The 70,614-nt window shown below is 47.2% G+C and overlaps 5 protein-coding genes across 13 annotated transcripts; 1 reads left to right on the top strand and 4 right to left on the bottom strand.

The window, feature by feature from the left end:
• Window positions 1-25,490: 25,490 nt before the first annotated feature.
• Window positions 25,491-37,330, bottom strand: LOC136550796 (small ribosomal subunit protein uS10c-like). The gene is made up of 3 exons (XM_066542387.1): window positions 37,074-37,330; window positions 36,558-36,614; window positions 25,491-26,037 (listed from the first exon to the last, which is right to left on the bottom strand). Exons 1-3 carry the CDS (start codon window positions 37,263-37,265, stop codon window positions 25,726-25,728), a joined length of 561 nt encoding a protein of 186 aa, XP_066398484.1. The 5' UTR covers window positions 37,266-37,330; the 3' UTR covers window positions 25,491-25,725.
• Window positions 26,049-28,680, bottom strand: LOC136550785 (uncharacterized). The gene has a single exon (XM_066542378.1). It carries the CDS (start codon window positions 27,358-27,360, stop codon window positions 26,497-26,499), a length of 864 nt encoding a protein of 287 aa, XP_066398475.1. The 5' UTR covers window positions 27,361-28,680; the 3' UTR covers window positions 26,049-26,496.
• Window positions 37,331-37,634: 304 nt separating the features above from the next.
• On the bottom strand, window positions 37,635-41,070 carry LOC136505199 (plant-specific TFIIB-related protein 1-like). Its single transcript, XM_066500337.1, has 3 exons — window positions 40,296-41,070; window positions 38,797-38,955; window positions 37,635-38,709 (listed from the first exon to the last, which is right to left on the bottom strand). Exons 1-3 carry the CDS (start codon window positions 40,920-40,922, stop codon window positions 37,897-37,899), a joined length of 1,599 nt encoding a protein of 532 aa, XP_066356434.1. The 5' UTR covers window positions 40,923-41,070; the 3' UTR covers window positions 37,635-37,896.
• Window positions 41,071-41,265: 195 nt separating this feature from the next.
• On the bottom strand, window positions 41,266-45,780 carry LOC136505154 (uncharacterized). Of its 9 annotated transcripts, none has more exons than XM_066500275.1 (9): window positions 45,415-45,780; window positions 44,337-44,391; window positions 43,893-44,080; window positions 43,142-43,463; window positions 42,790-42,857; window positions 42,448-42,652; window positions 42,242-42,338; window positions 42,046-42,128; window positions 41,266-41,617 (listed from the first exon to the last, which is right to left on the bottom strand). In XM_066500275.1, the coding sequence occupies exons 3-9, from the start codon at window positions 44,037-44,039 to the stop codon at window positions 41,610-41,612; spliced, it is 930 nt and encodes a 309-aa protein (XP_066356372.1). In that variant the 5' UTR covers window positions 44,040-44,080; window positions 44,337-44,391; window positions 45,415-45,780; the 3' UTR covers window positions 41,266-41,609. The 9 variants fall into 9 exon arrangements, with proteins under 9 accessions (XP_066356372.1, XP_066356377.1, XP_066356383.1 ...); XM_066500280.1 differs by having other exon boundaries at window positions 43,893-44,068; XM_066500286.1 differs by lacking the exon at window positions 45,415-45,780 and adding an exon at window positions 44,638-45,343 and having other exon boundaries at window positions 43,893-44,068.
• A 7,187-nt stretch (window positions 45,781-52,967) lies between these two features.
• On the top strand, window positions 52,968-55,198 carry LOC136550832 (putative polyol transporter 1). Its single transcript, XM_066542429.1, has 2 exons — window positions 52,968-53,360; window positions 53,509-55,198. Exons 1-2 carry the CDS (start codon window positions 53,237-53,239, stop codon window positions 54,954-54,956), a joined length of 1,572 nt encoding a protein of 523 aa, XP_066398526.1. The 5' UTR covers window positions 52,968-53,236; the 3' UTR covers window positions 54,957-55,198.
• The last annotated feature ends 15,416 nt before the right edge of the window (window positions 55,199-70,614 follow it).

Raw genomic sequence — 70,614 nt, 5'->3', positions numbered from 1 at the left:
TCCGTCCGGTGCCGCTTGCTCCTCCGTCTTCGTCTTCCCCGTGGCCGTCCACCGAGTTGCGAGCTCCGGCGCGAGATCCGGCGAGGCGCTGAGGAAAGGCCGACATAGGGAGTGGACGAAGGCAAGAAACGCCGTGGGCTTAAGCAGAAGAGGAGGGGAGAGGAAGCAGAGAAGGTACAGCGGCGGCCGGACACGCAGAGCAGTTAGCAGCACACCGACGGCCGGCGCGCGACGCCACAGGTCCGCCACGGCGGCCGGCCGACCAACGGCGACGGCGAGGCACGCACAGAAGGTGGCAGCATGGGAGAGACGCAGCAGCAGAGCGAGCGGGAGACGAAGAAGAAAGCGAAGCAAGCGCGAGAGGACAAGGGGGCGGAGAGCGGACGGACCGCGGGAGGCGCCGCCACCGATTCCGCCGCCATGTCGGGACGGAGCGAGCGACGAAGAGGATGGGGAATGGTGTGTTCTTTTTTTCTTTGTTTGGCCGATGACGACGGATGAGAGCGACAGCTATTTGTGTGGACAGCGACCTGCAGACGACGGATGAGATTTCCGTCGTCTCTCCGTCGAGACATTTATTTGAGTTTCGGATCGGCTTGGACGCGAAATGCGTCGTCAGTTTGGGTCATCCGTTGAAACATGTTTTTGGTACCTAAAAACACTGTTACAAGTCCGTGAAGCGTGACCAAAATGTATCTGGGGACGAAACCCATCTTCTCATATAATTAATTTGCACCGATGTTCCTTTCGTGGCAAGCTACTAGTAGCTGCTGGCTGACTGTACCGCGCCGGCCCCCACCATGCCGGCCTCGCCGCGTGGAGCGCCGGCCGTCCCACGCCCACCACACACCGCCCCTCCCAGCCCGCGCCGCCTTGTCCGTCCTGGCTCGCCGTGTCCGCCGCTCTCATAGGCGCTCCCTCCGGCGACCCCGGCCACGAGATGGCCCCTACTCCCAGCGTGCCATGACCTCATCGTCGATCCCGTCCTCTGTGTCCCCGTCCTGCTCCTGTCCCAGCGTCTGCGTCCGCGTCGCATCGTTGTATTGACTTGAACAGGTAAAATGTTTGAATATGCAATGTAGGTACTTAGTTAGCTTGAATTGTAGTGCTACTTTGATTATTTGGTAGTTTCTAGTAAATTTGATGAGGTAGGTAGTTGATTTAGTTAGTGAGATAGATATAGTTAGATAAATATAGTTAGATAGCTAGTGACATAGGTACATAGATATAGTTATTAGATAGCTAGTTGATTTAGTTAGTTAGATAAATATAGTTAGATAGCTAGTGACATAGTTATTTAGGGTGTAGTTGGTTATTATCTATTAGAGAGGTACTATATAGCAGTTACTTTGGACTAAACGAACTGTATTTCAATTTTTGTTTGAACTACTAGATGGACAACCTAGTGAGCATATATCATGGAGGCACCGTGGAAAGAGATCGCTATGGATATGTTGAGTTTGTTGAGATGCAAAGCGTGCCTATGTTATTCAATGAGAAGCCTTCATTTAGTGAGTTAGTTGCAAGGGCTCGGGAGGAGCTATATTGCCATGGAGCTGATGATGATGATGGTATTGCAGTGGAGGGTGTACTTCACCTAGGTTCCCCTCCCAACATCCTAAGGAAGATGATCCCAATTTGGTATGCAGACCAGTGGGAGAACTATGTGAGATCGGCTATGAAGTGCTAGTTCCAGACATGATTGTGCGTTGGGTGTTAGTTGATCCCATCCCTCATGGGTTTTCCCCACCAATGGGTCAGCAGGCATACTTGGACCCTCCCGTCCTGGAACCTAATATGGATGTGGAGGCTGCACCTATGGTTTCCAATGCTCAATCTGCCCCCAATGAGCTAGTTGGAGATGCTTGTCAGACTCATGATGTTATGGTAGATCCTCCTTATGAGATTCCTTTGACATAGAATCATCCGAGTAAGTATCTTATCCGCATGGTTATTGGGAGCTTACCCCTTCCTTACATCCATTTTTTCATTCTTTTCTCATTTTTCTACTTATGTTGCAGGAAACATTCCTAACAATGTGGATGTGCCCACTGTTGTTGCGCAAGTACACTATGGAGATGGATTCCGTGGCTCCAATAGTATTGAAATTATGAATGATTCGGAGCCATATAAGATGGTAAGGGCTCTTGATTCCGATGATGATCGTCCTGTTGGAGAGCTGACAAAGAGTGATGTTGAGATACTGAGGCGTATCTTTCCCAGCCGCCGTGATCCAAGAGTTCACGAGTTTAGCGATCTTGCTCATTCCGATCAGGCGTGTGCAGAAGCACGTGATGATGAGCTCCTAGAAGCTCCTAAGGCCGGCCCTAACATGGTAATTGAGAAAGGTAGGGTATTCAAGGATCTCCCTGTATTGAAGAGGTGGTTGCAGGCGTTTGCAGTGATATGAAAGAGACCTTACAAGGTCTTGCATTCATATGCGGTGCACCGTTACATAATTGTGTGTGACAAGAAACACTGCCCATGGAGGGTTTGTGCAAGGAAGCAAAAGATCACCGAAAAGTGGAAGATCACAAAAGTTATCGGGCCACACAATTATGTTGATCATGTGCTGACACTAAAGCATCGACAGTTGACATCTACCCTCATTGCCAAGCGGTTGATGGGAAGATTGCAGGGAGAACCCAACATTAATGTTAGGACAATTATCAGGACCGTTAAGACGTTGTATAGAGGTTATGTGACAACTTATGGTAAAGCTTGGAGGGCTAAGCAGCGAGCATGGAAGATGATATATGGGGACTAGGAGGATGGATATGAGCAGCTGCTAGTACTTTTTAATGTAATCAAAGGGGTGAATCCAGGCATGCATTATGAGTACATCACAAAACCAAATGCATGGATGGATGAGAGGCAGATATTCTTCCTTGCTTTCTGGTGCTTCCCTCAGTGTGTCTAGGTCTTTAGGCACTGTCGTCCTGTCTTCTCCATTGATGGTATATTCTTGATTGGAAAATATCAGGGCACACTTTTTATAGCTATTACTTAAAATGAATATTATGACTACTAGGATGACCCTATCTTATTCACATGGCACATCCATGTGTTTGTTGTTTGGTTTAATTACCTAAGGCATGTTAGGTTTAGTCGAAGGAACTATGTACCCTTGTTTGGTACATGTTTTCATATGTCATTTCTTGTGCTTGTTGTTCGCTTCAATTAACTAAGGCATGTTAAGTTTAGTTTAGGACCTCTGTACCCTAGTTCGGTACATGTTCTCACATGTTATTTCATGTGTTTTGTGTGTTGAATTATATAATGTCCTACTTCATTAGGTTTTATTTGCAGCACGTGATCATATTTCACTATGTCCGTAATATTAAACTGAATATTATGACCACAAATAATGAAAACAACTACATAATGAAAAGTCTAATACTATGACACATTAAACAACACAATAATACTAGAAGTACGTGCCGACAAACTAAATAACATAGTACATGACCTAAGCATGCCCATACTTAAAGTGCATTACATAACAACACATTGAAAAGTTCAATAGTAGACAACATTGTTCATGAATAAACCATAGAACTAGCAAGTAATGGAGACTACTAAGTGCAACGAGGCCACTTTTTCTTTCTCAGGGCATCGTGATTCTCCTCCATCGCTGCTTTCGCTCGGCGTGCACGCTCAACCTTCTTCTCCCTCTCCTCCTTGTACGCAGCAACACACCTTTCCTCCTCTTTCTTGTGCTCCTTTTTTGCAGCCTTCTCTCTACGTCTCTTCTCCATCATCTCCTTGTTCTCTGTCTCCCACCGTAACAGTTTCTGCATCTATTCCTTGTCTTCATGCTTGATCTCAGTGTCGATCAACTGCTCAAAATTATAGGGCGGTGGAGGGGTCTGCAAAAAATACAATTGTTACAAAATAAAAAAAATCATGCAAGATGTCATATGACACAAACATTAATTCCTCACCATCTTGTTAATGCGGCGCTGACGAAGTGTAGGCTCAAACGCAAAATTAGAACACATCTAATACATCTGTCTATACGTGTCCTCTTCGTCGGACTTGGCTACCTTGCAAGGATCGCCGCAAAAGCACATGGGCACTGGAACACCACTAGGCAGAGGCAATGGGTTGAAGGCATTTTCGGTCATCCGGCCATAACTACAATTTAGCTATTTTTGTTCTAAGAACCGAAAGCAATTAACATTAAACCCTACACTTAGGGTTTTTCATTTGATCCACAACAATGAACCCATATCATAACAACGTGTGCTGAGGTTACCTTGTTTGGTAGCTTTTCCACGTCTTGACATCCAACAGTTGTATAATATAAATATTAAAATTGCATGAAACCCTAAGTAATGACGATTCTTAAGTTAAAAAATTTGAGTAATATATACCGAATCGATTTAAAAAAAAAACTAGGAGGGAGCGAGGATACCTTACTCTCAAAGATCTACGGATCAAATCAAAGTTTCCAAGGTCCAATATGCCGATTCGTGAGGTAGGACGAAGTGGGGAGAGAAAAAACCCGAGAGGGAGGAGAAAGAAGAGGAATAAGGCTCGGACAGAAAGGTTGAACGCCGGGTTAAAACACCACCTCAGCTTCATAAATCTTGGCGCCAATAACCACGGCGTCAAGATCTACGGCGCCAAGGTGCCTGTCAAGTCACCGCCGTGGGATGAAAACGGATCGGATACGAACGGATATCATTGATATTACATTTGTTTTCATATTTCTATCCGGATTCGGATTCGAATACGGATAGTGTCAACCATGCCAGATAGGATACGATTGGATATCGACATCATAAATATGTGATTTGAGGATTCAGATACGGATATAATATCGGGTGTTGAATATCCGGAGTCGGATATGAACAGATTTAAACCCCTCTAAACGAATTCGGTATCAAATACGGTCGGAAAATATCCGTACCATTTTCACCCATACCGCCATGTCTGCGCTTAAGCTCGGCGCCACCAACGATGGCATCAAGCTAAGGGTCCAGATTTTAAAAACATACCTCCAGAGACATATTTGTGATTTTTTTCTTAAAAAAAAGGCTTAAGAATAAAAAAAATCGGCACACGCACACGCCCGCCGCGTGCCCCACATTTAACATTTCGGCGCGGCTGCTTCTGCACCAGGCGAACAGCCTCCGCGTGGCGATAGGACGTTTCGGCCGCACGGCGCACCGCGCACGACCGTTTTCTTTTCTTTTTCGGTGGCGGGGAGGACCGGAGGGAGAGGATCGGGTACCGAGCGCTCGCGACGCACGCAAACCTCCCCCTCCCGTCGCGCGGGATGAGGTTCGTTCCCCACGGGCGCACGCGACGGGGCCCGGGCCCGGCCGCGTCTCGTCTCGTCGATATGGCCCCCGCCCCGCGGCGTTTCGCGACGGAAAGGGCCGCGGCGCCTCGTCAGGTGATCAGGGCAGCCGGGCGTGGCCGTCCCCCGCCCGCCCATCACATATTCGATCCGTTTCCTGATCGTCCCCGCGTGGGCAAGTGGGCGCCCGTGAGGTCGCTACTGCTCTAGTTCCCTGTCCGTCCATCCATGCGCTTTGTGCCGTTCGCACTTTTCCTCTGTTGCGTTTTTATCTGAGACCACTTAAATGAAATCTAGCAACAGATGCGATTCGCCTAGCTAGTTCGTAGTCCCTATACAGAACCAGCCACCTCATTACCTATACAGATTACAGAACCAACCACGTCGTTTGCTACTTCTGTCATAGGTATTGCTCATATTGGTACTCTTTTTCTTGTGGTCCTAACTGAACTCCGCGGTGGAAATTCGTTCGTTGTTTACCAAAGGATCATTTTCTTTTCACTGATGGGAAGCAAATGTGAAAGCGAAGATTATCCACGTACAGTACCAGGATTCAGGTGCATGCACACAAAGCACAGTCGCCTTGACCATGAGTGGCGGCTAGTACGCAGCAGGAGACCTTGGGAGTTGCACGTTGTCGGGTCAGACTAATCATTCGGGATCCGCTGCGCACGGCGCAGGCGGCAGAGCGCCCCAGAGGCTGCCGACGGACGCCGCAGAGGATCCGATCCCGGTGACGTTCGGGGTGACGAGACGTTGGGAAAGTCGTCGCGTTTCTTCACTGCTGGCCTGCGGCGGCCCGATCTTTCCTCGCAGCGATAATCTTGGCGCCACATGCATGGGTCGTGGGGCCAACCGCCGAATGGATCTTGGACTTTTTTGACCGAGGTCGTCGTGCACAAGCACAACCTCCCTATCCTACTTGGTAGCCAAGGAAAGAATCATCATCGAGAGGTTTAAGGCCTATTGGCCCACGTTTGAGGGGTACATCCATCTTCCATTCAGTGATGATGCAAGGGCGTACGTATACATGCGTGGGTGAGTTAATGATCCAGACCTGGATGGCAGTGATGGAAAAGGCTAACGCCTTGTTTAGTTCCACCCTAAATTTCCAAAAAATACTATAGTACCTATCACATCGAATGTTTGTGGCTCGTGCATGAAACATTAAATGTAGATAAAAAAAAACTAATTGCACAGTTTGGTGGAAAATTGCGAGACGAACGTTTTGATCCTAATTAGTCCATGATTGAACACTAATTGCCAAATAAAAACGAAAGTGCTGCAGTAGCCCCAAATTCCAACTTTCTGAAACTAAACACGCGTTGAATAAACTTGTCTGAGTGAATCGAACCCAACCTACGACCCCTAGAGATTTTATAGAGTCCAAATCCTAAAGTACCGCTTGACGTGCTCTAGAAAAAACGGGCAGTTGACCCCAAACCCTACCTTTTCTTGGAGCTGAGGGTGTTTGGCAATGCAAAGCTAGAACGGAGCTGCAAAAACAGGAGCGGAGTAGTCCCAAACATTCCTTAAAAGAAAATTTCTGATAGTTTGATTGTTGCTTGCTGCCAAGATAGCTTAGTTACTTTATACTATGCGAACACAAGGTTGATATGTGCCCTTATATGTCAAGTTTGTGATGAGTGGTTGTCGAGGGATGATCAGTTTTGGTTGAGTTTGGAGACTAACTATGGCGTGAGTATACGTGTGCAACATGTCTCTTGGTTGTGTTGGTCTGCAGGTGTGGAGCATGTTGGTGGTCCTTAACTCACATTTTCAACCGCCAACTATCAAAAAAAATCATAGCATACAAACACCAAACCTAGAAATAGGGCTTTAAAACTAATCAATTCCACAACTTTTGGTGTTTGACCATTTGCAGGAGGGCATTTATGGAAAGTACACATAAAGGGGTAAGAATGTGCAAAGAAATGGAGCATAAACACCATTCTACACAAGCCCAAAGAGAGAGGCCCAATTACCAGACAATTCAGGGCCCAGACAAAGACGAGAATAAGGCCAAAACCCAAATGAAATCACCGTATCTTCGCATAATACCATCATGGCCCAAGTTAGGAAGCCCAAAGGAGCTCGCTCACCAAAGATGGGTTGATTCGGAGCTGATTAGACCGCCAGTGGCTCCTCTCGGGCCCATCCTTTGCAGGCGGTTGCATGGCGGCATGCATAGGTGGTTTTCGATGGTTTTCTAATTTATCTCCATCGAAACCGACCTCTAGCTACTATAAAGGGAGGGCTAGAGCTCCACATTTGATATCAACACACAAGAGAGCAAGAGAGAAGACGGGCTTCATTCCTACCTAGGCTTTAGCTAGAATTAGAATAGGGAGTGAGAGAGCTACGAGTTGAAGGAGTACCAGAGTGTCGGCAACCTCTACTTCTTGTACTAGTGACCCTAGTACATCAAGTAGACAGAGTGCCGAGGTTGTCGGCTCCCTCTACACTTGTACCTCAATGAACCAAGTATAATTGGAGTATAAGGTTCGTGTTTATCTTTGGTGTTGAGTTCTTAAGAAAAGTTATCTTTGATCACTATATTCTTGTGGGTTCATCGTTCGTCCTCGTAACGGATACTCTAGTAGAAGGGCCCTGATAAAGATGGATAACCCTTGCATATGCGCTAGAGTAGTAGTCAATAGCATAGACGTGGTGTCTAGGCTTGAGGCTACCTTCGTTTGCCTCGTATCCCATGGTTGAGGGGTAGACGGCAGTGGCGACAGCCTAGTTCATCCCTTGTAATCCCCCACATCCGGGTTCGGCATAGAGCTGTAGACCGGCAATGCTTGGCAGACCAAGTGTTATCCGGTGCTCAAAGTAAGTCTATAGTGGCAAGGCTATCTTAACTTAGTACCTCTACCCTTAGAAAAATCTCACTACCCGAGCTATCCTTCTTCTTGTTATCTTGGGCGAACTAGCTAAGAGGCTTTGCACATCCGTTCATTTGGGAAAATACGATATCCTGAATACTTCCGGGTGAAGTGCTACGACGGTATATCCGTGCACTTGTGGATTCTTTCGCTCACGGTAAGAAATACAAAAAAGCATTTCTGGCGCCGTTGTCGGGGACGGTTGTCGTAATTATCTCCAAACCTAGTTCACATGTGTACCCTTTTATTTTTACATTTCTTTTCTTTTTATTCTTTTTCCAATGGAGCAACCATCAATTCATCAACTTTCTGCTCCCAAGGGAGAGATCTTAGATCCACCACAATCCTTGAAGCCAATCACAGCTTCTAGCTATGAACTCCGCTCTGGCTTTGTAGCCATGGTTTGGGAACAAACCTTCTCGGGGTTAGATTACGAAAACCCATATCATCACCTACGGGAATTTGAGCAACTCTGTGCTTGTCTAACCATTTTGGGCATGTCACATGAAACTCTTAGATGGAAGTTGTTTCCCTTCTCTCTTGATGAGAGGGCAAAACAATGGTACGCCCATAATGTAGGGAAGGTAAAAGGAGATTGGGAAGAATTGAGGAACAGATTCTATCTCGTGTTCTTCCCTATATCTCGAATCGCTTCCCTACGATAGGAGATTCTCAATTTCCAACAAAAAGAGAAGGAAACCATAGGTGCAGCTTGGGCTAGATTTTCACTCCTATCACACTCTGGCCCAGACTTGCCTATACCAAACCATATGCTGTTACAATATTTTTGGTTAGATCTTAACAAGGAATCTGCCCTACAGCTTGATATCGCTGCTGGAGGTTCATTCAACCATAAAACCACAGCGGAAGGAGAAGCATTATTAGACCACATTCTAGAAAACACTCCTCTCCTAGAACCCCTCAATGTAGAGCCTGAATCAAGACATGAGGAAGTCTCTTCAATCAAGGCCAAACCAATACCTCCCATTCAGAGACCCTCACCCGAACTAGAAATTCTAGAGGAAGGTTTCCAACCTTCGGAATTTCTATTTTTTGAGGATGAATTTCATGAAGATTTTGGAAATACTTCAAAGTACTCATACCAAAAGACACCACCAATTCCTGTCACTCCCCTCGACCCTCTAGACAAAGAATTCCTCAGGGAATCCATTAGGGAGTTGACTTCTATCCTGAGCAGTGAATGGGTAGAAGAAGCGGAGCTTTCTTCTGAAGAAATTCAGATTCACACCCCTTCTTTAACCATCTAATGCTAGATCTATAGAACCATGGTGGACATACTTTACAATCCTACTATCGGAGCAAATCTCATGTCCACATCTTTCACACACACCTACTTAGGTGTTGAACCCCTTGCTCCAACAAACAAATCTCTTAGGGTTGCCCCATGCTCTAACCTAGAAGGACATAGGATCCTGCACAATGTAACAGTGCATCATGATAATATCAAAATGGTCCTTGATTTCCATGTCTTTGACATCCATGATTTTGATATCATGATAGGGCATCCCCTAGAAAAACTCTTCATAGAGCCACCCACATTAGGGGACCTAGACATAAAGCTAGGGAGAGACACTTTTTCCATTCCTATCACTCGAGCCAAAAACTCGGTGGCAGAATCTCTCCCCTATCCACAACTGCCTGAGGAGGTCATGTTAGTTTCGCCCTTTGAATCTCCTGAGTCGGCCTTAGAAAAAGATGCCAAACTCTTCATTGAAGAGAAGGATGACTTAGGTGAGACCACAAACCTTCCCAATGAGGAAGTACCGGTACAACCTCTGGTTGAACTTAAACCCCTACCCGCTGGCCTACGTTATGCTTTTCTTAATGGTGACACCAAAACTCCTATAATCATAAGTGACAAGCTTACTGATGAGAAGACAACCAAACTCATCGCTATTCTTGAGAAACATAGGTCTATTTTTGGGTATTTCCTTCATGATCTTAAGGGGATAAGTCCAACACTTTGCACCCATCACATTCCAATCAATCCCTCTAGCACACCATCTAGACAACCTCAGCGAAGGCTGAATAATGCGATGAGGGAAGTCGTGAAGAAGGAAGTCCTCAAACTTTCATGCCAGGATTATTTATCCCGTACCACATAATGATTGGGTTAGTCCCGTCTAGGTGGTACCCAAGAAAGGAGGAATGGCGATCGTTGAAAATAGTAAAAACGAGTTGATCCCGCAACGAACCGTCACGGGGTGGAGAATGTGTATCAATTACTGAAAGCTCAACTCGGCTACAAAGAAAGACCACTTCCCACTGTTCTTCATTGATGAAATGTTGGAGTGGTTGGCGAAGCATTCTTTCTTCTGTTTCCTTGATGGGTATTCAGGGTATCATCAGATTTCCATCCACCCCGATGATCAAAGCAAGACCACATTCACTTGCCCGCATGGAACGTATGCATACAAACGAATGTCATTCGGGTTGTGCAATGCACCCGCTTCGTTCTAACAGTGCATGACGTCTATTTTCTTAGATATGATTGAAGAAATCATGGAAGTTTTCATGGACGATTTTTCGGTCTATGGAAAAACTTTTGACCATTGTCTTGAGAATTTAGACAAAGTCTTGCAACGATGCCAAGAAAAGGACCTGGTACTTAATTGAGAAAAGTGCCATTTCATGGTTTGAGAAGGCATTGTCCTTGGACACCTTGTGTCCGAAAGGGGGATCAAGGTAGACAAAGCCAAGATTGAGGTTATCGAGCAACTACCACCCCCTGTGGACGTGAAAGGAATCCGTAGCTTCCTAGGTCATGCGGGGTTCTACAAACATTTTATCAAAGACTTCTCACACATCTCTAGACCCCTCATGAACCTATTAGCTAAGGATGCGTCTTTTGAGTTCACCGATGAGTGCTTAAATGCTTTCATACCCTTAAGAAAGCACTCATCTCAGCGCCAATCATCCAACCTCCTGATTGGTCGCTGTCATTCGAGATCATATGTGATGCTAGTGACTATGCTATTGGGGTGGTCCTTGGCCAAACCAAAGATAAGAAGCATCATACGATCGCTTACGCTAGCAAAACGCTGACTGGAGCACAACTTAACTATGCCACCACCGAAAAAGAGCTGCTAGCAGTTGTTTTTGCTATAGATAAGTTTAGGCCTTACTTAGTAGGAGCAAAAGTTATCGCTTACACTGATCTTGCTGTATTAAAATACTTGCTCACTAAGAAAGACGCTAAACCTAGATTAATAAGATGGGCACTTCTACTCCAAGAATTTGACCTTGAAATAAAAGATAAAAAAGGATTAAAAAATACTATTATGGATCATTTGTCATGTATGCAAGTCACTAACTTACAGGAGTTACCAATAAATGACTTCCTATGAGATGACATGCTACTGAAGGTGACGGACTCCAACCCGTGGTACGCGAACATAGTGAACTTCATGGTCACATGATACGTACCACTGGGGGAGAACAAGAAAAAGCTGCAAGCCGAAAGCAGACATCACCTTTGGGATGACCCATACCTATACAGGGTGTGTTCTGATGGGCTATTGAGTTGGTGCGTACCAACGACAAAAGGGATGCAAATCATTGAGAAATGCCATGCAGCACCGTACGGAGGCCATTATGGAGTATTCCGCACACAAGCCAAGATCTGGTAGTGCATGTTCTTCTAGCCTACGATGTACAAAGACACTAAAGAATTCATCCAAAAGTGTCGAAAATGCCAGCTGCACGGGAGCATCACTGCTCGCAACGTAATGCCCCAGCACTACAACCTTCAGATAGAGATATTTGATGTTTAGGGCATTGACTTCATGGGACCATTCTCAAAATCCCATGACAGCAAGTACATCCTGGTAGCCATTGACTATGTATCCAAATGGGTGGAGGCCTTACCATGCAGAGCTGCTGATGCCAAGCATGCTCGAAGGATGTTCCATGAAGTGATCTTCCCTCGCTTTGGAACACCCAAGATGGTCATAAGTGATGGAGGGTCTCACTTCATTGATAAGACCTTCTAAAACTTCCTAGAGGAGCTTGGATCAAGGCACAACATAGCCACACCCTATCATGCTCAAACAAGCGATCAGGCAGAGACGTCGAACAAGAAGATAAAAAGCATCCTGTAGAAAACGGTCAATGAGACGGGGAAAGGCTAGAAGGACAAGCTACCTGATGCACTTTGGACATATAGGACAGCTTACAAAACCCCCATCCACATGTCACCATACCAGCTCATTTATGGAAAAAGTTGCCACTTACTAGTCGAGTTAGAGCATAGAGCTCACTGGGCAATAAAGAGTTGGAACATGGACGTAAAACTAGCTAGCAGAAACTGACAAAAGCAAATTGCCGAGCTAGAAGAATGGAGGGAGAAGACTTACCATAGTGCCAAGCTTTACAAAGAAAGCACCAAAAGATGGCACAATCACCGAATCAAGCAAAAGAGTTCAAGGAAGGAGACAAAGTTCTTCTATTCAACTCCAAGGTCAAGCTCTTCGGTGAAGGAAAACTCCGAAGCAAGTGAAATGGACCATACACCGTCATCAACACGTCATCACATAGCGCGATCACAATTCAAGACGATGAAGGTAATGTTTTTAAGGTAAACGGTCAACGATTAAAAGTTTTCTTGGAGCCTTCATATAATCCCAAAGAAGAAATTGATGTAATAAAATTAATTGCTTTTAACAAATTTCCTAACTCAAAATAAGTACATCTCAAATTCAATAAAGATTTTTAGAAGAATTGTTGTCTACACTTTTTTTGTGTTTTCTTTTGTTTACAAAAAAGACAGGTAAGAAAACAAGTGTGGGAGAGGCACCACACTCGTCTCCGACTCAATAGCACAAAAAGATCGCCATGTTCAAAACCTCGGTTTGTGCAACTCACTCTCTCTCCATACATAGAATAATAAGAATTTAAACCTGAACAAATTTGGAGACAAACTACAAAGTGATTACTCCATCTCCATATCTTCCCATGATTAAAAGTTTGCATACTCTTTATTCCTTGCTAATATTCCTAAAAACTTGTGAACATTTATCATAGGGACCCCATTTTATCTAAGTGATTGACAGATGAGATATAGTAGGATGACATGACACTTGCTCATTCTTGCAAAGAACCTGAGATTTATCTTTAGAAAACAAAATTCAAAGTAGCATGTTCCTTGAATGACATACAAATACCTACCAAGGCCATATGTGTTCATACATGACAAAAACCTTCCACATATGCCTCTTACTTTGTGTTGAGTTTTGTCAAGTTTTGTGACCCCTATTGAGAGATTTTTCATGCTCCCAAGATCAAAACTCACGTACACATCACATAAAACAGCTATTCCTACACTAGGAATACGCTAAAACATGTTTCCATCACCAGCAAATAAATACTCCATGCTCTAAAATATGATCTCCCTAGCATATTTCTAGAAAGAGACAAAAAGGCTATGCAAAAAGAATTGAAAAAAATGGGACACATCAAGGTCCCAAAGTATTGAAAAAAGAGAAAAAATAGGGACACTTGAAGGTCCCAAGGTATTGAAAGAAACATATGAGCGCATGAAGGCTCATAAAGAAAATAAGCTAGCCATGTCTCAAAATAAAAGCTAAGAGATCATATCAAACAAAGGAGTATAATTCCACCAAATTCCACACACTCGCACAATTTTGATCTAAGAGTATGACGCTTCTCTCCGGTGGATCTGGAATTTGACTTTACAACATATGCAAGGTAAGTGTGCCTCAACTTTTTCATCCCTACCAAAGCTCCATATAAGCTTTTAAAAGTAGGATGATCAAAAAGAAGGCAAACTTTCAAAATATGACTTGGTGAGGAACCACTTACAAATTGAGTGACTTGAGAGAATCATTCAAGGAACAAAAGCTATCTTTATGTTTTCAAAACCATACAAAAACCTAAGTTTCTAAGCAAGGATAGAGTGAGTAGATTTGAATTCAAGTTGTTCCATTTTTCAATTACCTAAGATATTTTGCTAGACACTTGGAAGTTCATAGGTTCAGGTGAAGCTCAGAACAACTTGTATGTAGATTTCAAATCAAGGAGATGAACCCGCTTAGTCCTCGAAGCTTTACTAGAGGACGAGCAAAGGACTAAGTGTGGGGGAGTTATTGGCGGTCCTTAACTCACATTTTCAACCACCAACTATCACATAAAATCATAGCATACAAAAATCAAACCTAGAAATAGGGCTTTAAAACTAATCAGTTCCACAAGTTTTGGTGTTTGACCATTTGCAGGAGGGAATTTATGGAAAGTACACATAAAGGGCTAAGAATGTGCAAAGAAATAAAGCATAAACATCATTCTACACAATCCCAAAGAGAGAGGCCTAATTACCGGACAATTTAGGGCCCAGACAAAGAGATAATAAGGCCAAAACCCAAATGAAATCACCGTATCTTCGTAGAATACCGCCATGGCCCAAGTTAGGAAGCCCAAAGGAGCTCGCTCACCAAAGATGGGCTGATTCGGAGTTGATCAGACCGCCAGTGGCTCCTCTCGAGCCCATCCTTTGCATGCGATTGCATGGCGACATGCATAGGCGGTTTTCGGTGGTTTCCTAATTTATCTCTACTAGAACCGACCTCTAGCTACTATAAAGGGAGGGCTAGAGCTCCACATTTGATATCGACACACAAGAGAGCAAGTGAGAAGAAGGGTTTCATTCCTACCTAGGCTTTAGCTAGAATTAGAATAGGGAGTGAATGAGCTATGAGTTGGAGGAGTACCGGAGTGTTGGCAACCTCTACTTCTTGTACTTGGCGACCCTAGTACATCAAGTAGACGAAGTGCCAGGGTTGTCGGCTCCCTCTACACTTGTACCTCAACGAACCAAGTACTACCTGGAGTATAAGGTCCGGGTATGGCATAGAGCTATAGGTCGACAACGCTTGACAGACCAAGTGTTATCTGGTGCCCGAAGTAAGTCTATAGTGGCAAGGCTATCTTAACTTAGGACCTCTACCCTTAGAAAAATCTCCAAGCTATCCTTCTTCTTGTTATCTTGGGCGAACTAGCTAAGAGGCTTTACACATCCATTCCTTTGGGAAAATACGATACCCTGAATACTTTTGGGTGAAGTGCTACGACAGTATATCCATGCGCTTGCAGATTCTTTCGCTCATGCTAAGAAATACCAATAGAGCACAGGGAAGATCGATGGACATGGAGAAGGTTAAGTAGAGATATGTCATGTCGATGGACCAGGAGTGGTAAAGGATGGACATGAGGCTTGGCCCGAGGGATTAAGATGGCCAGAAAACTGATCATGGTGACTGACACTTGGGGCCTTGGGGGCATCAACAAGCAAGAGTACATGCGGAGGATGGACCATGTTGACCAAGTCAATATGATGGGTTGATGAAGTCAAGTAGAGGCGCTGGAGCACTTGGTGATCTAGTTGTCGAGGACAACGGTGACATGTGTCAAGATCATTGAGGAGGTGTAGCATATACGCTTCTCTAGGCGGTTTGGTAGTTTGGGCCTCAAAACCACCAGCTGAATGATTTTGTGTTTGGGCCTCAAAAACTGGTTGGAGTTCTGATAGGAATGGAATGAGGAATGTGGCGTCATCACAAAGCTTGCATCAACGTGAAGCAAAGTCGTGAAGAGTCTATGGCCATCTGATGGACAGATCTTAAGTTGGACCATTATGCCCCTAGGATTAAGTGGTCCAGTTAAAATATCTAAGGGCATGTTGGAAATATGTAATAGCTCTATAAATAAGATATAGGATGCCCCAACCAGTCATCTCACTAGTTTTATATTCTAGTCAGTCTCTAGGTTTCCCATTCTCTAGTTACTATTTTACTATTGTTGAGATCCACAGTCTGGGAGATTGATACTTCATCTCTATTTAATACCGTCCTCTACCTAGTTGATCTAGAGCAATAAAGAAATCATTCCTCTAAGATCTTAGTCTTGATTCACAAATGATTTGAGTTTCGACTTTTTGCCTTCCCGGTCTCCCTCTCTTTACTCTTTTGTTGGATCTTTGATTCCTGAGATTTTGGGGTCATTTTGGTTAGATGAATTCATGCAAGGATCAGTTGAATGTTCTTGATTATCAATCATCATAGGATTTGAGTGACTTCAGCAGTCTGTCAAACTTATCCTTATCAAGAGATTTCATCTTTACAAGAGTATGATACATGAGACACAATTCAACAAATATGTTATTGGAATGCAACATATGAACATGCCTCATAAGAACGTTGTCGTGAGCACCATTTTTGATATAATAGAGCCAAATCTTTATCTCTTCTAGAACTTCATCCCCAAACATGTCCTTGACCATTATGACAAACCGCGACTTGTTTGCTTTCACAGTGCAAATCCAGGACTAGCCCATAAGTATTAAGAAGAATCAATTTGATTGCTTCTTTTGTCATTCTCCTCTTATTCTGCAAGTACAAGATCTAGAATCTTTCGATTAGCCCACATTTTGTGTACTCATGCATTGTTATTTCAGAACTTGAGCTACTGAAACCATAATTCAATGCTCTCTTGCACTTAACTGTGTTCCCATAATCAATATGGACATTCAACCTTTTTGTTCCAGCAGAAAAAGCTTTCCTGCAGTAAGTAATAGTGAATCTTTATCTATAGCAAGACAACCATATATGTGAATGACAGCATAAAAGCTATGCACTGGTTAAATAAAATGACAACAGAAATGAAGAACATTTAAGCCAACATGTACTCAGAAAATGTGAAGCCCCACAATCACAAGACAATGTTTCTATGTGCTGAGTCAATATCATTTTCTCACTGTGTCCTTCCATTTTGGAGGTTCCCTATTTTCCATAGAATAGATGCATGCATACTATCTTAAATCTTGTCTACAGGTTGGATCTAGTACACCATCTACCTCATACAATTCACAAAATACCAATTCATGACTATTTATCCAGAGTTTGATTCTAATAGAGCTAAGAGTTACATCTAAACTTATGATCATTCCTGCCAAGTGAATCAGGCATATTCATCATGAGTGTGATTCTCCACTTTTGGGAAGAAAAATTAAGAAAACCCCATTCCCCTTGACAGAGTCCACAATCTACGGAATTTTTGGTGTTTGTGGGTCTTGATTCTTTGGGGATATCTTATAATATACCTAAGAATCATCCCTGCAAATTTTGGAAATTTTTGGAGGTTGTTTGATCGCTTTTAGATTTTTTAGGAAGACTTGCGCCACTGTTCATCATTGAACTGGCCAAGGCACCATTTGTGATAGAGGTGGAGAGAACAATTTCTAGATTTTTGATGTTGTGTCTGTTTTCCTGTCGTTGTGGTGTCCCGTTGTATTTCTAGTGAACATCTAGCCACCAGTCGGCTCGAGGGAAACTCATCTGCTGTTATTCGTGCTTTTGGAGGGTGATCTTGGGACAACGGCCATTTCAAGACAAATTTTGAATTGGCTCCCTATTGACACCCAAAATTGCTAGAGTGCATAATGGACATCACCATCATGTTTCTATCATTAAGACGACCTGAAAACATACTTGGATCATCGCATTTAGCGCTTTGATGAAGAAAACGACTTTTGGGGTTCTAAACCGGCTAAAGTCGGCTTAGCCAACTCCCTAAGTTGGCTAAGCCGACTTGACCAACTTCCTCAAATACAAGGATGGACTTCACCATTGCATTTCTCTCATTGAGCTGATTGAAAAACATATATGGACTTCACCATTGCGTTTCTCTCATCGAGCTGATCGAAAAACATATATGAATCGCCTTGTTTGGAGTTTGGATGAATTAATTATGAATTTCTGAAACTTTTCACCTAAAATTTCTAGCAGCTAGTCGGCTTAGTCGAGTCCCCCAGTCGGCTGAGCCGACTCCCCCTGTTTTCAGCCTAGAAACATCATCCCAGGCCTGTGGAAGTCGACTAAGCCAACTTTTCTTCTGTTTTTGAGCCGGTTTGATCCCCAAGTCGGTTTTGGACCTATTTTGCACGTGGGAAACTTAGAGATTATAATTTGGACTTGTTTTCTACTAGAATAAGACCACCCCCTCTATATACGAAAGGATCATGGCCGATTAAGTTTCCAACTATCCAATCATCAAAATCAGTCTACTACCTCTCTTTTTTACCCTCTTCTCCAACCTCCATGATGTTCATCCCTTGATCCACAACCAAGGATGGCACCTAGGCTTGCCGGCCAACCTAGGGCAACCCAGAGACGTCCTTGCCTTGATGAGGTCCCTCCTGAATGAGAGCTTCGACGGTTTCTTTGCTAGTTTGCCTAAAAACTAGCCAGCTCTTCATCACGCAAGCACATTGGTTATCCTTTGGTGGTTTGCGTGTAAACCTCTCCATTCTTCACCATGAAAGAGTGACATCCTCCTTGAAAGCTCTAGTTTAGTTTTGGATAATTGATGAAACCTAGCACTAACCTTTGTCATGAGCTATGATATGAGCCAGGTTGGTGCAATCCAAGTTAGGAGCATGGTGGCACTCAAATGGTGATGTTGATCACATGAAATGATAAGGATGACCACATGTGATGATGATCAAGTGCTCAACTTAGAAAAAAAGAAAGAGAAAAAACAAAACCCTATGGAGATCAAGGAAAATGTATAAATAGGGGTTTTGTTTCGGTGATCAAGACACTTTAGAGAGTGTGATCACATTTAGGATAGATGGTCGTACCATTAAGAGGGGTTCTTAACTAGACAATTCGGTCATCTAGTGCCACTAGGTGTTGGACTTCATGCATTGCATTTAGGCCCAGTGCACATCAGAGAGCAAGCAAAAATATTTATTGAAATTATTTGAGAAATGCTAACTTAACTCTAAACATGTTTTGGAAAAATACTTTGAGAGTTAGCAACGCTTGCAAAGGAGTGTTAGACTGCTTGTGGATTGAATTGAGAATCGAAAACATAGCTAATAGAGGTGTTTGTCTTGGGTTGGTCACCGTCCTAGGTGTGGCGGTGCATAGCCCTGGCCTGTCCGGTGATAGGTTAACCACGGCCGAGAGCCGCAACTTTGGGGTGGTCACCGCCCCTACCGGTGTACACCACCACTGGCACGGCAGTGCACCATCGTAGGGCATCCGGTGCCATTGTCACTTTTTGGTAGAGAACAAGGGCAACCAAGGGGGTCACTGCCATGGTGACGGCGGTGCACCATCCTATTTTTCTAGAGAGGGCCAGTTTTGGGGACTTGGCTAGGATGGTCACCACCACCCCTAGGGCAGTGCCACCGCCATGCCATGTCCAGTGACCAACTAGCCATTGGGAAGTGACCGTTAGGGCACCGCCACCCTAGGGACAGTGTGCCACCGCCGTGTCCATTGCTCCTGTGCAGACAGCTGCAAGGGGTACAACGGCTCTATTTGCTTGTGTGGCTATAAATAGAGGGTGTGGCCAGCCTTGGCCACTCTCTTGGCACCTCTTACACTTGTGCACACCCTATGGAAGCTGAGCAACACACTCCACTCACTTGTTCACTTGATTTCTTCATTTTGAGTGAGTTTGGAGAGCCTCTAGTGTATTGCATTGAGTTGCATCATCTTGTGGCACTAGTTGGGTGATTTGGGCTGGTTGTGAACTTGTTACTCTTAGTGTTTGCCGACACCTAGATGGCCCAGTGATTAAAGGATCATTGAGCGAAGTTGGTGATTGTCTCCGGCCTCGATTGGTTGCTTGTGAGGGGTCTTGTGCCTTCCTCGACGAAGCACCAAAGGCAACTCTAGTACATTGCTCATGTTATTGAGCTACCTCACTTGTGGGTAGGTTCTTACGGTGTCCAATTATGTGGATGAGGTTCGTGCAATACCTCTTAGCCATCAAACCACCAAGTGTTGGTCGACACAACAGGGACTAGCGTGCTGGCAAGCACGTGAACCTCAGGAGAAAAATCTTGTCTCTTGTGTGATTGGATTTCTCCTGGTGATTGGATTGTCTACATCTTGTGATTAGTTTATTCCTCAATGTGGCGGTATAATCACCCTACTTGCTCCTTTATATTCATTGCAAACTAGTTGTCAAGCTCTTTAGTGTAGTTAGTCTTTGAGAGCTTGTTAATTTGGTTAGTGTGGCTCTTTAGTTAGTCTTTGAGAGCATACTAGCTTAGTGAGTAGTGACCTAGCTTGTTGTGCGTGCTAGAAATCATAGCAACTAGAATTGTTGAAATAGGTGGCTTGCAACTCTTATAGAGCTAGAGCAAAATTGCATTACACCATTTGTTGTACTAATCTATTGCTCTAGTGTCTTATAGAGTTTTAAAATAGGCTATTCACCCCCCTCTATCCATATTAGGACCTTTCACTCGCTGCGTTCTTTGGTCCATAGCGGCCCAGGCGTCCAAGGCCCTGCTGGTGTGTGATTTAGATCATATCCAACGTCAACTCACTTTTTGACGACTCTGCTGGAGAAGATTGGTTCAGCTATCTCCTATAGCCGATCTCTTTGACCTAGCCCTACTCCTCACTGATTTATCTTCTTATGCTCTCCATTACCATTGCATCTGGCCTAAAAGGCCGATCGCCTCTAGTTTTGACCCCTTGTGATCTGATTGCAATTTTGCAACGTGTTGCGCTTGCTATTGGAAAATTCAGTAGGACGGTCAAGTTCTAAATCATGGAGTACCAAGGTGATTCATCATAATTTTACTACAATTACCCTAAGGTACAACTTGCAAATGCATCTTATGATCCCAATAATTATTTTGCAAGTTCTATGAGCTCTGATGTTGATGTTGCTAGTCATAATAATATTCGATATGTTGCATCGACTGATACTTTTAACAATGTTCCTCATCATACACATCATAATTATGGATAGGATGGTCAAGAGTCGATGCCTACTATGAATTCTTTGAATTTGGATGCTACTAGCAATGTACAACATGTAAATCTTTATTCACCGCAAGATATGCCGATGAATGAGAGAATTGGTTATGACAATGCTAATTATTTAGCCAATTGCTCTCAAAATTTAGCACCATATGTCAATGCTCCTATTCATAATTTGGCTTCACATGTTACTCCCAACTCGAGCCGAATTAATGAAAATTCAGCAAGATATTTAAGTGCCAATACTCATTATTCGGCTTCACGTGTTATTAGTAACCATAGCCGAATCAATGAAAATTCAGCACCTTATGCAAGAATCAATGTCCACAATTCGGTTTTGTATTTTGCTCATGATCATAGCCAAATTAGTGAAATTTTAGCAAGACATTCGAGTGCTAAAACTCATGACTCGGCTCCACATATTGCTAATAATTATAACCAAATTAATGAAAATTCCACAATATGTGCACATGCAAACAGTCATGATTTGGCTTTATATGTTGATCTCAAATAAAGCTGAATTGATGAAGATTTAGCCCATACTAGAAATCTATATGGCTCCTCTAAATGAAATGTGCTCGCATATCATAGACCCTACCCGTTACACATTGATTACTTGAAAACTCCTAAGGGTTGGTGGGTACCTGATTTTTATGAATTTAGTGGTGAAGATGATAAGACCGCTGTGGAACACATTAGTATATATCTCTCACAGTTGTGTTTTGCCGGTAAAGAAGATTATATGAAGATACAAAATTTTTCTTTATCCCTCACCGGTATTGCCTTTGCATGGTTTACATCTATGCTCCGATGTACTATTGGTTCATGGTCTCAACTAGAGGAGCAATTCTATGAATACTTTTTGGAAAGACCAATGAGAAAAGACCGATTACAATTGAGTCATCAGCTAAAAGAGGATTGCTAGTGGGCATAAAAGAAAGAATTGATTTGGATGTAAGCAAAGGTTCGGCTACAAAAGCCGAACAACAAAATATCCTTTCCGAATCAATCACATCTCAAGAAACAAGTCTTGCTACAGAAAAGAATGAGAAGCGCAAGAAAATAGCTAGACTTGATTTTTCAGGAGTTAAAGGGATTGTACATTTATCTAGTGATTACTACATTATTGATGTAGATCAAACCCCTACAAGCAAGAAAGGAGGGCCACCCGCCTGCTTAGAATCGGCTGAGTTGATTGCTGCCTGCCCTGAGTCGGTTAGGCTGACTTCCCAGTCGGCCAGGCCGATTGCGACTGCTGCATGTCGTGAGTCGGCTAGGCCGACTTCCTAGTCGGCCTAGCCGACTCACGACTCTAGTCGGCCAGGCCGACTGCCACTGCTACCTGCCCTGAGTCGGCTAGGCCGACTTCCTAGTCAGCCAGGCCGACTGTCCCTGTTGTGGCTTTGCCTACTAGTGCCCAAGTCAGCGTAGCCAACTTCCAGTTGGGCTAAGCCGACTTCCTCTGTTCCAGCAGCCGCCGAAGCATTTTCGGGTGATTCGACACCTATTGTTGATCGTTTCCTGGAGACGAAGGGTAACATCATGCAAATCAAGAACATACACTTCTCCAACATGATCAATAAGGTACAAAATATAAATATTTTGCTCAAATTCAAATCTGGTCATACTATTGTATGTTGCTACTGGGATAAGACCACCCGCTCTATATATACGAGAGGATCATGACCGATTGAGTTCCCAACTATTCGGTCGTCAAAATCAATCTACTACCTCTCTTTTTTATCCTCTTCTCCAACCTCCATGCTGTTCATCCCTTGATCCACGACCAAGGATAGCGCCCTAGGCTTACCGGCTGAGCTAGGGCAACCCAGTGACATCCTTGCCCTAACGGGGTCCCTCCTGGGCGAGAGCTTCGACGGTTTCTTTGCTAGGCCTAAAAACTAGCCGGTTCTTCGTTACGCAAGCACGTTGGTTATCCTTTGGTGGTTTGCTTGTAAACCTCTCATTTCTTCACCACAAAAGAGTGACATCCTCGCTGCGCTCTTCGGTCCATAGCAGCCTGGGCGTCCAAGGCCCTGCTGGTGTGTGATTTGGATCATATCCAACGTCAACACTCACACTCATCCCCCCTCTGGTCGCCTTGTTTGGTCCTTTGTATTACATTTTGAAAAGTTCACAAGCTACAGTAATACTATTTTTTTTAATAATCTCTAAGCCTCGGTGATCCTTCCAACTTTTTTTAATGCAACGTTAGGAGCTCTGTCTTTCAATTAAGATAGAGAAAGAGAGTTTGGACCTGTTTGGCACGGCTCCTCCTGAGGGGCTCCTCCGGAGGAGCCGGAGCCGTTTTGGAGGAGCCACAAATTGTGGTTCTTCCAAAACGGCTTCGGCTACTCTGTTTTTTATTGAAAAACGGCTTTTCTAAGAAAACGTTTGGCAGGGCTCCTCTGGAGGAACAGGAGCCGGAGCCGGAGAGGAGCCCTGCCAAACAGGTCCTTTATATACAAGCAAAAGGACACTTCAAAGGTGGTTTTAAAATCCGAGAGCAATAAGGAAAAGGAAACACTCTCTGAGGGAGGGGGGGGGGGGGGGCGCTAAACATAAGTGAAAGCTCTCCTCTTTCTTTGTTGTACGCCTTCTTATTCTTACAGCCACTTGTGGCACCATTGAGGACTGATCAGTTGTAGTTCAAACGAAAAGACACTCCAAAAGAAAAGAAAGAAATCTCCCTCGTACAAATTAGAAAACTTCATGGTCTTTTGAATCCGCAGATCAGTGCGACCACCAGAAATAAAGTATTTGTACTATATCAAGGTTTGTTTTTCTATATGTGGCGATTGTAAAATACTTTATTTTTACATTTCTTGATATTTACTATATCAAGTCTTTTTTTCTTTAATATATCAAGAAAAAACAGCTATTTTTTCTTTTAGCATGAGAAGCTCAAGTCATCTAACTCAAATAATATAACCATGTTATGGTTTTCAAAACGTACCGAGACAAATCCAGAAAATGGTGCTGTAATGAAATGTGTAAGTTGATGGTGACGTTGGGTTACTCTACAGCTGAAGACAAGCATATGCCACTTCAGTGCCCTAATCAGATTTACTTTTAGCATCTGACTCTTCTAGTGACCAAGCAGCCGATAGATTAAGAAAAGGATGGCCAAAGCACTGAAACATGAAGACAAGCAGGTGCTGATACGATCGTGGATTATTACTGCTGGCTGGTTTGGTGTGAGAAAAAAATACTGTTCTGGCTGAAAATTTACGATCGTTTACGACCAAGCGAACAGACTGAAGATCATATGGGCCATTCCCATCCTGACGCATAATTTATGGATTTATGTTACTCGCGAAGCAACGCTTGTCTCGATCGTTTCGGACAGGGAAAGAGAAGATGTAGAAACATGGACTATGGAGGCTGGGGCTGCTAAAGACCAACTTTATGCCTTCCTTTTCTTCAGAAAAAACGACACTCTAAAAGAAAAAGGTGGATCTTTTGTCTCAAGTTCAATTTAGTCATTCAACTCTCAGAATGACCAAACTATTCCCTCAACTTTCGATTTTAGTTCAATTTCGTCCGTACGCTGATGTGGTGCTCCATATTAGCGGTTCCAGTCAGCAAAGCCTAGTGGTGACCGTAGCTTTGGCTAGCCTGGCAGCCATGCAATGCATTAAAACTAATTTCACATGAGATTGCATTGGTTCTAGTCATGAAAGGGACTTAAATTTTCCTTGGATCAATAACATACTCTCTCCGTCCTAAAATAAATATCGATGTGGTATTCATGACGGTCAAACTTTCGTAAGTTTGATTAGATTTGTAAAAAATATTAACAACATTTAAATCTCTAAACAAGTTTATATGAAAATAGATTTAACGATCCATCTAATGATACTAATTATGTACTATAAATATCAATATTTTCTTGTGTATATTTGGTTAAAATTAAAAGCGCATGACCCCTCGGGAAGCGAGAATGACACTTATTTTAGGATGGAGAAATCATGTTCTTTCTTTTGTCGTTAGATCCTCCGTGCTCAATTATGTCCTAGCATGATGTTGTTCAAACCAAAATGCAATGAACTTGAGTGTGAAAGTACGGAGTAACTTTACCTACACTAGCAATGCCAACTGCCAACACTCGCGACACCAGCACATTTGCTCACTAGGGTTGCCAACGTGGAGTGCCACATTAGCACAAGGACGAATTCAGACAAAAAAAAAAAGATGAGGGACTCCTTTGGCCAATTTAAAAGTTAAGGGACTAAATTGAGCTTGAGACGAAAGATGAGGGACTAATTTGGTTATTCCGCCAAAAGAAAAGAAGAAAGATGTCTCCTTGACAAGTTATAGAAAGCTTCGTCAGTCTGTTGAGTCCCAGAATCAGTGCAGCCACCATGAATGAGTATTTTGCTTATCCAGACGAATCAACCAATCCTACTGGGACGAGAAGCCTATATCAGAAGCTTACGAATTTGGCCAATCAATCGCTTGATTCAGTCCTGATGTCATAAAATTCTACTTGCTTGAAGAAATTTTAGTGGTGCCAGTACAATACACGTATACAACTACCATATCATTCAATATACTTCAAATGCAAGACAGATTCAAATCTGGACACCTTTCCTAGTACAGGCTCTACATTTCTTTCAGTCCCAGACAACAAAAGGATCAAAGAGAAAAGCTGCAGAAAATGAGTACCACATTACATCAAACTTTGAAAACTTCAGCTCCAACAGAATCATAGCTTAACCTCAACATCCACACCGGCAGGGAGCTGGAGTTGCATCAATGAATCAATTGTTTGGGCAGTTGGATACATGATGTCAATCAGCCGCTGATGAGTCCGGATCTCGAAATGGAACCGTGAGTCCTTGTGCACGTGAGGAGAGTTCAGCACACAATAGATTCTCCGCTTAGTGGGCAGAGGAACGGGACCCATGGTCTTTGCGTTGGTTGTTTTGGCAGCCTCAATTATCTTCTTGCAGGAGTCCTCTATCAACGGCACCCAGTAGGACCGCAGCTTGATTCTGATCTTCTGCTTGGGTGCGAGCTGAGAAAAGATAACATTCAGAAAACAGAGTTGTTAGTCGTAGAGAGATGAGCAACTTCTGCAGGCAAACTGGACAGTGAAGTTATAAAAACATGCCGTTGATTTAGAGCAAGGTCATATAATGTTTAAATATGTTTCCTATAGAAAAAAGAAACCTTATAAAACTTCATTTTCCTGTGCAACAGACATGCTTATGTTTTCCCACAAAATGCAGTCAACTAATAGCTGGCAGGAGTCAAGACACATTAATGCCATCAAGCTAGTTAAGCTCAATTTGTGAAGGCAAGTGTATGCATTTGCCCTGTATATTATAAAAAGCGGGCCAAATCTAGTAATATTCTGAAAATATAAACGTTCAATAAAACAGTTCACTAAAATTAATCTACAAAGAATATTGGCAGAAAAAGAATATTGGGGCAAAAAAGGGTATGCCATGGCTGCGTTTGTTTCCACCTACCCTCATCTAGATTTAATAAATTTCAGTACAATTGCAGCTAATTCAAGCTGATGAGATGCATATCTATGATTAGCTCTTTCAATAATATGCAATTCGTGGTTGCTTATATACTTATCAAACTCTAGAGCATCCTCTGATGGCACAACATCATCATTAGCACCATGTACTGTCAACACCCTGCAGTTTGGGTCAATAGACAAGCATGCAGAGTGCATATCTGTCTTAAGACGATCCATCAGACTTTCTTTGGTCACGCGGTAGATGATACGTCCTGTTTTGTCTTCCACATCAATGAAACCATGCCGATTAATCCTTTCCATGTAATCATTTCCAAAACGATCTCCAATTCCACGTTCCAGATTAAACCTTCCAGACAGGTTAATAACTTTAGATATATCGTGATGCATGGATGCATAGAGGATAACCACATTTCCTCCCTTACTGTGGCCAGCAATAGCATGGGTGTCACGCTTGTGTTTTTTGAAATGTAGGATCACATCACGTAAATCGTCCACTTCTTTATAGTAGTTGCCATATTCAAAAGTACCTTCACTTTCTCCATTGCCAGAAAAATCAAAACGAAATATGCTGATATTTTCTGATGTCAATGCATCAGCAAGACTTAACAGAGTTCTACTTTCCTTGGATGACCTAAATCCGTGGCACAACACTACAAGGTCCTTAGATCCAGCTTCATGCAAAACACCAACAAGTTTCTCTCCGTATCTGTTTATTATCACTATTTTCTCTTGTGATACATCTAAAGAATCACTATGAGAGGAGCCCAACTGTGCACAAGGCCTTGTAACAATTTCTTTTCCAGCAGTTCCATACAACAACTGCACACAAATATTCATGATGGACATGCTTAACAAGAAGAAACATGAAGCAGCAAAGTAAACATACAATTGTAAGGAGTAACCTCAATGGCAGATTATACAGTGTTAGCTTTGTTCTATTTTGCTACTCACTCCATTCCAAATTGTAAGTCGTTTTGGCTTTTCTAGGTGCATAGATTTTGCTATGCATCTAGGTATATACTGTGTCTAGATACATAGTTTTTATTGTGTATCTAGAAAAGCCAGAACAACTTACAATTTGGAACAAAGGGAGTACTTAATAGTCATTTTTTACATGTCTTCAAAACACACCTTTGTCCTTTTTTTCTGAATTGACCATTTCCATGTGAGAAAAGTAAATAAGTTTATACAAGTATAAAAGGTTGAGCACATACATTGACAACATCTATTTTAGAATGGAGGAAGCCACTCGAACTCCAACAGTTTAAGGACAGTACCAAGGAGGTTCCAAGTTATACAAGCAAGAGGAATGGCATAACTTGTCGAATTTTAAACACAACCACACAGTTAGATATTGCTAACTGTTCAGGGGAACACTTTGGTTACAGCAGTGGGCGCAATTACAGCGAGGTGGGATGTGGCAACAGCAAGGAATGCATCCTCCGTGTTTGCCGAGCACGTGAGATGGCCGCTATGTATTTCTTTGCTTCGTTTGTATGACCAAACAATACCAGGCTTGAGTCATGAGTCAGCCACGTTTTATTATTAATTAATTTTGGTGTAATAATTGGTCTGATTCTCTTGGTCACAACACAAGAGATGAAGCTGGATTTTTTCCTTTATCTGAGAAAAAAGTGAGATATTGCTATACATATGTTTGTCTCTAATATATTTTATACAATTGTACTTATTACACAAAACTCGCATGCCTATGACAGCTTGCACAACTAGGATAGACCAAAGTTCAGCTAGGCGCTAGGCGACTTCTAGGCGATGACCCATAGCCTAGAGCCGAGGCGAGCTTAAGCGAGCTTAGGCGTTTTAAGGCGTTTTTCTAGGCGTTTTGTATATATACTAATATACATATATTATCTTCTAAAAGAAAAAATAAACAGCTGAAATAGTGGTTTAGATAGATTGAAAGGATGGCTTAGAGAGATAGAAATGCCCAAATGGCAACAGTCCAGCCCATCTCCCACTCCAGGTCTCCAACCTTATCCTTCTGTTCGGTCTCCCGCATCCTCTGCTCGACGCCGCTTCCTCTGTTCGATAGCCCGCATCAGCCGCCGCCTCCGATTCCTCTCCCTCTCCGGCATCTCTCTCTCCTCTAGTGCGTGCCCGCCCCCGCCCGCGCACGCGCTCGCCCCCGCCCCGCAGCTCCTCCTCTACCGGCGACCTCCGCCAGAAGCTCCTCCTCCCCCACCGGCGCCGCCGATGAGCTGGCGCCGCCTAAGGGTCCGCCTACCCCCTAGGCCAGGTAGGACCCCCCCGCCTGCTGCCGCCCGCACACGCCCACGCACGCGCCCGCCGCTGCTCTCAGCTCCTCCTCCCCCACCGGCGACCTACCTCCTTGCGCCTGGATGTCCGCCTACCCCCATAGGCCAGGCGGGAACCCATCGACTAGCGACTAGTCGCGCCTAGGCGCACCTAAGGCATCGCCTTTTTGAACAGTGGGATAGACTATCTATACTTGTATTTAGTACAACTGTAGCAATGGTGGTACATGCATAGACCTTTAATCAACACCTTATAATCAGGTCCCATCAAAACGAATAGTGCATATCCTTCTCCCTTTGTCTTGATTCAATGCGAGAGTTCCTATTTTCCCTATTACAAATTAATTAGGGGACTTCAAGCACTTGGAGCAAAGGAGAAGGAATAAACATATCCTTCTCCCTGTGTCTTAAGTTGCTCTATTGTTTATATTGAATGAAAGAACAACCATACAGTAGCAGGAAACTAAACCAAAAAACACACGAAAAATGACAGGAATAAACCTACTACTAGTGGACATGTGGACATCTCTTACTGATTAGACATTGTTTTTTCCACTGCTCTGGATCCCTACTTGTTTAGAGCATTGGCCATTGGACATGTGGACATCTCTTATACTGATTAACACTTGGTGCCACCATTTTTCAAGTACACCAAATAATTCCAAGGAGGAATAGAGCATTAATAGGCAGAAAACTTTGAAAGTTTCATCAAGCAAGCTTTCAAGTGCTAAGTTGAATCTGGAAAGGTACACCGCCATAGACCCTCAGATATCCTCATTCCAGTTCAATAGGAATGATTTGAAGGACAGACTAAATGATATTTCATGTATAGTCTCTTCAATCGTGTGCTGGTAACTATGCATAACTTAAGCATTAAGGATGCTAAACTGTCTAACATGATATGGGACTTTTACAAAGCATACATTTCTGAAGTCCAAATCGCACTCACATGAACAATAGTTTACAGTAAGAATAACGGCTTAAACAAATGCACTGACTGTGATATTGTCTATCATTTTTCTAACACTCCAAAGAAAGCTTGAGTAAGGGGATTAATTCACTCCACTAATGTAATCATGCCAAGTAGCATCGTTGCATCCTGACCCATTTCTAAATGCTACTTACATAGATACCCTGAGTACATCATCCTCTCCATTTATAGTGATTATACAATTACAAATAAAATGTGCACTACAATGCAGCAATAAAAGAGAAACATGTTATTGTTAGATTGATCTCCAATCCCAAATTGGGCCCAACGGCCCAGTTGGGCCTTTGATCCGCGCCCTGATGGGGAGCGCCCAACCCACTATGGCTGGAGGACCCCTGTCACACTGCGCAATAAATAGAGGTGGGGCTGGCAGCTCAAGTCACGAGGTTCGCCTGAGCCGAGCTCCCCACCGACACCTAAACCCTAATCCGATCCAGAGGGACGGAGCCAGTGACGGGAAGCCACCAGCCGCGCCGCACCGCTCCACCGACGTCGGCGGCTTGATCGATCTCTTCCCCGAACGTCGCTGCCCGTGCGCAGACTTCACCGTCGAACGAGATGGCCGACGCTTCTGGACCTCCCTCCGCGGTGTCAGGTTCAACACCTTCTCTTTTTCCTCTATGTCTCTCTAGTTCTACATGTATTAAGATGTGCTGCGTCTTTTATCCCGAACAGAACCATTCTACCGGCTAGATCTATGCTTCTAATGATCCTAGAAATATCAACAATGGTACCAGAGCGAGGTTTTCTACGGTTTTAGATCTAGAACGGGTGAACGATAAAACACAGAGTAGATCCGTTCAGGTCTGAGAAAAGAAGAGGGTTTTCCTAACCCTAACCCTAACTGGGTGAAAGAAAGAATAGAAGGAGGGCTTGGTTTCAAGTCCACTCGAAACCGAACCCTAAACCCGAAATCAATTCGGGAAGAAGAAGAACAAAGCGAATCCCTAACTCTAACCCGAAACCCTAACCCTAGATCGCCAATCGGTTGAATCCGAAAAGAACAAGTCAGAAGGGGAAGAAGGGGAAGGGGAGGCCTGCCTCGACCGCTGCTAACACCGCCGTAGCGCGGCTCTCCGGCGTGCGGGGAGAAGAAGGCCGAGCCGGGGGCGCTGCTCGCCGGCTCGGCCAAGGAGGCACCGCGGCCAGGCCGCTCGACGGCGGCGCGCTCACCAGCTGGGGAGCGCGCACGCCGACGAGGGGGGCGACGACGGCGTCGAGGCCCTCGTCGTTGCCTGCTCTTCGCTCGGGCTCGCGCGGCTGCGTGAGAGAGAGAACGGGAGGGAATGAATGGGTTAGGGTTTTCAGGGGAGCCGCTGCCCGTCGCGTTTTTGATCGAGCGACGCGCGCGGATGGCCGTCGGATCGGCGCGGACGGCTCAGATCGAGCGGGCCGTTTCGCGGCCTAGGTGGGCGCGCGCGGCCGCGGCACTTTGCCGGCCCAGGCCCACGTTGCGGCCTGGGTGCGGCCGGGCGCCGCGCAGAGGTGGTGGGCCGAGCCGAATTGCCGGCTTCAGGCCCAGTAGCAGTAAAGAGGGAGCCCAATTTTCCTTTTCCAGTAAAATTGAAAAATGGAAAATGGCTCAAAAGAAATCAGAAAAACGAATTTTTCCTGTGGGTAAAATTCAAGGAAATGAGTTCAGTTGTCCGCTGCGTATTTTAAAGTTGTTACTTTCATTATTAAATTCGAGCCAACGGGAGAATTTAATTTTAAAAAATGAATATGTTTTTAGCTTATTATAATATTGTTATTATTCTAACCAACGTTGATTAATGGCAATATTATGATGAGTTTTGTCATGCATTAATTTTATTTCTGCCCAACGGTGATATAGAATTAGTGTAGAGGACAATTGTATGTTTTAATTTTGACCAACGTTGGAACTAAGACATGCAATTGTTATTATTATGTTTATGTTCTCACTCCATATGAATTGTGTTTTCAGGCGGATACAACTTAATGGGTTGTATCAAAGAGATCCCCACTCTCAAAGGTGACAACTACATGAAGTGGAAGAAAAAGATTGACATGGCCTTCATCTTGGCTGAGGTGGACTGGGTAGTCACCTCACCGTGTCCCACTGAGCCTGTGGCACCGGTGAGGGAGACAAACGAGGCTGATGTCGCTTGGGCAACCAGAGAAAGGGATTTTACATCCCAAAAGATGTCCTATGACCTTGAGCATAGGAAGTGGATCACTGTCAACAAAAAATGTTTGGCTGTGATAAAGAACACGATTGAGCCTGCAATTGTGGGCTCAATCTCAGAGTATGACACCGTCACCAAGTACCTCGATAGAATAAAGAGTCAGTTCACTAGCTCTTCAAAGACATATGCTACCCAGCTGATAAAGCAGCTGGTGACAGAGAGGTACTCTGAAAATGGTGACATAAGAGAGCACATACTAAGGATCTGGCTCTTAAGGAAGAGTTTCTTATCCATCTGATTTTTGCTTCCTTGCCTAAAAAGTTTGACACTTTTGTTATCAACTATAACATACAGTCCGAGAAGTGGGATTTAGAGAGACTCATGGCTAGACAACAAGAAAAAGAATAATAATGTTAACTCCTCCTCAAAGCCAAAGGAAAAGGGTCACATGCTGCATCAGCCTCAACAGAACAAGTTCACAGTAGAGAAAGATCAGTGTCTCTATTGTAAGAAGACGGGACATTATAAGAAAGATTATCCCGATTACTTAAAGATGGTCATGGCAAAGAAATGTGAAAACATTATTACGTTCATAAATGAATCCATGTATGTACAGTATTCGAAATCTACTTGGTGGATTGACTCAGGTGCATTTGTTCATGTTGCTAATTCTTTACAGGAATTCCGTTCGACGAGGACTACGCAAAGAAAAGAAAGACACGTCAAAGTTGCAAATGGAGTCCGAGCAGATGTCAAAGTCGTTGGTGATCTTTCTCTAGAGCTTGCTGATGGCTTCACACTTTTACTTAGAGATGTACTTTATGTTCCCTCCCTACAGAGAAACTTAATTAGTGTTTAATGCTTGGACAATGATGGATATGATTGCCATTTTGGAAATGGCAAATGTAAGATAACATTTAATAATGCATGTGTTGGTCTTGCTATCTTACAAAATGAACTTTATTTGTTATCACTACGTGATGATGTGAATGTTGCATGCGATGATGAGAACGTTGCGTGCGACAATGAGAATATATCATCGTCTACGGATGTAAACAGAAAACGAAAGAGAGCTCACGATGCGTTGTCGAAATTATGGCACTGTCGTTTAGGCTATATTTCGAGGGGAGAAATAGAAAGACTAGTTAAGAATGATATTCTTTCTCTATTAGAGTTCTCAGATTTAGAATAATGCAGAGAATGCATAAAAGAAAAGTATGTAAAGAAAATTAAGAAAAGATGTCAAACGAATCGCAGGAATTTTACAGATTATTTACATAGACATTTGTGGTCCGTTTCCTGTAAAAAGTGTGGATAGTTATGATTCGTTCATAACATTCACAGATGATTACTCCCGTTATGGCTACATTTATCCAATAAAAAAAAAACAAAAGCATTGGATAAATTTAAGATATTTCAGGCAGAAGTAGAAAATCAACACAATTTAAAGATTAAGATAGTCAGATCCGACTGTGGGGGGGGAGTACTACGGTCGGCATACCCCATATGACCAAGTTCCTGGACCTTTTGCAAGGTTCTTACAGGAGAATGGCATAGTAGGCTAGTATTCTACACCGGGCGAACCTCAACAGAATGGGGTAGCTGAAAGACACAATCGTACCATGATGGATATGGTGCGTAGTATGATAAGTTACTCCACCTTACCGTTGAGCCTGTGGATGGAGGCGTTAAAAACCGTCATTCATATTCTCAATAGAGTACCAAGTAAGTCGGTATCCAAAACACCGTATGAGTTGTGGACAGAAAAAGTACCCTCACTAAACCACTTACGTGTGTGGAAGAGTCCTACTGAGGCTAAAGTATTTAACCAAAACATTGGGAAATTAGATCCCAAAACAGTAAGTTGCCATTTCATTGGCCACCCAGAAAAGTCAAAAGGTTTTCGTTTCTACTGTCCAGACAGACATACAGTTTGTGGAAACGAGACACGCTGTCTTCCTAGAGGATGAAATGATGAGGGAAAGCATGGTATCTCGAGAAATTGACCTTGAAGAGAAGCGGGTGTATGCGCCCACTCCGATGATTCATGAGCCATTTTTCTCATTGCCCGCTGTCGCTGCCCCAATAGTGCAAGATACTGTGGTGCCAGCACATATTGTTATTCCGTCTGTGGCAACAATGAATGACGATGAGGAATCTGTTCTTCAGGATCCTGTAGAACCTATTGCCACACATGAGGCGGAGCAACAACAGCCTCAAACAGAAGATGTGCCAAATGTGGAGGCCCATAAAAGGTCTCAAAGAGTTAGAAAATCAGATATTCCTGCTGACTATGAAGTATACAACACTGAGAAATTTCAAATGAAGGATGATCCCACCTCATTTGAAGAAGCCATGAGAAATGAACATTCATCAAAATGGCTTGAGGCCATGGAAGATGAAATGAAATCTATGAATGCCAATAAAGTTTGGGACTTAGAAATAATTCCTAAAGTAGGCAAAACAGTAGGCTGTAAATGGATCTACAAAACAAAACTTAACTCTCAAGGGAATATAGAGATATAAAGCGCGACTTGTGACAAAAGGCTTTACGCAAAGAGAAATGATTTATTACAATGAGACATTTTCTCTAGTCTCATGTAAGGATTCCTTCAGAATCATAATGGCATTAGTGGCACATTACAATTTAGAATTACATCAGATGGATGTAAAGACGACATTTCTCAACGGGGACTTGGAGGAAAATATTTACATGGCACAACCGAAAGGATTTGTCATGGAAGAAAAAGAACGAATGAGATACCGCCTAAAAAAATCCATTGATGGATTAAAACAAGCTTAAAGACAGTGGTACTTAAAGTTTGATCAGACAATAAGGAATTTTAGGTTTAAAGAGAATATAGAGGACAATTGTGTTAATACAAAGTTTAAGAATGAGAAGTTTATCTTCCTTGTCCTATATGTGGATGATATCTTACTTACTAGCAGTGATGTCAGTCTACTACTAGAGACAAAGAAGGTTTTATCCTTAAAATTTGATATAAAAGATCTTGGTGAAGCTTCGTTCGTTCTAGGGATCGAGATTTACCGAGATAGAAGGAAAGGGGTATTAAGACTGTCACAAAAGACATACATAGAAAAAATCTTAAAGAAATTCAGTATGCATAAATGTAGTCCATCACCTGCTCCTATAGTCAAGGACGACAGATATGGGGATTTTCAATGTCCCAGGAACCAATATGAGATCGATCAAATGAAAGCGGTTCCATATGCTTCAGCCGTCGGAAGCTTGCAATATACTCAAGTATATACGCGCCCTGACTTGACATTTGTTACCGGGTTAGTAAAGAAATTAGTAAAGAAAGTCTTGCATTATTTGCAAGGAACGAAAGGCCTCATGATGACGTATAGAAGATCTGATTCACTCCATATAGTGGGATATTTAGATTCTGATTATGCGGTAGATGATAGAAAATCCACGTCTGGATATGTATTCACTCTCGCAGGGGGAGCTATTTCATGGAAAAGCTCAAAGCAAACCATCACTACATCGTCCACAATGTATGCCGAGTTTGTAGCGTGTTATGAGACAACGTGGCAGGTGAACTGGCTAAAGAAGTTCATACCCGGTTTGAAGGTGGTTGACGACATCTATAGACCACTTAAGTTATACTGCGATAATAATCCGGCAGTATAGTATGCTCACAACAATAAGTCAAGTGGTGCTGCCAAACACATTGACATAAAGTATTATGTTGTGAAAGATAAAGTCCGGGATCATGTCATAAGTCTTGAGCATATAAGTACCGAAAAGATGCTCGCGGATCCGCTTACAAAAAGCTTACCACCCAACGTGTTCAGAGAATATGTAGCCGGCATGGGTTTAAGGGAAAGACAATAATTCCTGGACAAAAGAAGACCCAAAGTTAAGTATCTATTTCAGAACAGAGTGGTGTGTTGTAGTTATTAAATCTATCGGCATTTGACCGTGACGATGAAACATGCTCTATCCGCTAATCTGTAATGAAATAAACAAAAGTAAATGATATGAAATTGAAAGATGGTAGGAGATCAATGGGGAGATTGTTAGATTGATCTCCAATCCCAAACTGGGTCCAACGGCCCAGTTGGGCCTTTGATCTGCGCCCTGACTGGGCTGGGCGCCCTGTGACACTGTGCAATAAAAAGAGGTGGGGGACGGCGGCTTAAGTCACGAGGTTCACCTGAGCTGAGCTCCCCACCGACACCTAAACCCTAATCCGATCCAGAGGGGCGCAGACAGTGACGGGAAGCCACCAGCCGCGTCGCCCCGCTCCACAGACGTCGACGGCTTCATCGATCTCTTCCCCGAACGTCGCTGCCCGTGCGCAGACTTCACCGACGAACGAGATGGCCGACGCTTCTGGACCTCCCTCCGCGGTGTCAGGTTCGACACCTTCTCCTTTCCCTCTATGTCTCTCTAATTCTACATGTATTAAGATGTGATGCGTCTTTTATCCCGAATAGAACCATTCTACCGGCTAGATCTATGCTCCTAATGATCCTAGAAATATCAACAGTTATATGGAGTAATAACTTTTCACAGTTCAATCGATCATGGCAGTAACAATATTAGAACAAGAGATTCAGTAACATAATTTGGGAATTTTTAGCTGTTAGGAAATGTACCTGCTCCCCATCATCCCCAATCGACGATGGCAACGGAATTCCCGTCCCCTCCCCTTCCTGAAAGAGTATCGATTTTAGTCACCGAATGAACAAGGTCTAACGGGTGCGAACTGAATCAATGCCGATTGTAACCCCCAGAGCTAGGGATGAAAACGGATCGGATACGGACGGATATCACCGATATTACATTTGTTTTCATATTTTTGTCCGGATTCGGATTTGAATACGGATAGTGCCAACAATGTCGGATAGGATACGATTGGATATCGACATCATAAATATGCGATTTGAGTATTTGGATACGGATATGGTATCGAATATTGAATATCCGGACTCGCATACGGACATATCTCAACCCCTCTAAACGGGCCGTTTTCATCCCTACCCAGAGCCCACGCGGAATTCCTGGAACCGCGAATACCTACACCGCTACACGCCGGTCCGCCACCATGAAACTCACAGGTTTTGGACTCCACGTGCTCGAAACCACACGGCAATATCAGTATAGTCACGTACCGGTGGCGCGTCAGGGATGCCGTCGTCAGAAAGGGTCTCTGCAGGCGGTGCGGCGGCGGCCTGGGAGCGGAGGGACACGCCACGGAGGGAGGACGGGAAGGAGAGAACCGCGGGGCTAGGGTTTGCGGTGCCGCGATGGAGGAAGAGGAGAGGGAGCGTGGAGGAGGTGGAGGTGGAGATGGGGACGGCCATGGCGGAGGGGAGGGAGAGGGGAAGAGGATGAGGAAGGAGCAGTAGCCGTTCGCCGCGTTGGGTTTTGGAAGACCTCTGCTTCGCTATCGCGGCGTATTATCCGATTCGGGGGGCATTTGCACTTGAGCCCCTCCAGCTTTGCTGCTTTCAAAGCGAGGTGTCTGGATTTTTGCCGGCTCCAGGGCAAACTTGGATGAGTTTTATCTCCTCTAGCATTACTCTCAAAGAAGATCATGGATGATTTGCTCAGAAAAGAAGATCATGGAATTGGATATTACTGTGACTTCAGATAAAACTATGCAAGTTACGGTGTCGATCTGGCTGGCATAAACTTCATCGTCTGAAGGAAAGGAACAATCAGTAGTTACCTTCTTGCCTGGATAGACTGTCCATACGGGCATACCAGTGCTCAAATAATAGGATTACAGGAACTACATTTCATTGCACGAAACATAGTGATAAATTAGTCAGGTAAATAATTCGGAAACTTTACTACAGAAGCTAAAGCATCTGGAGTAACGTTTCACAGCCTCGGCAGGAGGCAAAAGAAATACAGAATGACAAGAGCCGTAGAGGTGGCCAAACTAACTCTACTACAGACATACATCTACAAAAACAAAGAACCAACTATTCACTTCCCTTCTCTATCCCGGCCATCACCACCATCCCCAGCACTCCTTTTCCCAATTCCCTTCAGAGCAGCTACAAGATCCAGGCCCGACTGCTGCTCGCGAAGCCTTGAATATGATGGACCAGTTGCAGGCGCCCCCTGCTTAAGCTGCCACGGTAAAGGCTGCCTGTTGGGAGATGGAATCGCATTCGATTCATTCGACAATCGATCACCGAAAGTTGGCTTCACTGTGATGTCTGTTCTATCAGGATCCATCGCACATGATACCTCATTAAGGTTGAACCCACGAACGCTAGTTTCAGTCTTGTCACGATCAGATTTAGGAGATGTTGAGAAAGGGGCATTTGGTGGCCGGAACACCTTGCCTAACGCATGAGCCTCAGGTTTTGTAGGTGGACGACCAAGAGCAATTGTTTTCTTGTCTTCCTCTTCTTTCACGATGACCATGTGGTCAGGCTCTGCAGGCTCAGGGCATTTTTGCTTAATACTCTCGAATATCTTATCCTGATACAGATCCTTGCCACTTGCTGAGCGCCCTGAGTAAATGTTGGTCATGGGGAAAGCTTTCTCTGGTGGTGTGGCAGGTGTATAGTCAGGGGGGAGCAAATCATCCCAATTCTCCAACAGTTCTTTGTACACTTTGCGTAGTGTGACCTCTGTGAGGCCCGTAACCTTACAGATCTCTGCCTGAGTTTTGCGTTTGTCTTCAAGCTGACATGCAAGATAGATAGCAGCAGCAGATATACTTATGGGATTCCGCCGTGTGCAGAAGCACTTATTAACAACCACCTCACCAATATGAGCTGCAAGTTCCTGAAGATTCGACATACAATATATTAAAAACGGATATTGGTTTTCAGCATAATGCTTCAGTAACAGGTTTTTCAGATCATCTGGTACCTGAGCAGATTTATTCAGCTGGAGCAAACTGCAAAATCGGGGCATATGGACAGCTATTGAGTTGCTGTTAAGTGGTTGACTCAGTTTCAGAGATTCGCCGAGTATTTTGATGTATTTTCCTATCTCTTTTTGAGGAAGATTGCTAGCAGTAGAGATTTCCTGTTCAAATAGAAGCAGAAGGTGAATTGGTAGTGATTGATAAAATTAGTGTGACATGAATAGTATACCAAGTTTCAGATATTTGTCAGGTATTTTAAAAGTTTTTCCTGCTATCTATTTCTGAGGTAGATTGTTATCATAGAGATCTCTTGGGTCTTGCCTAAGTAGCAGACAATGTCTAATCAACCAATATGCATTAAGCGAAAATGCATGCTACATCAAGAGTTTGTGTAAAAAAATCAAACATAACCAAGTGGACAAGCATTTGGTTCATTGGCTGTCAATGAAGCAACATTAAAATGGTTTGTGATGAATTCAGGTATTCGAAACAGGGTTAAAGATACCCTGATAAGTATTAGCTACAACATCAGTTTACATACAGTGAGGTAACTAAGTTTTTTTTTTCCATCGATGTTAATGGCAAGCACAACATCATGGTAGATAACTAGATATGATGGCTAAAAGGACACTGAATTCCGGTGATCTAACACTAATTAACTCGGTGACTTTGGTGGGCTATTGCAATACTCCATCCATCCCACAAAAAAATCTGTTCTGAAGCTTTGGAGCTTTTTCACAAATGAATTCGTTTTCTGTGGTCCAAGCTGAAATGGGACTAGTTTGCCCCCGGCGCGGCCTCTTCGTTTCGGCAGTAATTAACTCGCCTCTTCGTTTCCTGGGCCGTAATTAACGCAGCCAGCAGCCCGCGCAATCGCGAGCTCTGCAAAAAAACAGAGGCTGAGAGAGATTGAACTGTGATCTCCTGCCTCAGGCCGCGGTGTGCTTACCACTCCAGCTGGAAACGTTTGTTGTATGGAGGATACCCGCAACTCTATTTAATAAGGGTAGACAGGGAAAAATACACCCCAATAAATCACTCCTTGGTATCCTAAATCATGTCCAAAACAAACTTATTTCTGGGATGGAGGGAGTATGCTGGAAAGTAGCACATCTTTTGGAATTGAATCCATTAGCATATTTGAGTTTACTCACACAATTCCCAATTCCAAGAAATCAAATCTTGTGAAACAGCAAGATTTGGTGTTTCCAAAACTATAATTATCCATATAATAACCAGTAATATCTTTTGGAATTGAATCCATTAGCATATTTGAGTTTACTCACACAATTCCCAATTCCAAGAAGTCAAATCTAGAGTAACAGCAAGATTTGGTGTTTCCAAAACTATAATTATCCATATAATAACCAGTACTAAATACGAATTGTTTGAATAAACGCATGCTTATGCTTTCGCAGCTAGGCATACCCATCTCTGCTGCACGCCTGCACTAGAGCAATAGAACAAACACATGGCGTGCGTGTGCGAATCACAAACAAACCTGCAGCGTCCGAGGCTGCTGCGCCTCGCGGATAGCCTGAACGAGCGCTGCGGTCGCGAGCGCCTCGACGCTCCGATTCCTGAGGCAGGTCGCGGACGAGCAATCCTTGAAGAGCTCGAAAGCGTGGTCGGCTATGTCCCTGTCGAGCCTGAGTATGGAGGCGACGTCGACGATCTGGAGGTAGGCGCGGAGGTTGTCGACGGAGACCATGGGCCCGGCGGGGTCCGGATTGGAGGCCGCGGCGGCGGAGTCGACGGCGAGCGCGCGCTCGAGCTCGGCGAGGAGGCCGGAGAAGGTGGAGGCGGAGCGGGCGAGGACGGGGTGGCGCTCGAGGGAGAAAGCCGAGAAGGCGGAGACGAAGCCCGCGGGGAGGAAGGGGTCCTCGTCATCTTCGTCTCCGGGGGAGGGGGCGGGAGCGGGATCGACGGCGGTGGCGAGGTCGGGGGTGACTAGGGGAAGCGGATGGAGTAAGGGGAGGAGGGGGAAGAAGGGGTGCGTGTGGAGGTGGCGTTCGACGACGATGCGGGCGCAGGTGGAGCACTCGGACACGGCGCGCGAGAGCGGCGGCTGCGTCGTCGCGCACCGCGCCGGCCCCGACGCGCGGCAGTAGGGGCACTGCGACGACATGGGGGGACGGCCGGGCAGGGACGGAGAGGCCTGGGCTTTGGGTTTGGTGGGCTCTCGAGTCTCAAGGTTGGAGATGAGCAGAGACCAGAGAGCCAGAGACGAGCCCGGTCAGTCTCACTCGGTACCAGGCTCTCCCAGTCCCAGCTGAAAGCAAACAGAACGAGGCTAAATCGCCACGTTTGCTTGGCTTATAAGCCATATTTTTTCAACGAATAATATTTTTCTCACAACAAATCAATCAATAGTCATGGCTTATCAGCCAAGCGAACAGAGCAATTTCTTCTAATTCCATTCCCCAAGTTAATTCATTTTCAACATCGTTCCTTTTTAAAGATTGACATGGACAGTGCCGTAGTAATCCAACAAAAGCAGATAAATCATTAGGAATCATAGCATAGGCAATAATAGATGAGATGGTTAGGTTTCTTGTGGTTCTTTCATTGCTCATCGCTAGGGGTGGTACTTTTACAGTGGGATGTTATCCCGTATGTATGTTCTATCGACAACACACTTTTGATCTTGTTACAAGCAAACACGAAGTCGGTGTCGATGGTAATGTCTAACGTAACGTTAAGTACTTCTGTACTCCAGTAAGCAGCAGCAGAAGCTAACGGGTGCAAACTGTAGAGTAGCTCCAAGGTGTTGTTTCTCCATGATCAAATGGTTTCTTTAAACCAGTATCAGCTATCATTTCCCTGAGATGGAAAAGACTTGGAGTCAGCCAAAACGAGCAAATATTTATTCCTAATCAGTAATCACTAACTAATCAGGCATCAAAATGTGTTAGCACATTCTGGGACACTGTTTTCCACACATCAACGCCGAAGATATTTAGATCTCACCAGATACACATTAATGCCTAAGATATTCAGATCTCACAAGACGTGTGGGAACCACAGAAAAAGTGAGAGCAGAGCACACTCATGTTGCCAGCACATTTACAAAGCATTTGCAACCCTAGTTAGTGTAGCGTATCTGCAAAACTGATAACAAAGGACACTTCAAGGCAGAGCTAGAACTCCTATAAGAAGAAAAATTTATGACACAGCCGAAAATGTTGAAGTTATAACGCTAAAGGTTAATTTCAGTGTAGTACATTGCAAATATGGAAAAGCAAGCTTACCATAATTTTGGTGTTTCTTTGAGAAGTTATATAAGGCTTTCACAATGGCACCATATTTCATTGATTTTAGTGGCCCCATATACCTGGAACAAGAAATATTATAGATTTGTCAATTGTGGTGATATACCTGGAGATTTGTCAATTGTGATGATTATTTTCGCAGTTAGGAATATTAATGCTTTGATAAAGAACTTACGTAATTTCAGTATACCGTAATCTCCATGCAGGAAATCCTAAATGGCATCTAGCAGGACCATACATGAGAAGAAGATCAGGTTCTGGTCCACCACAACCTAATGGATGAAGTCAGAACTTAAGTGATAAAGTCATTAAAGCATGATAAATAACTAAATAAGTATATGAAACAAAGCATGCAGAAAAGGGTGACTTTTCCAAGCATACCTACAGCTTTCAGTGCACTAGCCATGTCAGCTTCTGTAAATGCTGGTTTCCTTTTGCCATCTCCATGAGTATCACCAATGAAGTAAGTTGAGCAAAGTAAACTGGCTGCTTTTGCAATACCCTCCTTGCCATCAGAACCAGAAAGACAGTCTATCACCATCTCTCTTTGGCTACGGTGTAGATCTTTAATGTTTGCTCCAATGCCCTATATGTCACCATGAATCATAATACAGATTTACAAACAACAACAACAAAATGGACAAGCATACCAGTAGAGAATATACACAAAAGTAAGATCCTAATATAAAATGGAGTAGCAGAAAGCTCCGTAGTGCAGCTTACAAAATGTTCTCCTGCAGTCCTATCTCTTGAAACATTCACAGCAGGTTCAAATGATTTCTTCAGTACTCCTATGATGCAACATAGAATAGTGTAAGATAATCTTGTACGTGCTAGATTCAGTCTATAGGTCTCAAAAGAAAAAAAGATTGTGCATCTGTCAACTAAAAACATCACAATATGACATGTAAAGGATGACAGGAAAGTTAGTTTTGCTCTGCCCAGGTTATGACAGCTCTGTAATGCCTCTTGTAGTCATTTGATTTCTAATGAACCATATTTATTTACAGAAAAGGAATGATCATATAGGCAGATAAGTAGTCAACAACAAACTTCAGACTGAAAACGGCCATACCCTGCAATTCAAATGTTGAACTCATTGTCTTACCCTCGATGTCATAGAGACATACGTACTTCACACCCATAGATGAGAGCCAGCATAACAGTTGTTTGACCTTCGCAGTACTTTTAGCTTCTTTGCTATCTACCACAATAGCCAAGCACTTCAGTCTACCCAGATGAAGATTCTGATACTTCCGTAACAATCCAGATGAAATAAGATAGCATTCTAGACTATAAATCAGATGAGACCATAAATTTAAAAAGCTGATTGCTAAGTGGGTGATGGTCCACAGCAACCCCAAAATGAACTTGATAATAATTGATGGTCTAGACATCTGCACGTACAGAGAGAAAATACAGTTGTCATGCTCTCTCACAGAATGCATTAAGGATTATAGAAATATATCCATGAGATACAAAAACATTAGAAATATTTAGATCCTAAAACTTAATGCAATCAAGTAACTGAAATACGATGTCAACATGCAACAGTGCTGTTCTGGGGTTGCATGACAAAAACTGATAATTCTGCAGTTGCCTCATCGCATCATTCATATTATGTATCATAATATTACCTCATAAATTTCAACTCTCAATTGTTAAGCAAACACATGAAGACTGAGGATATGGCTGAGCCTGAAACCTCTGTTATAAACTTAGTGCAGATTCCATTATATATCTCAGACTCAGTAAACAATTTCAGGGTTTTGCATTAATTAAAACAGGACTGAAGGGCGGGCCTGGTGCAAGCGGTAGAGTCTTACCGCCTGTGACCGGAAGGTCCCGGGTTCGAGTCGCGGTCTTCTCGCATTGCACAGGCGAGGGTAAGGCTTGCCACTAACACCCTTCCCCAGACCCCGCACAGAGCGGGAGCTCTCTGCACTGGGTACGCCCACTGCTACTGTCGCCATACTTTGAAGCTTGACAGAGCTGGAAACTTCTGGATTTTCAGCTAAGGTGATAAAAAATGTTAAATAAACTTTCAGCAAAGGTTGTAAGAAATGCGCGACTTATAGAAACCTTATTAAGAAAGTGAACTTAAAATAAAAGAAAGCCATGGGCTAAGAAGTGTATATTATTTCTTCTATGATGTTCCTTCCACCGACTAGATTGAAGTCTCCTAAAATCAGTCTTATGCCTATACTATAAATAAGAGGCAAAAGGTGCAAGAATAGCAGAAAAGGAGACCAGTTCATCAGCATACATACATGTGGAGGGGGCTGATTCATGAAGACGGAGGCCTCACTTGCCACAAATGCTTCCCTGAACAAGAACAATGAGAGAATTATTCTGAAGAAAAGGGGAAAATGGAGGCAGAGCGCATCATACCCAAATATACAAATGTCAAAATTATTGCAAATTGTACTGAACCTTTCCTTTTACCTGTCTACTTGCTTTCTCAACAAGAACAAGAGATCAAATCAACAGTAACACAAACAAACAAACAAGAGAGGCCAGCAAACAGCACGGAGAAACAGAACAGAAAGTGAGACAGGCAAGAAAACTAACATCGGTTTGGAATCCATGGCAGTCGCAGCTGAGCTCGGGAGGTTGAGGAAGAAACAACGGGAGCAACAAGAACCAGGTGCATGTGACAGTCGAATTAGAGAAACCTAATTGTGGCCAGGGCTGGAATGTCGGACTAGGCAAAAACTGTAGTAGTCATAGAAAGATCTGATTGGTTTCAACCAGGGCTTCTCTCACAACAAACCAGCATCAGCCGGACTTATCAACCCAGAAACCATCCAACGAACGAGCCGTGATGAGAGGCTTCACAGGATTCCCCTCTCCTTTTCGCTTTCTACATTAAATTTCTCCACTTATTTTTCTTCTTTCTTCCTAACATGGTTTAGTTATTTAAGGCTCGCAATGACGTGGCCGCAGCAGGTGTAGAATAAACTACATAACGACACCAAACACGTGGTGTGATAATATTGTACATTCAAAGACATTAGCGGGTTAGGCGACACATCAATACTGTACATTCAAGAAGGACAATAGCAGATTAGGCGATACATCAGCGCCACAAAAATAAAGATGACAAAGTAGTGCAGGAGAGGTGGCCGACTCACTGTAGCCTGAGAGGGCCGAGAGTAAATTCAAATGCCACACGCACATTTCCACGGACACTTGGCAGAGAAAATTCAAATGCTACACGCACATTTCCACGAATACTTGGCATGAGAACCCCGTTCACGTGGAGAACAGAGGCACGACCAACCCTGCCGGTAAAGGAGCTTTTTACGGAGAGAAAAGGGGAGGAACGCGCGAGTGAGCGAGTTAAACCTGCTGGCAAGCGACGCGCTGGCGCCGCGCTTCCCCCGAGCCCGGCGGCGTCACGGCAGCATCAGCGCCGGGCGTGGAGGCGGATGCTACGGCCTTTTCCCTTTTCGAAGGCAGAACTTGGGGGAGGAGTTGCTGTCCTGCTGCTAGAGAGAGAAGTCGCGATCTGAACTCCCCCACTCGAAGTCGAAAGCGAATGCCCGTGAGCCTTGGAGTCAATGAGTCCGGTCGTCGACACGCCGGGAGGCGCCGTGGTGACCTGAGCGTATGGCATCTGGCGGCCGGAAGGGGACGGGGACTATTCCTGGTGAAATCGCAAACCAAGATACGAGATCGAGCCCGTGCCCGTGCCCGTGCCCGTGCCATACTGCCAGAAGCCCCGCCCCCGCCCATGTCTCCGGCTCACGGCCTACGAGCTACGATAGCGAGGAGCGAGATCTGGGCGGTAGAGGGGGCGTCGCTGCCGCCGTGGGTTCTGGGCTACGCGCAAGAGGGAGTGGCCGAGTTGGGCTCAAGGGTTAGCAACAGTTGGGTTTTGGATGCTTCTGCTGGGCTAGATGTTGGGCCGCTGATTCTCCGGCTCACGAGCTAAATTCACTTGACATTTATTAGATTCCCTCCAAAAAAAATAATGTTTTTGCGATGTTTTTCAAAAACTTCTAAATATTTTTTATAGTTTGTCAGGATAAATATATTTTCTTGAAACTGCTACATATATTTACAGGAGCTCTAAATATTTTCTTTTGATTTATAGTATCCTGACCTATTGGTAGGATTTTTTTCTTAAAAAATCATAAGCTTATAGATATTTTTGCGGTTTAAAAGCCTTTGCCATGTGTTTACCAAGATTTTAATTAGAAATAACAAAACTAAAGCAGGGGGGTTATTTAAACAATTTTGTGAGTTGATAGAGATAACTCTAAAGCTCGAGGAGCAAACTTGAACAATAACGATACTTCCTTCTTCCAGAATTAGTAAGCTTATTTAACAAGAGGAAAAGTCTTGTAAAGTTGATTTTGACCTTTAGGCCCATTTGGATTGCAAGAAAAAAATAATGTTTTTTTGCATTTTTCTGCAAAAAAAAGCTAACTCCTGTATATGTAATGAATTGCTAAAAGGTCAATATCATCTCATAAACACTTTGAACACATATATATTTATATAAGAATTATGCATCTCAAAAACACTTTGAACACATATATATTCATATAAGATTTATGCTCTAAACTTGTAATATAATTTGACTAATTGTTGGTCAAATTTTATAAAAAAAAATTATGTAGTCATATACAATTATCTTTAGGCCCTGTTTGGTTTCCCATGACTAAAATTTAGCTACTAAAATCAATGACTAAACTTTAGTCACCCTTGTTTGGTTGTAATGACTAAAAGCCATTAAAGCAGTTCAACGAAGATCAAACTATCCCTAATGAATACACAAATCAGGGTGAGAGACCAGCAATAATGAGGGACAGCCCCTGTCCACTAGGCACTTTAGCACCTCCTTGGGTACTAATGTGACTAAACTACTTTAGTTCCTTTTTAATCAGTTTGTTTGACAGTTTAGCAGTTAAAGTGACTAAAGTTTAAAGTTTAGTAGCAGAGGAAACCAAACAAGCCCTTAGACGGCAAAGCACATTTTTCTTGAAGAGAGTAGTTGGTGCATTCGACCAGTAGTCGGACCTGATGAACCGAAGAAGAAAACCGCACCATGGGCCTTGGGCTATTGTGGGCTAAATTATGGGTCCAACGCCCTAACCTCGTCGGTTACAGGCATAAAGCCACAAGAACCTTCAAAAAAAAAAAAGTCACCTCAAACTTCGGAGGCATGGCACCATCTTGCCACAATATGAGAGGAAGAATCTGATCTGAAATTCGGCATTCTGCTAGCACACTATCCGAGTGTAAGTGGTGTCAAATAGAGGCACTTGTGTCAATTGTCAAGGCGTCAGGATTTAATTTCTCCAGCACACGAGCGTATATGCTCGTCATGGTCACGATTTCTTTCGTGTTTGCCTCCGTATCGCTAGCGTCGCATTTTTTTTAGGGCTCGATCCTTTGGCAGGGAATCATTGCCGGGAATTGCTTTGCAAAATTATATAAGCATTGATCAATTGGAATAATTCCTGGTACAATCCAGCAAAACCGATCGGGTCCTTACTGGGCTTGGAACCTATCCCAATAATGGCATTGAGATATTTGCTTGGATTAGATATTCCTGCCTCAGATTACAGCATCACGTGTCCCCACCATATAAGAGTCTTGTACCCTGTTGATTTTTCCCCTTGAAACATAGTGTATGCTATAGATGATTAGTTCTGCACTTTAGGATACCAAGTTGTATGAAAAGCGCAGTTTGAATTTTACAGAATATATACTGCGATTTGCGCGTCCTCGGATGTCGAATGGTGCGGAATACATATTATTTTATATATCGGGCGTACTTGTTTGTTTCAGTCATGGCCCTGTCAAAAAAAGCAGTCCGTGCTCTAAGAGTTTGTTTGGAAATGTTACAATCCTCTTAATTTCATACGTATTGAAAGGGATTAAGAGTTTAAGACAGAAGATTAGTTTATTTTCTACTCTAATCCACATATATTGAGAGCGATCGACGAATTTATCCAAATAATGCTTAACTGGACAAAGTAGTAGAATGGTTACAACATGAACACATATGCATTATGCAGGAAGTGGTGAGCACATCAGTTTTTTTGACAAAACGCATCTAAAGTTAAAGTTTTTCTACTTTCAACAAATCCTATGTCAAAGCACATATACGTACGGAGTCTCGCTTAAAATTACCCGCCCGTGAAGGAGACCAGCCTCTCAGGTTTTAACACGAGATATTTTTCTCAGCCTATTAACTCGTCGAGTGTGACAGCTGAAAGCGGCGCTGAAAGAGAACAAAAGGCTCAGATGGCTGCGTTTCCTAGCAGCCGTGTACAGGACGAATAATGAACGGGGTGACGATACGCGTAATGGCACATCGAGAGGACAGATAACCTATTCATCTGCAGTCCTTACTTCACATGAGACTTGAGAATACAGTAAGTGCTTATTTAGTTCTCAACCAAATTCTCAAAAAGTGCTATAGTAGTTGTCACATCGAATTTTACGATACGTACATGGAGCATTAAATGTAGACAAAAAAAAAACTAATTACACAGTTTGGTTGGAAATTACGAGACGAATATTTTGAGCCTAATTAGTCCATGATTGAACACTAATTGCTAAATAAAAACGAAAGTACTACCGGAGCCAAATTTTCAAAATTCACGAACTAAACACAGCGCGTGCACTGCAAGCTGCAGACTAGCCGCCAAGCGTGAAATGCACATGCAGCACCGATCTGACCTTCTCCGTCCCTTCCCTTTCCTTTCCTATCGGCAGCACAGGAAGGTGAAGACGACAAGCTGATCTGACGGCATTCCAGGCACGGGAGGAACAAAGGCAAGGCATTGTGTGCACGCGTGCGCATCGCATCGCACGCAGTACGGCGGAGTTAGGCGCAATGATATGATATGAGATGATGGGGAAGCTCCGTTAGTGCAGGAGCCACTCTCGGTTTGACGATCCCTCTCGCCGCGGACTTTTTTGCCGGCCGGCCTCCAACCAGAGCGGAATCCCAGCCCAAGACAAGCAGCATTACAATACACGAGCGATGCATTTGCATTGCAGCCGGATGATGATGGATGCATCCACGCAATTGGATTGGATGGGCGGTTCAGTCCCTTTTGTATTCTGTTGAATCCACACGCACGCGGTGTGGCCGCTGCTTATCCCTAATCAGCATCCGGCTTCTTCTTTTCTTTGTCTTTGGGGGGGGGGGGGGGGGGGGGGGGGGGGGGGGGGGGGGTGGGGTCCGATCAGGCATTTGCTGGTGCGTGCCGCATAATATAATCTTCCTGGATCGATGGACAGATACTACTAGTAGGTGCCGGTCCATACGTGTCGAATTCGACCTCGCCAGTCGCCACGGCCTCCAGGGTCCAGCATTGGGAGCGGGCTCCACCTCTTCTCCTCCAACTTCTGGGTTCATCATGCGTGAAATCATGGCCCGCATCTCTCCTAGAAGCCATTATCCGGTTTCTGAGCTGCCGCGTCCAATCACTGTGCGTTAGGGTTCAGAATGATGGTCATCGTCACAGGATTTTCCATAGATTGCAGGCATCACACGAAGGCATCCTTCAGATTTACTGCCTGCATATGTCCTGTTCCTTTACCTCTTCCGATCCTTTGCTGGGATAATGGCAGCTGGTCTGAAACCATGATGAACTCATGCTTTCTTGGTTTCTTCTTCTGGCCCCAAGCCCCCAACACAAGAAGCACATACGTACCTGTAGAGGAAGCGTGGATCAGCATCGAAGGGACACGGGTGCATACATAACATCAGAGCAAAAGGATCAGAGGGGTGAAAAAGGCATGATGATCAATCAAAAGGGCAAAAGCGTAGAGCAAATCAGAAACTGTCCTTTTGGTGCTCTCACAAGGCATGTATGACACGTCTCGCTCCTAAGCTCCGGATTGCTCAACGGGGGTGATCTTTCTCAGCATATCTATATCCAGGGGATCCAGATCATCATGCACAAGGAATTGAGCACTGCTAATTGCCGAATCGGTCATTGCTCCAATCGGTGTAGTATGCGTGTAGTTGAGCTCAAGCATCTCTTTTGCAGCATGCCAAGAATGGCCTGGCCAATGGCCATGCATCCGATAGTGCAGAAACGACAACTGTTGAGTGAATCTTATCCTTCCCCTTGCAAAAGCCACATCTATATATATTGTCTTCCTCAGCGTCTAACTCGTCTATTGTTACACAATCAATCAGACATCATGATTCTGCCTGCGCCCACTGAAAAGAAGCTTACAGTTGCATATATACTTATCTTGGTGTCCTGCCAGTCTTTTCATCGTCCCCAACGATATGATGTTCACAGTGCAGTGCTGCTCAAATAACTCAAATAAAGAAAAGGGTGAGCGTTGTATCAGTCCAAGATATTTTCGGTCCTGCTTCCTCTGGTAGTGGAAAAGATCAGCATATGCCTGCCTGATTGTCATCCTCGTCAATCGTCATGATTCTACTGACATGGTGGGAAGAACTCAGGTACGAGTACGATAATGATCCTAGTAAGCCGGACAAAGCTGTGCCTTTAGAGTTTTCTTGAGAAGCAGGGGTAACCATTCAAAATGGTTGCTTATTGAGAGACCTGCGTGCTCTGATTGAAAGTAAAGTAAAGAAGAATACTATAATGTGGGTGGAGAAACACGCTGTTAAAGCTGAACCACGGTGTGTGGATCCATGCTTCCAAAGTTCCAATCTTCTAGCTTGGAAAGGTGGCTCCGATAGTGAACTGGGAGACAACGTGTACGGGAGCAACTGGTTGGAGCACTGAAGTGTCAGATTTTTAACGTCGTGGTCCTATAGTGTCGAGGGCGAAGGTAGGTACCGGACTCTTTGAACCCCCGATGCACCGGGAAAGATAGGCATATTGGTGGTTCTGAACCTCTGAAGAAAATGCATGCCACGGTACGGTGCAAGATTCCTAATCCCTGTTCCGGCGCGCGAGGAGAGTCAATAACCCGGCGCAGCTACCTCACCGGTGCAGCCGTCCGAACGCGATCCCCGGTGAGGGACGGATCGCCGTGAAAAGAACCGGGAATAAAGGCGGTGGAGTAAGCTCCAAGCGTCAGTGATGGCAAATGGACAAGAGGGACGAGGTAGGCGAACCGCGCGTCCGCGCGGGCCAAGGATAGCAATAGCAAGCTAAAGCTAAGCTTCTTTCTCCGCCTCCTTTCGCTGGCCGGCGGCGCTGTCGCGTCGTTGTCGCCCGGCACGGCGAGTCCACCAGTGCCTGGATGGATGCGGAGACGCCGGGCCGCCTCTGCGCCACACACACGCCCGGAGTCGCTCGGGGACTCGGCGGCTGCGCTTTCGTGGACCCGTCCCCGCTCTGCTCCGTTGCGGTGCGGCCTAGGTGTTTCACCGGTTTTCTCGCCCGGCTCGGCTCGGTCCGTCGTCCCCGACCGCACAGGATACGGGTGCCTGTCACAGAATAATACCCGACGAAACTGAATTGACAAGTCGGTCAGGTTCGCGGAAACAGGCTAAATGTCTTGTTATTGCTGACGAGCAGGGAAGAGGAAATAATATACTTGTCGGTTGCAGCGTCTTTGATTAACTTGCACTCAACAAAAGTAACTACTACTACCAATGTGATGGCAGTTCTCTCTCAGGGAAGGAAAGACCGCGAGTGTGTGCAACATTGTTCACGCATAAAGGTGCAGATGGAAGAAGCCACCCAGCTTTTGTCTTGTTGCCGGTGAACAGGGACCAGAGAATACAGAAGCTCGACCGGGGACTGCCTGCGACGGCCTTAGGTGATCGCCGCTGTCTCGACGCAAAGGCTTCGGCGAGCTTAAGGCTGGAACGCTGGATGCTCGCTCGCCGTGGTTCGTGGCTACAAAACGGGCAGGGCGCGTGGCAGTGCCGTGAGTCACGAGTTGCACGGATATATATCTCCGTTTGGGCGAAGGCCACGTACACAATCTGGTCAGGCCGTGTGTGTGTTTGCAGATCCTTGATCATCACCTTATGGACGCAATAAAGGCGTGAGGATTACGCTTGAACGTACGAGTACGTGATAGCTCGGTTGATGTAGTAGCAACGCGCTGCGTAGCATATATGATTAACAAGGTGGTGGTAGCTGCCTAGCAGAGCCGCCCTGCTGGCTAGCGTGTGTTGCGACGTCAAAATCGACGTGACGACCAGTAGAAAAAAATATATGGTAGCAGCATAAGTCCAGATCACGGTTCGCTATTGAGTACTTCAAAGTGTATAGAGTCTCGGTCACATAGAAAAGAAATGATGTCGTCCACGGTATGTATGTGTGGTGTGCGTACAAACTGGCAACCTGCGGTTTTGTTACCTCAGGAACAGAAGTAAGCAGAAGAGAAGAATGGCTGTTACATGCGGCGTATTTATCTCATCTCAGGAACAGAGAACGAACTCGCAGTTGCAAACAAGCTCCGTACCAATGTTATCCTAGACACTAAATGGTAAACGAGCTAAACGACTGATTAAACGAAAATAGTGTACCACCATATAGCGTTTACACGGTATCTAAATAACTGTTTAGTTGAGCAGTGCTTATGGATGCGCCGAGGAACGGGACAGCGACCGAGCGACGAGCCGACGAGGTGGCGGCGGGCGGCACGCGAGCGTGGTGTGCTGGTGCCGGAGGATGCTAGGGTGGCGGCGCCTTGACGCAGTCGCAGTGGAAAACTGGAAATGCTGCAGCGCGCGCGGGCGTGGCCAATGGCACGGGGCTTGCCGAAGCCGAGTGTGACGTGTGAGGTATGCAGTACCATCACTAATACGGTGTGTCATCGTATACTCACTCACCCGGGAGAACAGGAGAACTGGAGAAGTACAGGCCATTTTGTACCCCTGCACGAGCAGAGCACGTGATCTGCCGGGACAGCGAGCGTCCACTGATCGCCCTCCACTCTTCTTTTGTACACAGTCACGGATGCTCCCTACATAATAACAGGGCCAAGGACTAGCCAGCCTGCAGAGCCAGCCACCACGCAAGGACCACTCGGCCTCCCTGCCTCTGCCTCACGTAGCTAGCACTCACTAGCAGCGAAGAGCGAGGAGTGAGAAGGCACGGTAACTCCGGCGGCATTCGCTGCTGGTACACCAATAATCGAGCAGCGTGAGAGAGAACCGAGCCAGAGGCCGGCCGGCACACACCGGGACACGGCCAGTACAGAGAACGAAATCTAGTGCCAATAATCGGTAGATCTACACCACCGACACTTGGCCATGAGCACGTCGGGCACGGACGCCGTCGCGGTCGCCGTGGCGCCGGCGAAGCGCCCGCCCATCAACAAGTACGCCTGCGCCTGCGCCCTGCTCGCCTCCATGAACTCCGTCCTCCTCGGCTATGGTAGGTTCGGTTGTGTCCAGTACGTACGGACGTGCATTTCATTCCGCCTCGCGCGCGTCCTAGCTGCTAGTAGTTCGTTCATCATGCAAGCATGCACGGAATTAACACAGCTGTTCTTCGTTGGTCGGCCATCGATACGATCGAGCAGACATCTCGGTGATGAGCGGCGCGCAGCTGTTCATGAAGGAGGACCTCAAGATCACAGACACGCAGATCGAGATCCTCGCCGGCGTCATCAACATCTACTCGCTGTTCGGCTCCCTCGCCGCGGGCCTCACCTCCGACTGGCTCGGACGCCGCTACACCATGGTGCTGGCGGCCGCCATCTTCTTCACGGGCGCGCTCCTCATGGGCCTGGCCCCGGACTACGGGCTCCTCATGGTGGGCCGCTTCGTGGCCGGCATCGGCGTCGGCTTCGCGCTCATGATCGCCCCCGTGTACACCGCCGAGGTGGCGCCCACCTCGGCGCGCGGCTTCCTCACCTCCTTCCCGGAGGTGTTCAACAACTTCGGCATCCTCCTCGGGTACGTCTCCAACTTCGCCTTCGCGCGCCTGCCCGTGCACCTCAGCTGGCGCGCCATGTTCCTGGTCGGCGCCGTGCCGCCGGTCTTCCTCGGCGTCGCCGTACTCGCCATGCCGGAGTCGCCACGCTGGCTCGTCATGCGGGGCCGCATCGACGACGCGCGCCGTGTGCTGCAGAAGACCTCCGACTCCCCCGCCGAGGCCGAGGAGCGCCTGCTCGACATCAAGAAGGTGGTCGGCATCCCCGAGGGCGTGTCCGACGCCGACGACGTGGCCGCCATCGTCCGCGCCAACAACAAGCAGGGCTCGCGCCACGACGGGGTGTGGAAGGAGCTGCTCATCAACCCTTCCCGCCCCGTGCGCCGCATGCTCATGGCCGGGCTGGGCCTCATGTTCATCCAGCAGGCCACGGGCGTGGACTGCGTGGTCATGTACAGCCCGCGGGTGTTCGAGCGGGCGGGCATCAAGTCCAAGACCAACTCGCTGGGAGCGTCCATGGCGGTGGGCGCGTGCAAGACCTTCTTCATACCCATCTCCACGCTGCTCCTGGACCGCATCGGCCGGCGGCCGCTGCTGCTGGCGAGCGGCGGCGGGATGGCCATCTTCCTCTTCACGCTGGCCACGTCCCTGCACATGATGGACCGGCGCCCCGAGGGGGAGGCCAAGGCGCTGGGCGCGGTCAGCATCGCCGCCATGCTGTCGTTCGTGGCGTCGTTCGCGTCCGGCCTGGGCCCCGTCGCCTGGGTCTACTGCTCCGAGATCTACCCGCTGCGGCTGCGCGCGCAGGCCGCCGCCATCGGCACGGGGCTCAACCGGATCATGAGCGGCGCCACCACCATGTCCTTCCTCTCGCTCTCCAACACCATCACCATCGCCGGAAGCTTCTACCTCTACGCCTGCATCGCCGCCGCAGGGTGGGTGTTCATGTACTTCTTCCTGCCAGAGACGATGGGCAAGAGCCTGGAGGACACCGTGAAGCTCTTCGGCAAGGACGCGGACGACGAGGACGTCGGCGACAGCCGTCGTCACGGGCCCAGTCAGAAGCCCTCCACTGAGCTGAGTGCTCAGCAGTGAGTAATGTGCCATGCAACACGTGTCCTCCCGGGTGTGGCCGAAGCTTATGTTCCGTAAAGCTTCGATGATATGATTACAGCATATAGTACTAGTATTTTGTGTGCTCGTGCGTGGTGAATCTTTGTAGATCCCGTGCCTCCTTCATTTTTTAAGATTTGTAGATTTTTTTTATCTCGTGGCGTGCGTGTGCGTAGGGAGGGATTAGGGACGCAACACGGGCAGAAAAAAATATCACTCTGATATTCCACGTGTGAATAATACAGTGAGTTTGTCTACTGAACAAACGGTTGTTTTGTTGTTATTCAATAACTGGTTAAGAAACAACCAAAAAAAGAAGAAAAAAACGGTTGTTTTGTTGTCTTTCAGTAACTGGTTATTCCAAAGCCAAATAACAACCAGATTTCAGGCTGGTTGCCAAACGGGTGTTTCAACGGCAAATATTATCCAAAACATGAGCAAGCAGAAAATATAAATGTAAGAAAACAAAAAAAAGGTTGAACAAGGAAGAATACTTACAACTATTTGAAACTTAATATAATGTACACCAAAACTAACAAACTGAAAGGAAACCTGCCAATGAAATTAAAAAGCACAGTTTAGTGTAAAAAATACAGCAAAAAAGAAAAAAAAATACACTAACAAAAAAGGGAAAATAATTCAACTGACTCCATATCAATCATTGACGGCATGGGCAAAAACCATTAAAAAACATATAGAACTAATATTTATTACAAACATAGTTTCAGATATAAAACTTGTTCAATTAATACAAACATAACTAGCGATTTCCACAAATAAACCCACAGACTTCGAAGCATTTCTTCAAAAAGAAGAAGCCATACTACTCAAGAAAATTTAAAAGGGAAAATCCGATGGCATCTAGCACTCTGGTAAGAGTCTTTTGCTACTGGACGAACACTAATACTCAAAACGCGATAGAACGACGTCCTTTCGCATGCAACCTTAAATGATCTCCCAGCCATCAGATTTGCATCCTCTTCTCCGGTCACCTTGACATACACAGTGCCATTATTCGAATCGTAGGCAAACTTACACATAGAAAGATAATGACCACCACGATTCTACTTCAACACACGAGCAACTAATTTCAACATATTATCACTGGTCAACCCTTTAGCAGCAATAATCTGAGATTGCTCTCCAACAACTAAATCAAGATTGTCCAAAACAAACAAAGACACTACTTCAACTTCTAAAGTAAATGGTAGTGCAGCTTCAGGAGCAATTATATTGTTTTGAGAAACAACCTAGGAAAAATTAAAAAAAAGCATAAACAAAAAAACAATCAAACATATACAAAAATAAAAAAAACTCTTTGAAAATTAAGAGAAAAAAGGTACCTTGATCCTTATTGGAATATCCATAAAAGCTCTGGCAGAGCTAGTCCTTTGCACAGTACTTTTAACTGGATATACACTAACAACAATATCACCAACTGGTATCCTCCACTTGCGAAGTTGAAAGGGAACACGATCCAAATGAGCTAGAACAAAAACAATACCATCATGATCATCAACGCAGAATTTGCTGTCATTCACCATCGTTCGCATCGTTATCGGCTTGCGCTCAATATATTTCAAAGCACAAGCAACAATGGACACAGGATCAGCGGTGGGACTACTCAATCAAACTGCCATCAGACCAGACTGCTCACCAACAGTCAAACCCAAGGACCTCCATGACATAATCAAACACAACCCTGTTCTCAAAGATACCTGTTGCCATCTAAAAAATGAAATTAAATATGGCTGAACCTGAACGTATAACCTCAGCATGACTAAAACTGATACAATGGCCAACTGAATAATTGAACAACAAAAAGATAAAAAGGAAACTGTAAGCCCAACTACCACTACTACATGGACATGACCTAATAAACCTAATCATAGCAGAAAAATATGGCCCATCGAGCCGAACAGAGAAGAAACCTCCTAGTCGGCTACTCCTAGTCCTCGCCATGGACATGGACTGTAACACTCCGGGTGTTATGAGCTTGCTTAGCACCGAGATTGAGGCCCGAGAGAAATTAGCAAAACAAGTTCTCGAGTTTTAAAAAATTTAAAACACACCTGAAATGATAAACAAACCCTGTGCGACTCCCTTTTATGGTTGAGAGAAATCAAATAAATATCTAAATTAATTTACTCAGTGCGTAAATGTTCTAATGAAAATCCTAATAAGAAGAATAAAATAAGTAGTTTTAATTATTTGGTACGAAAAACAATTTCTATAAACAAAAATAAAATATAACTTGTGTGTAGTACTTAAGTAAAGATGATGAGCAAGTGGTGTAGTTGAAAAATGTAACTTTAATTTTTGAAAACAAATGTTGTTAACTAGTGTTCTTGAGAGCTCAAAAATAGAATCTGAAACTAAAAATCAGTCTTTTCGTTGAATTGGCAAGAATTTAAACTTATGTTTCAAATGTCATTTTTGACGAATTATATTGAGCAAAATAGTTGTGGGGGTACGGCCCCCGGTATCCTCAAGACAAGACATGGGCTGCGCCCCCAGAGGTGGCCTAGCCCACAAGATCAAGGCGTGCACGGCGCTGCTCGGCGTGCACCGCAAGACATTGTATAGTACCAAACAGGATACTTACCTTGTAACCCTACTCCTCTAGACTATATAAGGAGAGACAGGGGTCCCCTAGCGGACACGATCCATTAAGATCTATCTACTACATCTCAATACAATACACCAAAGACACGGGACGTATGGTATTATATCGATCAGACGACCCGAACCTGTCTAAATCGCTATCTCTACACCTTGTGTCACCATCCGGTTCCTGATCACGCGCACCCCCACCGATAAATCTACCATCGTGGGATACCCCTCGGTGGACTGCCGACGATATTCTGTCGACAGTTGGCGCGCCAGGTAGGGGGTGTGCGCTTGATCCATGGCGAGCAAGATGAACCTCAAATCAACAGTGCGTTCTCGTCGTCAATCTCGTGGAGATCCATGTCGGTCCACGACGATGATTCATCGCTGGCTACACCAGCCCTCGTGATAGCAGATCCGATCTCGGAATCACCTCTAAGGTCGTCTTCACCGACAACTCACTGCCCGCCAGGTGCTCGCCGTCAACGCCAACCAGATAACACCATACGTCGCCGACCAGACGCTCCGTCTAAAGCTAAGTCACGCTTTAATATTCTTCTAAATACTCTCCGATCTTCGTATATCGCCATAATGTTTCTCCGAACTGTTTTCTCTATATTTCCTCTCCAAACGATTTTCCGAACCCCTGAACAGTCTTGTTGATGCTCGGACGCCTCCAGAGACGACCCTGTCTCTGGCTCCTCCCTACACGTGCACGAGCGTCTGCCCTCTGCGTTATGGGTGGTCGGCAGCGGCTCCTTGGTCATGCCTGTTCCTCCTACACGTGCGCGAGCTCCGCGCTTCGCGTTATGGTTAACGGGCTAGCTAGGGCTAAAGACTCAGCTACACACTAACTGTTCGGGCGGTTTATATTAAACATAAATATATTTTCACGCCAACTGATCGCCGAACTGCATACGCCGTTTCATCACCATTGCTGATTTTTCTCTGGAGTTTATTTATTTGTGCGTCATGTACTACCCGTTCTACATGTTTGCATTACAGGATCATCGTCCAGGTGATCGAATCACCTGGTGCTCGGGCTTCCCCACCGATCAACTAGTCGGACTATTCGCCGCTCGTGCTTCATCTCCAGCTACGCCGGTTACTCCTCAGCACTCGGATTCTTCATGCTCGAGGACTAAGTGTTCACACTTCACCGCACGAATGTTGCCAGCTACGCTGGGGACTCCTCGGTGCTCGAACATCGCCGCCTACGCCAGGGACTCCTCGATGCTCGGTCATCGCCAACGACGCCGGGGACTCCTCGGTGCTCAAACATCGCCAATGACGCCGGAGACTCCTCGCTCCTCGATGCTCGGTCATCGCCAGCGACACCGGGGACTCCTCGCTCCTCGGTCCTCGGACATCGCCGCCTACGCCGGGGGCTCCTCGCTCCTCGGTGCTCGGTCATCGCCAGCGACGCCGGGGATTCCTCGCTCCTCCCTTGGTGGTCGGACATCACCAGCGATGTCGGGGACTCCTCACTCCTTGGTGCTCGGTCATCGCCATCGACGCAGGGGACTCCTCGCTCCTCAGTGCAAGGACATCACCAGCGACGCCGGGGACTCCTCGCTCCTTGGTGCTCGGTCATCACCAGCGACGCCGGGGACTCCTTGCTCCTCGATGCTCGGTCATTGCCAGCGACGCTGGGGACTCCTCGCTCCTCGGTACTTGGACATCGCCAGCTTCGTCGGGGACTCCTCGGTGCTCGGACATCTCCGCCTACGCTTGGGACTCCTTAGTGCTCGGTCATCATCGGCGACATCGGGGACTCCTCGCTCCTCGGTCCTCGGACATCGCCAGCTTCGTCGGGGACTCCTCGGTGTTCGGACATCGCCGCCTACGTCGGGGACTCCTCGGTGCTCGATCATCGTCGGCGACGCCGGGGACTCCTCGCTCCTCAATGCTCGGACATCACCAGCGACACTGGGGACTCCTCGCTCCTCGGTGCTCGGTCATCGCCAGTGACACCGGGGACTCCCTTGCTTCTTGGATCTTGCTACGTCTCATCGGTGTGCTATCAAGCTGCTCCATGCTGTTCGGATCAGGATGCTGATTTTGGGCAGCACGTCTGGGGTCTTGATACGCTCATGTCGGACAACGTCGGCAAAGCTTTTAGACTTCTTTTTCTTTGACCCTGCTACAAGATTCATTCTTCATCTTTCAGCAGGTTCGGGGACTAAGTGGTCACACTTTACCTTGCGGTGAATGTGCTTGCTTTTCATCTCGAGGCTACGCCCGAGGACTGGCTGTCTGCTCGGTTAGTCTTCTACTTTCTGACCCTGATACCATGTGACTACGTCACCTACTGTTAGGCTCGGGGACTAGCTATGGGGGTACGGCCCCTGGTATCCTCAAGACAAGGCATGGGTTGTGCCCCTAGGGGTGGCCCAGCCCATAAGATCAAGGCATGCACGGCGCTGCTCGGCGTGCACCACAAGACATTGTATAGTACCAAATAGGATACTTACCTTATAACCCGGCTCCTCCAGACTATATAAGGAGAGGCAGGGGTCCTCTAGTGGACACGATCCATCAAGATCTATCTACTACATCACATACAATACACCAAAGACACAGAACGTAGGGTATTACATCGATCAGATGGCCCGAACCTGTCTAAATCGCTGTCTCTGCACCTTGTGTCACCATCCAGTTCCTGATCACGCGCACCCCCACCGACAAATCTACCATCACGGGATACCCCTCGGTGGACTGCCGATGATATTATGTCGACAATAGTTAAATAGTTGTCGGGTACCATAAAACGAGGTACCCCGAGCGTACACCAAAAGAGTCACTTAAATCCCATCAACAACAAAGCCAGAAGATAAGCCATGGGTTCACTACCAGCCCCGTCCGAGCCCACCGGCTCTCCGCCTCGCCTTAGGCCTCGCACGGGAGGTCTCGACATCCTGACAAAATCTCCGCCTCGCGCGAGGCCTCTCGCGGGAGGCCTCGACAAGGAGCCCAATCTTCGTCTCACCCGAAGCCCCGTGCGTACAGCCTCAAATAAGACAGCTATTCTCCGTATCGCTCGAGGCTGGCTTGTCAATAACCCATCGCTCCCGCCTCGACCAGTCTTCCCGACAGCATGTCATGTCCTATTAATGCGTCAACCACTCCCGCAATCTTAGCCGGACGACGGCTCGACACCACAGAGTGGCCGATGGGACAAGGAGTCGCATCAACACCATACCGGCTAAGACAAGGCGTGGTGGCGGATTACCGGCCAGTGTGTTCTGGCGTTGTGCTCACGATCAGCGCCTGCACTACACTGTGCCCCGTAATCCCCGCCCCGAAGACAACGCGGCATGGGAAGTCTCGTCCGGGTCGTCGATGCCTCAGCATCAGCACACAAGATTAACCACTCCCTCCAAACCTCAGCACTCTACGTCGAGGCCTCGGCTATCTCAAGATTCACGTCTGCCGAGACCCCCTACCACGGTTCGGCCTCGGCACCAACCGAGCCTCGGCCTCATGTGCAGTCAACCCACAGTGACCCGCACACTGACCGCCGCGCCCGCTTCGAGGTAGCCCTGGAGCTCCCATGACGCATAGGATCGGATGTGACAAGCACGTCGCCCCCACGCTTCAAGGACAGACCACTTCGACGACCACGCCGCCACAGGAACAGGCTACAGGGCTCGGACACGCCGCCTCCGTTCGCACGATGCCGTATAGTTAGCACACGTACTACCCTTGTCCTCCCTTCAACTATAAAAAGAAAGGACTTGGGCCATTTCTGAGGGGAACACACGGACACACAAAAAACAACACCCTATAACACACATACGCCCCCGCGGCTTGAGAGCAACGTCTCAAGCAGCCCGCATCACTCCACGTCGAGACTTGGGACTAGCTCCCTCTCTCACCCAGCTTGTAACCCCCTACTACAAGCACTTCGGTGCAAAGAATACAAGATCGATCTCTCAGACTGGATGTAGGGCACCGATTGCCTGAACCAGTATAAGCCTTATGTCTCTTTGCATCACCATCCGGGATTGGGAACACGCAGTACAAATTTACTAGTTGGTTGAGGACCCCCCGGTCTGAAACACCGATAGTTGGCGCGCCAGGTAGGGGAGACGGCTGCATGTCAGTTTCGTCATCCCAATAAGTTCTGGATGGCAGACCCCGTACGACCACTGCGTCTCGGCACGGTGGTCTGGCTTGGGAGCCTAGAGTTTATGTCTCTAGGGCACGAGTACGACATGGTACTCCTCACACCCCGAGCCCCACCTGCCGACGACGACGTCACACACCGGTAGCCCAGGCATAGGCGGCGCCTGGGCGGCCGCTCTCGCCGTGCTCGCCAGGCACGACGCGAGCAGGATCACCCCGATGCTACGCGAACCCAGGGCAACTCGCCGCTCTCCACCGGTATCCTACGACCAGCTGTTGGCGCAAGGTCCCTGGTTGGGGACCTGTCTAGCCTGAGCCTGGACAAGGGAAAACGCCGGTGGCACCCGGCGACGCCCCGGCATCAAGCTTCGCTCCACCACTCCCTAAGGAGCCAACTCCGGCGGAGCAAAGCCTGACGACGGCACCATCCCCATACCCCTTCGGGTTGAGAAATGCTGTCGCCTCCTACGCTTATGCCTACACTTCCATTCACGTGGAGCCCTTAGGACACCACCAACGCTTCGCTCTTGACTTCGACACTACCACGTTGACTCACACCCACACCGACTCCTCGGAGGAGGACGAGGCATGGGCCAGAGTAGATTTCTCTGACCTCCGCGACCGTGAAACCATGCGTCGCTCCTTGGCCACGAGTGACTATTGCTTTGGCTACTCTGATTCTGACGATGAAGGCGCTCATGATCTCTCTCGTGAGTGCTTCCACGTCGGACTTGGGATGCCAAGCACGGGCGATGAGGATGAGGGGGTGGGCAACCGTACCCCGCTTCATCAGGGAACAGGCGATGCCACGCCCTCACGCACTGTCCCACCGGTAGCACGGAATGAGAACCTTGCCCTCAGATAATTTCGGTGCTCAGACCTGGAGCAGCTCCGTGAACTTCAGGCCAAGGTCGAGCAAGATCGACTCCTGCAATAGCTCCAAAACACTCTCGAGCAGGAGCAGTAAGGCCGCGGTGACGGTGGAGGAGCCCGACGGCGGGCCCGCGACGTGCACCACCGCATCAATGACGACGAAGGGGACGATCGTCCCCTAATATTCAATCGCGCTAGCCAGAATGTCGCGGCTGCAACGATGCTAGTTCGCGCGATGCCCGAGCCTTCTACCACAGAAGGGCGATGGGTTCACGACGAGCTCCGGGATCTCCTCGAGACCGCCGAAGTGCAAAAGGCCGAGAGTTCCGCCTCCTGGTGGCGCGGAGCCGCCTCGGACCTCCCCTCGGCACCGCATTGGCAGGATAAGGAGGCCTTAGTTCGTCCTGAGCTCGCTCAGGCGCCAATAGCCCATGGGGTCCCCTTGCGGCTCGACTGCCTCGGCAACCAACGCGAGGTGCAGGTAGACCATGAGGTGGTCAGCAGGCGACGACGCCACGATAACAAGGGGCCCACCCGGGGCTACCATCCACACTGGGGTGGCCATTATGATAGTGAGGAGGACCGCAGTCCTTCTCCTGAACCACCTGGTCCTCGGGTCTTTAGCAGAGCCATTCGCGCTGCATATTTCCTAGCCCAGTTTCGACAACCAGCCAACCTCACGAAGTATAGCGGCGAGACCAATCCTGAACTCTGGCTTGCCGATTACCGTCTGGCTTGTCACCTAGGTGGCGCGGATGATGACCTGCTCATCATCCGCAACCTCCCCTTACTCTTGTCGGACTCGGTGCGAGCCTGGCTCGAGCACCTTCCTCCCTCTCAGATCCACGACTGGCGCGACTTGGTTAGGATCTTCGTCGGGAATTTCCAGGGCACATACGTGTGGCCTAGAAACTCCTAGGACCTTAAGAGCTGTCGCCAAAAACCAGACGAGTCTCTCCGAGACTTCATCCGGCGCTTCTCTAAACAGTGCACCGAGTTGCCCAGCGTCGGCGACTCAGAGATCGTTCAGGCTTTCCTCTCCAGCACCACCTGCCGAGACTTGTTCCGAGAGTTTGACCGGAACGTGCCGCGCTCGGCTGCCGTGCTCCTCGACATCGCCACCAACTTCACCTCGGGTGAAGAAGCTATAGGGGCCATCTTCCCCGAGAGCGACGCCAAGGGGAAGCGGAGGGATGAGGCCCCCGAGGCCTTGTTTCCCCACCTCCTCAAAAGAAAGAAAAAAGGGTCACCAGGGGAAGCAGGCCGTCCTTGAGGCCGGTCTGGTCGTGGCCGCAGAACACAAGAATCCCTGAGGCCCCAGGGGCCCCAGGCCCTTCGACGACATGCTTAAGAAACCTACCCTTACCACCAGGGCCCGGTAAAGCACGCCCTCGAGGATTGCTCCATGCTGCGGCGTTACTAGGCCAGGCTCGGACTCCCCAACGACGACGCCAAGCAGAAAGGCGCCGGCGACCGGGACGATGACAAGGACGACGGGTTCCCCGAGGTGCACAACGCCTTCATGATCTTTGGCGGACCCTCGGCATGCCTTACGGCGCGGCAGCAAAAGAGGGAACGCCGAGAGGTCTTCTCGGTCAAGGTCGCCACTCCCCGGTACCTCGACTGGTCTCGGGAGGCGATCACCTTTGATCGAGATGACCACCCCAACCATGTCTCGAATCTCGGGCAGTACCTGCTCGTCGTCGACCCGATTGTGTGCAACACCCGGCTCAATAAGGTGTTGATGGATGGAGGCAGCGGCCTCAACATCCTCTACGCCAGCACCCTGGAGCTCTTGGAGATCGACCGGTCGAGGCTCCGAGGCGACGCTGCACCTTTCCACGGCATCGTGCCAGGGAAACGCACGTGACCCCTCGGGCGCATCACCATGATCACATCAACCTTGGTGGTCCCGGGGGCTCCGGCCTCCGCCATCGTGGCCTCGGTGGCCCTGGGGGCTCCGACCTCCGCCATCGTGGCCTCGGTGGTCCCGGGGGCTCCGGCCTCTGCCATCGTGGCCTCGGTGGTCGTGAGGGCTCCGGTGCGCCGCAGCGGCCTCGATGTTCCTGGGCGCCGCGGCGTCCGTCGTCCTAGCCTGTGAAACCCCGAGGACCTCGATCCTGGTGGTCTCGACAGCCAAGGGAACCTCGGCCGCATCCGACCCATGGGCCTCGCCATCATGGGGCAGAGGCGCTCCCTCCCCCACTTGCGTCAGGGCCGCCTCGGCAGCCCCTCCTTGGGTGGTCGGCTCCTTCGGGTCGGCCCTCGCCGACGCCGCGCCACGTTGCAGGGCAGCTTGCGCCTCCGCCACCCAGTGGGCGGAGGAGCCAGGGTTAACCTTAAGCGCTTTTAGGGGCGCCAAGGTAGGCACCTCTACAGGCCACTTTCGGCTAAGGACAAAATGTTTACAAGGTCAGCACAAAGACAAAAGAATGAACGGAAAGCACTACGGCTCCACCAAAAATACACCTACCTCGAGCGGGGCTGCAACCGCTTCGGCACGGCGACCCTTGTCTATGTAGGCGGTGGTGGCGGCAGAGGCACGGCCTCCATGTTCATCGGCACCGGTTGGTCCTCAATGGACCCCGACGCCCCCTCGGTCCTCTACGGGGGCAGTTGCGTCGTCCCCGCCGCCACCTGCTCCACCGCTGCCACCGAGCCCACCGGCCTGACGGCATGCTTGCCAAACGCTCGCTCCTCGGGTGTGTCGGCCTCAGCCTCGAGGTGGGCAACCACCGACCCCAGGGCGGCTCCTCCTCCTCCTGCTGGGAGCGCCGGGCTGCTGGCCGACGCCTCGGGCACTGTCTCCCCTACATCAGGGAGATGGTCCAGGGACCCCGCCCCATCTTGCCCTCGTCATCCCTGTCCAAGGCATTCGTCGATAGCGATGGCGACGGGGACTCCTCCAACAGGAGGCCATCCTTCCTTTGCTACCGACAACGCTTATCCAGTTCCTCGCGCGTGAGGATCTTCTTCGTGCGCTTCGCCGCCTTGGCGTCCTTCCGCTTTTTCTACGCCTTGACGTGCGCCCGGTTGATCGCTCGCCGCCTCGTGTCCTTGGGAATGGGTGGTGGAGAGGCGCGCACGTCCCTCATCCCTTGAAGGAACGGCGAACGCGCATAAGGGAATGAGAAGTAAGGAGAAACGGAGAAGGCTCGGGGGCTACAGCGGCGCACGACTTACCAGCGAGAGGAACCCCCATGACGGGCGCATCGCAATGGGGGTCAGGTTGCCGCCCCTCAGCTTTGCCTCCACCGTCTCCCCCACCCGGCGAAGAATTTCCTCGTCGGAAAGGGCAGAGGAGGACATCCGGATGCCCTTGTTTGGCTCACCCGGCCTCATCTCGAACAGGCGCCGCCGCCGAGCCATCAGCGGCAGAACCCTCCGGTGGTGGAAGGCAGCCATGACCATGGCCGTAGTAAGGCCACGGCCCCGTAGCCTCTCTAGCCCCTCTAGAAGCAGCAACAGCTTGGGCTGATCCTCCCTCGGGACACCGTACTTCCACCTCTCCGGGCAGCTCCCCACAATCCGCCTAGTGTAGGGGGGAATTCCGCCGTCGTCGCTGTGGAGATAGAACCAGCTCATGTACCATCGACGATTGGATGACGCGAGCTGGGTCGGGATGTAGAGGTGCTGGCGGTCCTGACGCACTTGGAGAGTGCAGCCACCGGCCCTCACTGCCTTTCTCGTGTCCGACGTGCTCGTCGGCTTAGTGGTATGCCCCGCCCGGAAGAGATGGAGCCACAACTCCCAATGGGGAGCAATCCCCAAGTACCCCTCGTAGACAGTGACGAAGATGGCCGCCTACGTGATGGAGTTGGAGTTGAAGTTGTGGAGCTCCACGCCATAATAGTGCGAGAGCGCCCGCATGAACCGGTCCGCCAGAACACCGAGGCCGTGCTCGTGAAAGGAGATGAAACTCACGACGTAACCGTCACGAGGCCTCAGCTCCGGCTCGTCCGACGGAGTGATCCACTCCGGCCTGTTGGGGTCCATCATCGGACGAAGGAGTCCGCCATCGACGAGCGACTGAAGCATCTCCACAGTGATGTCAGATGGATCCCAAGGGTCCGCCTCGATGACAACGATGTCGCCGACCATGAGTGTGGTGGAGGGTTTGAATGCGACGGTGAGTTTGTCTCTCTCTCTCCCTGGCTCGCCCTTCTCCCTTCTTCTTCCCGGTGCCTGCTGCTCTAGCAATGGCTCGATGGGGGCAGAGCTAATGCAGGCAAGGTAAGGTGGGGAGGGGCGAGGCTCGTTGCGTATTTATGCAGGGCAAAGGCAAAACGGACGGGCGATGAAATCGGGGAAGTTTCCCCTAGATCCGGCGTGGTTAACCCCGATCCGATTTTACCGCCCACGTGCCCACATTTTCCTCATTAATTGCGGGAACAGTTACGTCCCAATCGCTGACACCACGTCGCGCCCGACCGCTGTGGCAGCAGGCGTCATTCCGTCTCCCTAGAAAACTGTCTCAAAAGGCACGCTAGCCGTTGCCGAGCTGATGGGGAAGATATTCCCCCCGCCATATTCCTTTCAGATGAAGGAACCGGACGCTGAGCCTATTATGGTCTAGGGGTTCGAAGGCTAGGCCCCTAGGGGTTTCGATAGCTGCCCCAGGGCAACAGAGTCAGGGACGACCACGGGCGAGCCCACGCGGGGCCAAGGCCCAAGCAAGCAAAACGCTTGGGACGCCCTAAGTCATGTCCAAGACCGACAGGGAGGTCTCCGAATGGGATCTCACCGTAGGGAGGCGCCAAGCCACTGGGGCCCAGCGAATGGCCTCGGCACCCACTAGAGAAACCCTCCGGTACTCTTGGAGTGCGTGTCTGGACCACTAGCTACCCCCTAGCGAATGGGGCACGGGCCTCCACTCAGACTTACCTAATAACAGCTCACCAGAAGTGTCACCGCTCGTGCCCATCGAGGGTAGCCTGGCACATTCCACCCCTCCTTCCGAGCGAAAAGAAAGCGTGAGGGTCGTACAAAAAGCTAGGGGAACCCCTGACGGACCTCTTGCTCTGTGCAGAGGCTAAGGGGCTCTTCCTGCAACCTTGCCGAGACCTAGTGACCCTGGCTCGCACTCGAGGGGGCTCGGCAAAACAACCCCACCTTCCGAGCGAAAAGGAAGCGTGACGATCATACAAAAAGCCAGGGGAGCTCCTGACAGCCCTCTTGCTCCGTGTAGAGGCTAGGGAGCCCTTCCTACAGATATGCCGATACCCCACGACCTAGGCTCGCACCCAAGGGGGCCTCGGCAAACAAACCCTCACGCGCAAGGGGCGTACAAAAAGCCAGGGGAACTCCCGATGGCCCTCTTGCTCTGTGCAGAGGCTAGGGGGCTCTTTCTACAACCTTGCCGAGACCCAGTGGCCTAGGCCCGCACCAGAATGGGTTTGGCAAACAACCCCTCTGTCCAAACAAAAAGGATATGTGAGGGTCGAACAAAAAAGCCAGGGAGACCCCTAACCGCCCTCTCGCTTCGGGCGGAGGCTCGGGGGCTCCTCGTGCACCCAAGACAAAGACAAACAACCTAAACCCACGCTAGAAGTTTCGTTACAAACACGATAAAGGGCATTGAGCCCGTTACGATCCAGGGGTTCGAAGGCTAGGCCCCCTAGGGTTTTGACAACCGCCCTAGGGCAACAGAGTCAGGGACGACTATGGGCGAGCCCACATATGGCCATGGCCCGAGCAAATGATCGCTCGGGGCATCCTAAGTCGTGTCCGAGACCGGCAGGGAGGTCTCCGAATGGGATCCCACCATAGGGAGGCACCGAGCCACCGGGGCCCAGCGAACGGCCTCGGCACCCACTAGAGAAACCCTCCGATACTCAAGGAGCGTGTCTCTAGACCACTAGCCGTCCCCTAGCGAACGGGGCACGGGCCTCCACTCGGACTTATCCGATAACAGCTCACCGGAAGTGCCACCGCTCATGCCCACCGAGGGTAGCCTGGCACATTCCACCCCTCCTTCCGAGCAAAAAGGAAGCATGAGGGTCACACAAAAAGTCAGGGGTACCCCTGATCGCCCTCTTGCTTTGTGCAGAGGCTCGGGGGCTCTCCCTGCGACCTTGCCAAAACCTCGCGACCCGAACTCGCACTTGTGGGCTTAGCAAATACGATAAAAACTCCTCACTCAAACACGAAAAAAGCCCCTGGAGGAGTAAATCCACTCCTCCAGGGCCTCGGGGGCTACACCCGGCGGGTACGCTCGCGCGCACCCACCGAAACCTCAAGAAGCAAAACATAATCCCTACAGGAGCGGCTGCAAGCCAAGTGTCGACAAACCCTCAGGGAGAGTGCACGCACTCCCCCTAAGGCTCGGGGCTACTATCGAGTATCTTAAAACAGGGTACCCTGAGCGTACACCAAAAGAGTCACTTAAATCCCATCAACAACAAAGCCAGAAGGTAAGCCATAGGTTCACTACCAGCCCCGTCTGAGCCCACCGGCTCTCCGCCTCGCCTTAGGCCTCACACGGGAGGTCTCGACACCCTGACGAAATCTCCACCTCGCGCGAGGCCTCTCGCGGGAGGCCTCGGCAAGGAGCCCAATCTCTGTCTCGCCCGAGGCCCCGTGTGTATAGCCTTGAATGAGACAGCTATTCTCCGTATCGCTCGAGGTTGGCTTGTCAATAACCCGTCGCTCCCACCTCAACCAGTCTTCCTGATAGCATGTCACGTCCTATTAATGCGTCAACCACTCCCACAATCTCAGTCGGACGACGGCTCGACACCACGGAGTGGCCAATGGGACAAGGAGTCACATCAACACCATACCGGCTAAGACAAGGCACGGCAGCATATTACCGGCCACTGTGTTCTGGCGCTGTGCCCACGATCAGTGCCTACACTACACTGTGCCCCGCAATTCCCGCCCCGAAGACAACGCGGCGTGGGAAGTCTCGTCCGGGTCGTTGACACCTCAGCATCAGCACACAAGATTAACCACTCCCTCCGAACCTCGACACTCTATGTCAAGGCCTCGGCTATCTCGAGATTCACGTCTGCCGAGACCCCCCACCATGGTTTGGCCTCGGCACCAACCGAGCCTCGGCCTCACGCGCAGTCAACCCACAACAACCCGCACGCTGATCGCCACGCCCGCTTTGAGGCAGCCCTAGAGCTCCCATGATGCACAGGATCAGATGTGACCAGCACGTCGCCCCCGCGCTTCAAGGACGGACCACTCCGATGACCATGCCGCCACAGGAATAGGCTACAGGGCTCGGACACGCCGCCTCTATTCACACGACGTCGTATAGTTAGCACACGTACTACCCTTGTCCTCCCTTTAACTATAAAAAGAAAGGACTTGGGCCATTTCTGGGGGGGGACACACGGGCACACAAAAAATAACACCCTGTAACACACATACGCCCCCGCGGCCTGAGAGCAACGTCTCAAGCAGCCCGCATCACTCCACGCTGAGACTTGGGAGTAGCTCCCTCTCTCACTTAGCTTGTAACCCCCTACTGCAAGCACTTCGGTGCAAGAAATACAAGATCAATCTCTCAAACTGGATGTTGGGCACCGATTGCCTGAACCAGTATAAGCCTTATGTCTCTTTGCATCACCATCCGGGATCGGAAACACGCAGTATAAATTTACTAGTTGGTTGAGAACCCCCTGGTCCGAAACACCGACAATAGTGCTTAAGTATTTTGTTCCTATGGTTTAGTGTAAAGTATGGGCTATCGCATGTAGTAATTCTTGGTTGAAGTTAATAAGGTACATACCTCTTAAAAATTGTGGCAACAAGTGTTCCTGGATGTTAAGTCCAATTGAACCCTTGTCTTTTCTAAGTCAGAAAACAGTGTTGGACAATGCTATTTTAGCTTTTGAGTTCTAACTAAAATACTTAAACACTAGTTTCATGATTTGGTGTTGTTGGTTGCCTCTAAGTGAGCACTTGATCAGGGTGTAGGTCGAAGTGGTGATGAATGTCACTTTGCTCGTTTTAAATTGGCTCGAACCTCCTTAGAACGCATTGTGTCCACGCTGTTAGTGCTCTGTTCATGGACCGG

Source organism: Miscanthus floridulus, chromosome 1 (assembly GCF_019320115.1).
Source record: "Miscanthus floridulus cultivar M001 chromosome 1, ASM1932011v1, whole genome shotgun sequence".
Classification (NCBI taxonomy): domain Eukaryota; kingdom Viridiplantae; phylum Streptophyta; class Magnoliopsida; order Poales; family Poaceae; genus Miscanthus; species Miscanthus floridulus.
The sequence above is the reverse complement of the archived record's forward strand: the minus strand, read 5'-3'. Positions and strand labels throughout refer to the sequence as shown.

Bases quoted from the DNA above. Each gene is read 5' to 3' on its own strand.
- LOC136550785 (XM_066542378.1), bottom strand. From the start codon at position 27,360: ATGTCCATCATGAATATTTGTGTGCAGTTGTTGTATGGAACTGCTGGA.
- LOC136550796 (XM_066542387.1), bottom strand. From the start codon at position 37,265: ATGGCCGTCCCCATCTCCACCTCCACCTCCTCCACGCTCCCTCTCCTC. The intron at 36,615-37,073 runs GTACGTGACTAT...ATACTCTTTCAG, and splicing joins GCATCCCTGACGCGCCACCG to GAAGGGGAGGGGACGGGAAT. The intron at 26,038-36,557 runs GTACATTTCCTA...ATCTTTTCTCAG, and splicing joins TTGGGGATGATGGGGAGCAG to CTCGCACCCAAGCAGAAGAT.
- LOC136550832 (XM_066542429.1), top strand. From the start codon at position 53,237: ATGAGCACGTCGGGCACGGACGCCGTCGCGGTCGCCGTGGCGCCGGCG. The intron at 53,361-53,508 runs GTAGGTTCGGTT...ACGATCGAGCAG, and splicing joins CTCCGTCCTCCTCGGCTATG to ACATCTCGGTGATGAGCGGC.
- LOC136505199 (XM_066500337.1), bottom strand. From the start codon at position 40,922: ATGTCGTCGCAGTGCCCCTACTGCCGCGCGTCGGGGCCGGCGCGGTGC. The intron at 38,956-40,295 runs GTTTGTTTGTGA...CTATTTGAACAG, and splicing joins AGCAGCCTCGGACGCTGCAG to GAAATCTCTACTGCTAGCAA. The intron at 38,710-38,796 runs GTACCAGATGAT...TCGAATCTTCAG, and splicing joins AGCTGAATAAATCTGCTCAG to GAACTTGCAGCTCATATTGG.
- LOC136505154 (XM_066500275.1), bottom strand. From the start codon at position 44,039: ATGGCGACAGTAGCAGTGGGCGTACCCAGTGCAGAGAGCTCCCGCTCT. The intron at 43,464-43,892 runs GTAAGACTCTAC...CTGTACGTGCAG, and splicing joins GGACCTTCCGGTCACAGGCG to ATGTCTAGACCATCAATTAT. The intron at 42,653-42,789 runs GTAAGCTGCACT...GGTGACATATAG, and splicing joins GGACTGCAGGAGAACATTTT to GGCATTGGAGCAAACATTAA.